The 64,179-nt window shown below is 43.7% G+C and overlaps 2 protein-coding genes and 2 non-coding genes across 5 annotated transcripts in view; 2 read left to right on the top strand and 2 right to left on the bottom strand.

Annotated features, from left to right (window-relative positions):
* Positions 1-10,719: 10,719 nt before the first annotated feature.
* Positions 10,720-17,814, bottom strand: LOC117836480 (probable glucan 1,3-beta-glucosidase A). The gene is made up of 7 exons (XR_011897035.1): positions 17,428-17,814; positions 16,680-16,874; positions 14,838-14,996; positions 13,634-13,812; positions 12,716-12,871; positions 11,921-12,276; positions 10,720-11,047 (listed from the first exon to the last, which is right to left on the bottom strand). It is a non-coding gene; the product is annotated as a probable glucan 1,3-beta-glucosidase A (transcript).
* A 5,434-nt stretch (positions 17,815-23,248) lies between these two features.
* Positions 23,249-31,416, top strand: LOC117836910 (UDP-glucosyltransferase UGT13248). 2 transcript variants are annotated; one of them, XM_034716436.2, is made up of 3 exons: positions 23,249-23,473; positions 24,122-30,393; positions 30,501-31,416. In XM_034716436.2, exons 2-3 carry the CDS (start codon positions 29,734-29,736, stop codon positions 31,221-31,223), a joined length of 1,383 nt encoding a protein of 460 aa, XP_034572327.1. In that variant the 5' UTR covers positions 23,249-23,473; positions 24,122-29,733; the 3' UTR covers positions 31,224-31,416. The 2 variants fall into 2 exon arrangements, with proteins under 2 accessions (XP_034572327.1, XP_034572328.1); XM_034716437.2 differs by having other exon boundaries at positions 23,249-23,764.
* Positions 31,417-32,022: 606 nt separating this feature from the next.
* TRNAM-CAU (transfer RNA methionine (anticodon CAU)) lies at positions 32,023-32,094 on the top strand. The gene has a single exon. It is a non-coding gene; the product is annotated as a tRNA-Met (tRNA).
* A 28,489-nt stretch (positions 32,095-60,583) lies between these two features.
* LOC117836098 (probable glucan 1,3-beta-glucosidase A) overlaps positions 60,584-64,179 on the bottom strand; it is a 4,123-nt gene continuing 527 nt past the window's right edge. Inside the window, exons 3-8 of the mRNA XM_034715471.2 lie at positions 63,939-64,127; positions 63,056-63,214; positions 61,668-61,837; positions 61,414-61,569; positions 60,974-61,326; positions 60,584-60,890 (exon numbers count right to left, since the gene is read on the bottom strand). Coding sequence (XP_034571362.1) covers positions 60,703-60,890; positions 60,974-61,326; positions 61,414-61,569; positions 61,668-61,837; positions 63,056-63,214; positions 63,939-64,127 — 1,215 coding nt within the window. The 3' untranslated portion in view covers positions 60,584-60,702. The remainder of the gene's footprint in view (positions 60,891-60,973; positions 61,327-61,413; positions 61,570-61,667; positions 61,838-63,055; positions 63,215-63,938; positions 64,128-64,179) is intronic.

Here is a 64,179-nt window from a genome sequence, read left to right as displayed (position 1 = left end):
ACTGCATGCGTCGCGCAACCACCTGGGCCCAGGCACACTACGGGAAACCTTAAAGTCGCCGAGTGTAATTACTTCGCCGAGTGCATTTTTTCGGGCACTCGGCGAAGGACCGTTTTGCCGAGTGTAATATCAAAAACACTCGGCAAAAATAAAACACTCGGCGAACGACCGGTTTGCCGAGTGCCACCCAAAAAACACTCGGCAAACACCCAGGAGGCACTCGGCAAAGTTGGACACTCGGCAAACGGGAGACCACGTGACTTCCCCGTGCCGCCGCCGGCGGCCCTCCGTGACGGACGTTAGTCTTTGCCGAGTGTCAACAGAGAAGATTCCCCAACATAGCGGAGCGGGTCAAGGCTGAGCTGTGGGTAAGTACTCCTCGTACTAAATTGCTCAATACATCAGCTACTTTCGACATTCTTGAAATAATAACTGTATACACGTGTATATGCAGGACTTCTATAGATGCCAGGAGGGGTTCGAGGCCAAGGCGAAGGCCGTCTGTGATGTAGCCGCCAAGAAGCTCATGAAGGACATGCATTACGAGGCGCGCATCCAGGCCATCATAGAATGCCATCATAGAATTCAACGCTCAATACAAACGTACGAAGGTTAGAAAAGAGGAGGCAAGAACAATGAACATGACTAAGGACCAATTCATCAGGGTAAGTAAAGAACGTTGATGCTTACTATTTCTGATTAATTAGGTTTATTTTCTTGTTCCATATGTCACACGCTTGATGATGTAGGTGCCTCCGTGGTGGTGTCGTGCGCATATGCCGTGCTGGGAGAGGATGGTCGACGTGTGGTTGGAGCCCGGGTGGTTGGAGAACCACCTTGCTTGCCAGCAGCGGCGTTTGCAGATGCCGACTGCACCACACCATCAAGGCAGCCTAAGCCTTGATGAATATAGAGAAAAATGGGTACGCAACTTCAATTCTTTATTGTAACCTTCTGATCTACGTAATTTTTAATGATTTTGTATGTTGCCGCAGTCGGCGTCACATGATGGCCGACCTTGCTCCCAGCTCAAGGCATGGGTCCTCTCCAAAAAGGGCAAGGCGACGGCCGATATAGATTTCAACCCAGACGACCCGTCCGAGGCGTACAGCCACCCTAGCATACACAGCCGTGTCAGCGAGTATACAAAGATGGATAGGGAGGTTCACGGGCCAGACTTCGATCCGAGCTCCGAGGATATTGATGGAGAAATCGTGATGAGGGTGGGAGGAGGCAAGAAGCATGGCCGATATTGGATTGGCGACGGCGTCATCGACACGGCCTCTACTCCCACTCTCTCCCAGATCCGAGCTAGGAGCACGGACTCAAGCCCGGCGGTACGCCCACGACCCACCGCTGCACAGTTCCAGATGGAGGCTCTACAGGTTCTTTCTCTTCCATTCATCGTTCGTTTGTTGTTGTACTTTAGCTTTGCATTATAACATTGCAATGAAATATTGTAGGCCCAGGTGGAAGAATCAAGGAAGAAACAAGAGGAGATGGCGGTGCAGATGGAGGAAATGCGGCAGAGGATGGAGGAGGAAAACCGGATTAGGATGGAGCAGATGTTCCAGTACATGCAGAACTTTGCTTCGAGCATAGGACAGTCTTTGCCTCCGCCACCGCCGATGATGTTCCCTCCGCCTCAGCCACCCACGACTACTCCTGTGAGTCACTTGACACATTGTGCTTAAGATTCAATAGTTTAAATTTGACAACTTTAGATGTTACCTCAGAATGTCCTATCCTATGTGCAGAATCAATCAGCGGCTTCGAATAATGAAGATCAAGATTTGTCGCAGTGGTCTCCTTGGCCTCCACGGAAGTAGACTTGGTTGTGAACAATGTGGAAACTAAATTGTGACAAGAACTTGGATTTATGGATTATTTCGTGCTTATGTTGAATTATGCCTGTGATGTTTATGAATTATGCCTGTGGTTGTGAATTATCCATGTGGTTGTTTATTACAAATGCCTGTGATATGTGTATTGTGAATTGAGAGGGGTCCGTTATACGTGGCAAAATGTCGGAAAAGGGGCGGTTCTGGTCACTTTGCCGAGTGTAACACTCGGCAAAGAGGGGCCTTTGCCGAGTGTTTTGGCCTTAACACTCGGCAAAGGGCCACTTCCCAGGTGTAGGAAAGGTCCTTTGCCGAGTGCTATGGTCAAGGCACTCGGTAAAGGGGCATTGTTTGCCGAGTGCTGTGGTCAGGGCACTCGGCAAAGGGGGCCGGTTTGCCGAGTGCCCGGGACCCGGCACATGGCAAAGGGGGCCGGCTTTGCTGAGTGCCCGGGACCCGGCACACGGCAAAGGGGGCCGGTTTGCCGAGTGCCCCGTGGATGACACTCGGCAAAGGGCCGGTCTTTGCCGAGTGCCAACACTCGGCAAAGACCCGGTGTTTGCCGAGTGCCTCCCGTTTGGCACTCGGCAAACCCGCCGTTACCCCGACGCCGTCAGTCCGCAATTCGCCGAGTACATCTTTTCGCCGAGTATTTTTTGGCCGTCGGCAACATGTTTGCCGAGTGTTCAAGTTTTGACACTCGGCGAACTAGTCTTTGCCGACACAAAATTTGCCGTGTGCGCTTTGCCGAGTGTTACACTCGGCAAAGGCTTTGCCGAGTGTTACACTCGGCAAAGGCTTTGCCGAGTGTTTTTAGGCCTTTGCCGAGTGCCCAGGGCACTCGGCAAAGGTTCTGTTTCCCGTAGTGGCGGTTAACTATGGACCGACTGGACAGACATACAAGAGGCATTAATTGCACCAATTCACACAACGTGCTCTCTGATTTTAGCATGCCACCCATCTCCGCGGCATTTGAGGATGCAAATTCGCTTGTTTTCACTGGTGGGAAAAGTACCGGTGGGAAACTCCTTTTAATACCGATTACGTAATCGGTACAGCTAGTTCAGTAGTAAAAGGGTGCCTTTAGTACCGGTTGAAATAACCGATACTAAAAGAGTATTAAAAAATAAAAAAATGAAATCCCGTCGCTGACCCCGACCTCCCGCCACCCCAGCCCCGCCGCCGGCTCTCACCGCCCCATCCTCCCACCGGCCCCCGCCACCCCCGCCCCCTCCCTCTCACCCTCCCACCCTCCCGTCGCAGCTCCCACCACTCCCCGCCACTACTCCTCACTGCTGGTGGGGGGCGAGCGGAGGGGGGAGGGGAGGGAAGGCAGAGAAGGTGCCGGCGGCAGGAGAGGAACCAGTGCTGAGAGAGAGTAAAGGAAGGTAGGGGGGAGCCGGAGGAAGATAGGAAGATAGCGGGTAGCGGGGGGAGGGGGGTATAAGTCGGATGAGAGCTCTTTAGTACCGAGTGGGAGCTCCACCCGGTACTAAAGGTCACCTATTAGTACCGGGTAGAGCCTCCACCCGGTACTAATGGCTTTAGTACCGGGTGGAGGCTCTACCCGGTACTAATAGGTGACCTTTAGTACAGGTTGGAGCCCCCAACTGTTACTAGAGGGGGTCACGGGGACTCCGAGGGAACTATCCGTTAGACCCGGTACTAATGCTCACATTAGTACCGGGTCAAAAATCAATCGGCATTAATCCAGTGGACGAAAGGTCCATTCCCCGGTAGTGTTTCATGAGCTATGTGTAAATGATGATACACATACTCGTTGAATTTAACAATTCTTACAGGTCACAGTCAAATATTCCTGGGAAAATTCCATCAATCTTATTCTAGTATTTGATTTGGCTCATTAATTAGTTTGTCACATAAGATTGAGCCTGAAGGAACCGTGACGCCATAAGAGGAGTGAATTGGATGTTCTGAAAACTAGGGCTCCAAGTACAAATAAAAATATATTTCAAATTCTATCTAGATGCGCACTAATTTTTAAATATGTTCCGCTATCTCTACCGCAAAAGAGTTTTACCTATGTGATAGATCCAATAATTGTTATTGGGCCAGTTTGGCAGATCACTTTTGTGCTCTCACCCAAATTTGCCTTCGACACGACGGTAACTCCACGTCACCAGATAAGTCGCTATATTACTATATTAATTATCAATCCATTTTCGACAGGCCGTTCATTGCCTTCGTACCATTAGCAGCTCGCCGTCCACCTGCTTCCGCCGGTGGCTCCAAGATGCATAACTATCCACTGCAGGTCCAGTTGCCACTACAAAGTCCCTCTACGTGGTAGGCAAAACATGAGCATTTTCTGAACTCACCTTCAATTACAACTATGCCCCACCAGTGGCAAGAAGAGGCAAAGCAGTGCCAACCAAAGCTCCGGTGACATTATGGCCTATTTGGGCCACCACCACTCCTTTCCGTATGCATGTAAGCCACAATTATTCAGAAAATCATGCTCTAGAGGAAGAGACGAAGAAGCTCGGCACTAGAAGAACAGATGGTTTAAACAGGGCCACGACGCCCGGGTTCTCGAAATTGGGTTTTCAAAACTGATGGCGAGAGCGCCCCGAAAGAAGGCAGCATGATCGGTGGGCAATTTTGTTTGCCGCGTTGTCTAACCGCAAGGTTGAAAATTGGCAAAAGTACGAGCGGGATCTGAATGTCGTGAGGAACAGACGAAGACAAACGAAGATAACATCTAACGGTTTTAGTCCCGGTTGTTTTTTTATCCGGGACCCTTTAGTCCCGAGTTTAAATTTTGTAGACCGTCGGAACCCTTTTAATCTCGGTTGATGATTTCAATTAAGATAAAAGTGGAGATTTTAATCCTGGTTAGAGCCACCAGCCAGGATAAAATGAATTAGTCCCAATTGGTGGCTCCAACCGGGACTAAAAAGACCCTTTTTAATCCCGGTTGGAGCCACCAACTGGGATAAAATAATTCCTCCTCGTGACCCGACCCTCTCCTCTCTCTCTCAATTACCTCCTAGTGCTCCTCTCCCTCTACTCCCTCCTCGCCTCCTCCTCTCCCTCTGCTCCCCCCCCCCCCCCCCCCGCCTCCTCCTATCTCGACACGGCGCGGGCGGGCAAGGGAGGGAGGGAGCAGAGGGAGGGCGGGCGACGCGGCGCGGCACAGTGAGGGTGGCGCAGGCCCGGCACTACCACGATGCCGGCGGGCGTGGGCCTGGAGCGGGCACTTTTTGTTTATTTTTTGGAATATTTTTAAGGGATCTTTAATCCCGGATGAATGACCCGGCATCCGGGACTAAAGAGGGGGACCTTTTATCCCGAAATGATTAGTTCTAGTTAGTCCTTCGAGAGATATGTGACTTACCAATCGAGACTAATGGTGGGTTTCCACCAATGCAATGCGCGTTATATCGTGGATCGGAGCGGCAAAATTTTTCACCTCCCAGGTGATTGGTGATGGACACCAGGCCACGGATTGATCTGCGACAGATTGATGCTCCTGGAAATCGAAAAGCTCGAGCCACGCGCGCTAATGCTCCGTTTACAAAAGCACCCTAGATAAAAATCTGACAAATCCCTTTACAAAAGGACTATTACAAAATATGATAGAAAAGTGCATCGAGGGAGATGGGTGCTATAGTGGTAACCCAACCTATGTGATCGGATATCCTGTGAATTAGGATCTTGGAAAAACAAATTTTTGGTTAACTTAGGAGAATAATTATTTAACCCTGTGAAGATCCAATACTCTCAAATGTTGTAAGGTAGGTTGGCTATATGCCTTAATGTGATTCTATTAGCTTTGATAAGTGAAGATGCTGTTCTACGGAGCATTCTTGAAAGAACACACCTATATGAGTTCGGCTGTTCAACGTCGTCGTATATGAGACTTGGGTGATCTTTGGCAAGCACATGAAATAGACTAGGGAGTACGACTTATATGCTCTACCCGTGGGGAAGGCTACTGGTAGCCAGGTATTGGTTATGACTTTGAGTGAAACTTGTCTGCACAAAATTAGCAATTCAATGCATAGTCCATTGTCAAGTTGTGGATGAGTGTAGCTTGCAGCTCTAGGCAAGAGTTTAACTTAACAGCCCTTGCTGAAATACTGGTATATCAAAAGAAATATGTAAAATCTCTAAATGTCTATTTGAGATCTGGTGGGGGATTGCAGATATATAGGCTTGCCCCATATAAATAATTCTGAATAAATCTCAAAGGCCCATTAGCGTAAGAGGGGGTACACCATCTATTAGTTCCGTATTGCTAATAGACGTTGGGGGTTTTCCTCGCTATAAATATGGATCACCCCCTCATGAAAAAGACGCACCATAGACTATTATACGGGAGTTCCCTAGGTTCGGGAATCCCTAAGGTAGTCTGTATGAGTTAGATTTTGGCTCTTCTACACTGCTGCACCATCACTGTAGTCTTGTCCATTCCGTTGCGTCGGCGTGCACCGCTGAGTGGGAGAGTAGGTCTCCAGAACCACTCATCCTTGTGATCTGTACCGGGAGAGGGCGAATAAGGTTTTGGGGAAGCGCTCCACGCGACTGCTCAAGTTCGTCACCACGGCTCGTCCTCCGTCCAATCTTCGTATCGCGGCAATCTTCAATGCTGGCTACTGCGATCTGAGTACCATCGTTCTGCCGTCCACACCACTCATCATTACTGCTTCGTCATCTGCAAACGCTCGGCACGTGCGCCGTGATCTGACCTGTCTTTTAATCATATTTTTTATATCATGATTATGTTGCCTAGTGTGTTAGAGAATTGCATGCTAGAGTTTTCTCTAAACATGATATTTATTTTGTTCGGAACATAATACTGCAATTGTCTAATTATCCAACATAGATATCCGTACATTTCAACTGGTCGCGCCGGTTCGATTTTAGCATGCTATTAAAGCATACACTGATATATTAGTTCTGGTATTTCATATGGCTGCTGCGACTACAAAAAACGAAGTGTATAATATTGAAATGTTGCCACAAAATTTCAAGTACCTCTCTTTGATACATTAAGCTAATAATGATACAGTAGTCAAATAATTCAAGATGGCGAGGTTTTGCCCTGACCCTTGTCAAACTCAAGAATACACAGGAGCTACAAGTTTCTTTTTCCCAAGAACAAGTCAATACAATAGGAACTTACCTACTTCACACGCAAGCTTTTATTCTAATCCAGGTGTACAATTAGTGTACACATGTTCTTAGAAAGCTATAACTCGCCTTAGTGAAGTTTACAGCTCACCTTCACAAGACTCCCGGAGGAAGATTTTTATGGCCATTACATGGGCCATGTGCATGTGTACATATCCATAAATCCTTAAAAGTCAATGTGGCTGTACGCTAATCTCTGGATCTACTTTGTCAAGCTGCAACTAGTAACTCTACCTCTCTGTTCTTTTTTTCTTGCTGTCCACTTTCATCCAGGTAACATGTGGGTATCCAGGTAACATGGTCCACTTTCATCCATCTGCGCCCCAACCAACATACCACTGCCATTCTTTATTCCTCACGGTGTTTCAGCCTGAGCATGTGGCCTTGTAAACTCTGTTTCAGTGGTGCATGGCCGGGCTTTCTCAAGGCAATGCAAAATTTGCACCGTTTCTTCAAAAAACAAATCACAAAATTTCCACAGGCATTGATGCATCCACAAAGGACAAGCCGAGGAAGACACACGTCTTCAGCACTTGTGAATGTGGCTTGAGAAAACCAGCTGGTGTTATGCGTTTCTTGTCTTACACATGTGGATCGAGTGAATTCCCTAGTGTAAACACTGCAAGAATTGCACGGTTCAATGTCGGTGCATGTTCACCGAAAAATCCACACTGATCCATAGATGCCAAATTTTGGATCTTGGGACAGGTGTGTGCCATGCTACCATAGTCCATAGCCTTCTCCAGTACGAAAAGTGAAAAAGCAACATTTGATCGAGAAGAACATGCATGTGAGTGAGCATTTACAGGTGCACTTTTTGTTGGCCGTCGAGGAGTACAGGAGGTCCTGATCTTCTTGGAAAGTCGGATAAAGGTGCTGCATTGGATCTCAGATCATGGATCTGCTGTCATGTGAGGGCCGGCAAAATGGCATGAGTCCTGCTCCTATGGCCGGCTCTCCTAAATTAAAGGAAAATGCTTCTTCTGCTAGAGACGACCTGCCCTTCATGTAATTGACTATTTCTCTTAAATCCTATGGGCTGATTATCACATTATGCATAGCCAGACATAAACAATCCTAATTTTTGTACTTGTAGCAAGTCAAAATCATATATTTGTATTAGAGCTTATTTACGCAGATATATGCATTTGTGAAGAAAGAAACTTTTACAGGCATGCCAAATTTGTAATTATCCAACTAGCTAGAGCACAAGCTGGCATCAGGTAAAATTCTATGAAACTTATTGTCGTGGTGCGTTCAGTAACCATTACATTAGTATTCCTCTTCATGTGAGTGGGGCGCATGAATCATGATGTTGCTCCACTAGATTAAACACTTTGGCCAAAACCGGCCAGAGACGGCAGAAAATGCTAGAACAGGATTCAAAGTAGAGAGGCACCTTTTCATAAGAAAGTACAAGCCCCATTAGTTCAATAACATTTTTGTAAAAATAAGGTTAACATCAATCATTTTAGACCTGATAAAGTCACCACTATGTGTATAAAGCTAAGATATTCTGAGGTATAGAATATGGATGAGTTGAGCATGCTTGATGTTGACAAAATTTTGATGGGTAAGGCTAACTTTTCTGTAAAAAAGCATCTTCGAATTCGGACCATTCTTCCAATGTGCGGCTCTAGTGCAAAAAGCATGCTTACCACTTATATCCATTTTTTCTATTGGATTCTGACTAAAACCACCACACGTACAAGCATGGGGAAAAAAAGTTTCCCTCTTAACACAGAGACAATGGAAATCTTCTTCTTTTCCGCAAAAATTGCATCTCTCGTTTTCAAACCTCTTATAAGCTACTCCCTCCATCCCAAATTATAAGTCGCTTTGACTTTGACTTTTTTGATACATTCACTTTGCTATGTATATAGATATAACAATATGTCTAGATGCATAGCAAAGTGGATGTACCAAAAAGTCAAAGCGACTTATAATTTGGGATGGAGGGAGTATGACATATAAGATAGGACCTTATATTTATCCATGTGACCTTAGATGGAGTATTGACTTTGCAGAAACCCTCCTTCTGAATTCCTATCTCTATAGTCCATCTTCGGTATTAAACTAACATAAGAAAGAAAATAAACAAAGATCTTACACCAGAATAATATAATGTTCTTTCTTTCCACTGTTGTTTTCTCTGTATGAATGTGAATTACACTGCAGCCCACGAAAAATTCGCGTCTTGAGCTTAAAGGTCAAAGTTAAAATTTTCACTCCCAAGTCCCAACTAACCATGACTTTGTTTCCCAAGCTGATTCCTCAGTTAACCTGGAGTGTGACACTAGCACTCTTCTGGTGATCTTCACCCTTCTTTTGCCAATTGGCGCCGCCTGTTCAACACCTGCCAATAATGCTTCCAATCATATCCAATCTGTGGCTGACACGCCTCTCCTTCCATTTGATGAGTTCATGCCCTGAGCACCAATAGTAGCAAAGTGGCAAGTCATGTGAGATGCGTGTTGTAGGCACGGCCGACCTCACTTACGCTGGCTCACCCTCAACGGGGCAGCAGTTTGATTGGATCTCATATACAGCCCCCAATAAATTATTTTTTAAAGCACCCCAAAGAAATTATGGGTAACCCCGTTTGTTAATCCTATCCATAAGGTGCATGTTCTTGTAACTAAGCGATGCCTGATTAAGCTTGCAAGATTGGATCGGAAGTGGAGAACAAACCATCACTTGGTTTGTTTTTCCCCTTTTGATTAAAATTAGACATTGAGCTCACATGAGTTGTTGCTCACTACACCTCAACACATATGGCTTGCTGGTCAAAGGGCCTTTGAGCATATTCTTTTCCAGTGGTATGACCTGTAGCTAGATGATCTCTGTGCTGCTAGAGTTTCACCACATTTTTTTTTTACAAAATGGAAATGTCTCCGGCTTTCTGCGATCGCACACAGCCAGGAGTTTCACCACATGAACGGTTGGTCACAATCTTACGGAAAAAGATAGAAGCAAGCAATGCAAGCATGAACGTAAAGGATCATGATTGCTCTCAACGCGATGAAAAAGGACGTCGGTTTCGATCTTCCCGTTGATCCTTTTGATACATGATGCAGACGTTGCTTGCAAGAAAGACGAAGAAACAGGGCCATTCTTGGAATGAAGCGGCTCAGATCTTGGCACATTTGTCAAACGGCGGTTACTCCTGGCCATATCGGGGCTAATTGATCAGATCTCTTTTAGACTATGGGAAGTTTCAGTATTGAACTGCGTAGAGCTAGTGTTACACTTGGAGCCTTGAAGAACGCTGACGAGGCAAGTTGAACTTCTCAAGTAGTCCATTAGCAGAAGATGAATCCCGCAGAATATATCGCTGCGATCAAAGCACAATCTGATTGCAGTAGATCGAGTACTCCAGCTCCAAGTTAATTACATGCCACAGAGCACGAATACGAGATACAATTTTCGTTATATACTGCAGCACAGCCGTAACACAACAGTCTGACGCTTCAAGCAAGGCGCACCGGCACAGCATCATTATTCATCATACATACTTTGTAGAGTACAACTAGTAGTTGGTAATTGTCTTAGTTTTCTGCCACCGTAGTAGTAGTGCAGCACACGAATCAAAAAGACTAACCAGTCAGCTCAAAATGAATCACCCCAACCAACAGTAAGGAGGCCCAACGTGTAAGTGTGTAACATTTTTTTTTCCGAAAGGACGGCAAGGAATTCGCCGCAAGCTTTATTAGACGATAGAAAAGAAAAAAAGAAAGAGCAGTAATCATTCATATAGTTTGGATGACATCACACTTTCAGAAAAGCACAAAATGATGTTTCAAGCAAGAAAAAGCTTGTACATCATTTATTTATAACACACACAACTTTACCATATACGGAACTATCCTAGTTTTTTGTCACCGAAATGATATGGTCGTTGATCATGTCCTTCAGACTCCAGTTGCGATTTGGATTCTTGTAGGTCCAGTAAGCCCACCCGAATGAGGCCTGGCCATAGACGTCCATTTGGGCCGCTGCAAACCTCTCATGAGATGCACCCTTCACCTCCCATTGTGCAGCCCATTCGCCTGTACAGGGAAAAAAAACGGTTGCAAGGCCGGTGGACAATTTATTGTACAGTTACCAAAATTAAAACTTAGTAATTGTGCCAATTGAGTATCATAGGTTGAGTGCCAATTGAGAATGGCCTAAATACACTGACATGTTGCGTGACAATGGCACGCTCAAACTAGGTCAACAACCGTAAGTACACCAAGGGGGGAAGAACAACCGGTTGCATGTTAAGTTCTATTAAATGCATTCATTTATGAGAAACCAAGAATTAAGCAGCTTCACGTCACTGAAGTGAATCAGAACACCCTGACAAAATACTCCCTCCGTTTGTTTTAAAAGGAGTATATAGCTCAAGTAGTACCTGGTCTGGCTTGAATCATGTACTTCCTCCGTTTTAAATTGTAGGTCGTTTTAATTTTTTGATACATATGTTTTACTATATATCTAGACATAACCTATATGTAGATGCATAGCAAAAGATATGTATCTAGAAAAATCAAAACGATTTATAATTTAGGACAGAAGAAGTACTTTTGAGACAAGCACAAGTCCCATCAGCACGACCACAGTCAACTGGATTCGTGTGTGCTTAGTCTTATCGTACTAAATGGATGTATAAGTACTTAAGTAGTAGTATCACTATGGTTCACCCATGGCTAACTAAAATATTGTAGGAGCACAGTTGAGAAATTCTTATGAATGATTCATTATACACCTTTTAAATTTGATGTTAGGTAAAATCCTACTGGACTCGTAGTAATGGTATGGAAAATTGCAGATGTCAAGTTCCATGTTTTCTTGAGTTGCTTGATATGATATATCATAGCTAGTGAAGATATGCAATAAAATTGTGAATAGAACAAGCCCATCTGCCCATCTGCACTCACCCACAAAGACTAGTGCGCCATTTTGTCTCATGAGAGTATTCAGATGGTTTGCCCGCACGGTCTTCACGTAGTCTATGTTCTGCCCCGCACTCATGCTTTCGTACTTGGGGTCATAGAGGTTGTAATAGTGCACATCAAGAACACATTTTTTGAACCTACTGGCGAAGTCGACCATCTCAGTAGCACCATTCTGGATTAGTCGTCCTGACATGATCACATAAACATCATCACGCTGCACATGCCTGTGGACTGCTTCATAACCAGCTTTGTAGTACTTCTTTAGGGCATCGAACTGCACTTCTATTGATGGCTCATTGAGAAGCTCAATTGCTAGAAGGCTTTTTCTTGAAGCATACCTGCCAAAATAATCACAAAATCATTGGAAGCTACTTTATTTTTTTTTTGGGAGGACGGCACTTTTTGGATACAGGATATACAAGAAAACCACTCTCTCTATGCACATTCTGAAAGACATACTTTATTGCGAGTCTGTGTTCCTACTGCCTCTGATGGCAGGTGTGACCGTAACTTTAAGGACATGCAAATCATTTGCGCCATTCCATGCTCAATTTCCACCCTACCAGTTTCTTAAGAGTTACTCAGGTCATTGAAAATTAAAGGCCTATCAATTTCTTAATAATCTAAGGGCCTCTTTCGTGACACAAATTTGATAACTTGTTACATGTTTTAGAGATCCCTAAAACAGATCAAATATAAAATTGGCACTTTCTACCAAAACAAAAGAACCTGTTACAAGTTTCATGGAAATATCAATTCTGTCGAAGATTGACACACCTGGCTGCAAGGGCTTCAATTACTTGGACAGTCTGGTGAATATTTCCATCACTAGTGCCCCAACCCACAGTACCATCTCTGGATCCACTGTGTTCATGGCCATTCTGTGACCATGGTGCAGCATGAAGGTCAACAATGACACCTATGTTATACTTACTGCAAGAAAGCAAGAGGAATGAAAGCATCAAAACAATAAATCTCAAGTCTATCACTAGTTTCAATATCTTTATTTCTTTTTCATTTTCTGGGGAAAAGAATGGTAGGTCCTATATAGATTAGATATTAAGATGTCCCAAAAAGTCAACACTTCGTTAAAACACAAAATTATAGCAACAAAAAATTAGATAAATGCTAGATAGTGTCATGACAGCTATAAGTGCTGAGTTTTAATGATGTAATACCTTTTCTAACAACTAAAGCGTTTACCTCTTGTAAAATATTGTCTAATTGCACTTTGTGTTTTTATGTACCAAAGCTTAGTCATTGCTTTAATCCTGTAATATCTAGGTGCATTTTTTCTTTAATAGTGGCGAATTAAACTGTGTACTATAGTTCAAAAAGATAAAAACCGTGGTGGGGCTAGGCATTCAAATATTTCATTTAATGCACCCTTAATATCATGTTTTATTAAGTACTGAAAATGATTCCATAGTTCAATTTTCAACTCATGCATGCAAAGCATAACATAAGACATGACGAGATCCAACAAAGTATTAAGTTCTAGTTAATATGCCACATACATGAAGCTGTATTTCATTAGCTTGCTGGCGATAAAAGTAATGTGAAAAAGGTTCAGGTTTTCTTGTTTGTTTCTATCACTAGCATATATTTGCAGTAGAGTTGGATAACATTACACGGATACATCCATTGTCATATTTATATTTAGTTTAGTAGGATATAATTGACAACTTGACTTACTCTGACCAATCAAAAGCCTTATCCTAAACCGCTTGATAGCGAGGATAACTGGGAGGATGACAGGATGGAGTGTTTGCTTCATTTGTAATCCACCATGCAACTGGAATGCGTACTGCATTCAGTCCATTTGATGAAATGAAGCTGAAGTCATCTTCAACTATAAAAGTACTCCAGTGATCCTGCAATGATATATAAAAAACCATTAAAATTAAATTGTAGACTAAAGTTGGGTACTATTGAGTCAGATTTGACATTTCTTGTCCCTTTTAACTTCAAAGTACACATCGATAGATTGAGCAATTCCTACTCATAAATTTCAGTATGAGTACTGCGCCGAACATAAAGCTTGTAACTGGTTGTAAAATATCAGTTTCAATTTCATTTTCAATCATATGCAAAATCTGGTATAGCCACTATCTTGGATAGAACAGATTGTGGAAGAAAAACTGCCAGGAACATGAATATTCTGGCATTTGGGCTTCAGGACTTGATAAGTGGTTGGACCAACAGGTAGGCACTTGGCAGAGAAGCACAGAAGCAGAATGCTACAAAAGGAAACAACCAGCTCTTGGAGAGGCATCAAACGAATGACAGAAAACACAGTGGCTTCTTCTATCTCGGTCTCTCCCTTCCTCATCTCCTTTCTGTTCTTCCCAGGCAAGCTTTGCTTCTTCTAGAATCCTCTAATTCTTCGGGATTCGTACTGCTGTACCAGTACTTGTCGAAGTACTAGTTTAAGTGATTGGGGGTATGGAGGTCTCTAACAAAAACTAGGATCAAACAAAATTCAAGAGGGTTGTCACAGGCCATCTCAGTAGACCCATTTCTTCATTGGACCACTGGAGGGAAGACTCCAGTAGCAACCCCCCTCCCCCCCCCCCCCCCCCCCCCCCCCCCCCTCTCCCAGCTCAGGGTGGGATTTAGGAAAGCTGAGCCCCTTTTCAGAACCACCCATGGTAGCAGAATCCTGACCTAACCCAGAGCCATAAGGATCCCAAATGATGACCTGAACCCAATCACATTCCCAAACATGTTTGAAATTCTGGAGGAAATAGAAACGATTTCACTAGTTTCATTCAGGCCATCTGAGCTCACCAAATGAAACTATGGTCCATACACTACTGGACTTATGCCTTTTTTAAGGATCGGATGTCATAGTTGATGTAGCATAATAATTGGTTCAGATTGGAGAAAGAAAACACACCTGTAACATGCTTACAGCTTGTTCTGCTCCATAGAAACTGCACAGCTGAGTGTCTCCTTGCATCTGTCCAGTAACTTGTATCTTAAAAACAGATGGATCCTTGTCACTCCAGCTTCCACTTGCTTCACTATTTGCAGTTACTGAACCTGATTGCTCCACCTGCATACACGAAGAATTATCAAAACATATATATCGGTTACCGTATCACTGAATTATTGCAAAATATTTAGTACATTTTTAGGGTCTAGAGTATAATCAAAATGAATATATGACAATATTGAGTATTGTTCTCTTTCATCTGAACACAATACTTATAATTGGAAGGGTAAGACATCTAACCTTTTTTAGGAATGTCTCAGATGATTATAGTGAAATTTCACTTTTCGCCTTAAATTTTCAAAATGGCATTGCCATGTAGTAATTTTTTTTAAAAAAATTCTGCAGTATGATACCATAAAAAGGAAATGGTGTATTACATCAGTAACAGTACAGGGAAACCAAGTCTTATACATAAAATGAAAAAGCTCAGCTGCTGTCACAGAGCTTGTCTATCATGTACATAAACATATTATCCTGGATTAGTGTTCAGAAAATGGGGTTGTCGAAAGTTTAGGGAATTAAATCCCAAGAGTTAGGATCTTCCCCTGATTCAATCATGACCTAAGATGGTGTCTTTTACCCCAACAGTCCTTCTGGAGGTCGCAAGAGAAGCTATAGCAGATGAGAAATACGGTGGTGTCGGTGGTTGTACAGGATGAGGTAATGGTGGCAGAATGGCTAGACGGGGTGGAGACAAAGGTAGCGGTGGCTGTTGGACTAGCATTCATTGATATAGATGATTAGCTACTACCTCTTGGCATGCAATATTTGTCATTACAGTTTTCGGGGAACACTTTCAATAATTGCACCAATCAGATGATAATAGGTGGGATTGTGCAGAATTAATTGGCTAAACTATGCCAGAGCCTATGGCATAACTCCTTGCTCTACGAATATAGAGCTAAGAAAGCCATTTATGTTGGAACAGAGGTGCACCGCAAAGTGGTGAAAAAAGATATCTGAATCATTTCAAAAGATCTGACAGAGAACTCCATTATTGGGTATTAACAATAATGAAAAAAATGTGATATAATTCAGCAATTAATAATTGAGAGCTAGTTCCGATCTTTCTCTGATTTTGCTTATCTGTGGTGTTTTTATATAATTTCAGCAAGCCACAGTAACACACCATTCATGGCCGCATGGATATAATATGAATTAGATACTGAAATCTTGAATAAATTCATAGACCTTCGATCAGAAATAGTATCTATCTGGGAAAAATACAATCATACTTCAGTACTTCACTTCTCTGATACATATAAAAGTGGCATATGGATTGGGCACAGGATATAATAGGAACACATCTAGCAGCTGCATAATCCAAGTATCAAGGAAATCTAGCTCCTGCACAAGCAAGTTGGGTAACCTATGCTCTTCCAACATATGGATGAGGAACAAAACAGATTAATTATAGGGTTTAATAAGCAGGAATAGGCAGGTTTCTAAAGTGCTTCACGATCACAAGGATTTACAAAACATGTGACCCACAAATAAAAAAATGACATAGCAGTACCTACTGAATCTCTGATATTCATGCTGGAAGCACAATTGTGCAGTGTTGATCTTACCTTAATATTAGAGTAGATTCTGGAAGTATATGAGGTAGCCTGAACAATCAATAGAGCTAAGAAACTTATGTGCAATTTGTAGAGCCATCAAATGCCACTTACAAATGACATTTGGCTTTTAGCACTATAACATGAGACAGTGAGTAATGATCAACAAGTATAGTATGAATACCTGCAAGAATTTTCCATTTGGAGCTCTGATCCGGATTTTCTCTCTGTTTTTCTTGTTAATTATGAACTGGAATTCCCCAGCTTGACTATGAGAGGTTGCCGTGGCAACCAATTGTTCACCATCATTGATGCTAATGAATTGATTTTTATTAGCACGAATCTTGAACATGTGACCGGAGCTGTCCATTTTCCAAAGCTAGCGAAAAAGTGAAAAACCAAGATAAGTCCAAGATTCATGGTACAAATTTTATTTCTGCATCTGCTGAAAAAAAGGTTTATGCTATGCTACACAGAAAAGCACACATAAAGAAAAGTGATTCAAAGTTCAAACCTTGTAGCATGAGACTAAACACATTATGCCCATACAACGAATTGAACTGGAAAAAAACAATATCCAGATCTCCAATAAAGTGATCATCTACATCATTTGAAACAGTAAATTTGTTTTTAAAAGTAATGGTTGAGAATTCGTTGCTGTTTTGATACTCTTTCATGGCAAAACAATGTTTCTGAAACAAAATTTAGATTCAAATTTGCATATACGGTGTGGCGAAGGAAAGCCTCTGTAAATCAGCCTGCAACTCGGCCACAGTTGGTGATCATGAGTCGGAAATCAAACAACACGCATACAAGAATTGCAGACTAGTTTGGGACTCCCAGGTTATCACTTACTTCACGTGTGTTAAAATATTATCATGCTAAATGACATGATAAGTAACAAGACAGTATATTAACAGAGAAACTCTCACCCTGAAGGTCTCCCAGTCCTGAGCCTTGCTCTGGTCGGCCGTGACCGCCGACCCGCCGCCGCCCGCGGCGCTTAAGAACATCTTCTGCGAGACGGACCAGAGGGTGATGCGCGTTCCATCCTGCAGGCGATAGTGAACAACAATTAGACGACGCCATGGCCGGGCTTGCCAAAAATCCCTCATCCGCCATAGGCCCGGCCCTAAACAGGAGAAGAATGTCTTGGATCCTAGAGTTTTAGGAGCGATTGATTGAGCCAAGTGCCGAGGGAAGCGAGGGACCAGCGGGAGGCGGCGAGCACGGGAACCAGGCGCGGGGGCAAGGCCATGGCTGCGGTGGTCGGTGGACCGACGAAGGTGAGATTATTGTACTATATGCGTTTAAAAATTTTCTGTTGTTGTAGGAAATGGATACATTGGGCTAATTTTCAAGTTGTTATGGGCTGTTTGGTAAAATATTACTCATCCACCCCAAATTGTAAGTCATTCCATGAATCTTGAAGAGTCAAATTATCTCAAGTTTGACCAAATTTATATAATAATATAATAACATTTATGATGTCATCTAAGTATCATTAGATTCTTCATCAATTATATTTTCATATTATACCTATTTGATGTTATAAATTTTTATAATTTTCTCTATAATTTTGGTCAAACTTGAGATGTTTTTACTCTCCAAGATTTTTAAGAATGACTTACAATTTAGGATGGAGGGAGTAATTTGGTCTCTTTTTTAGCTATGGTTTTCACCCTCCTTCTTGTAGATCCTTCTAACCTCTTTCTAATTTTCTGTACAGTTTTCTTAACCTTATTTTAATATATTTAACACAGGCCTCCCTTACTGTACATACTAAAAAAGAGTAATTTGTCTATACATTTAATTCGAACTAAGCCGTAGACATTTGGATTTTTAACACCGGTCCTTTCAAGAAAGGACCGAGTTCACATTATAAATAAAACATTATAGAGAGAGAAAATGATAAGTCAAGAGTTTTGAAGGAAATACCAGGTAGAGTTATGAGTTATCCATTTGTCATTGATCGATTCATCTTACTTTTGTGATCTCTTCTTAACATCTCACCTATGTTTTATTGTTAATACAAATTAGAGTTTTATTAATTTTGATTCTTGTTGGCTTAATCTTTGCATGAATATTTGGAATCTTTAAGTAACATCAAAAATGAAAAGTTGTCAATTACAAACTTGTAGATTTTGTCGATAACTGCAGTTATCATATATAAATTTCTCCATTCGACATAGTATGAGTTTTTATCTCATAGTAAACTCACACATAAACACTTGTTTTCATGCTTTCATCATAGACCAATTCAATCCTTGCCTGCTTCTTAACCAATTCATATATCATTATTTTATTATGTTCTTAATGTAATTAAAGTTATTATACATATCCACTTCATATATCATTATTCTATTATGTTCTATTGTTAGAATTTGATCGTGCATGAGAGACAAAAATACAATCCTATCTAGAACCAGGTGTCCTAACATTTCCCCGTTAATAATTACTCACTTTTCCCGTTGCTATAATAGAATAATCTAAGTTGGCACCCGCCAAAATTTCTTAACCAATGCAAAAGGGTCTCTAGTCCAGTAGTTAGGACACCTGGTAGCATCCAACCGGCTTGGATTCGACTCCTAGTAGGAGCGAATTAAACAGTATAGAATAAAAAAAATATAAAAAAATAGGTTGGGTACCTTTCCCTTACTGACTTCGGTCAAAATTTTCTTAACCAATTTCCTGCAGATATTGAATTAATTTATATTTTCAAAACGCATGGTTTAGAAAAGTGGCTTTTCTTTGTTTTCCTTTAGCTTCAAAATAAGTAGGAATAATTGTGGGTACAATACATGTGATAATTTTATAAGGTGCAAATCATTTAGAAAAGCACAATCACTATTTAAAAAAATGTTTTTGTTTTCGACAGGACTATATATATACATGGTAAATATATTATGAGTGAGTGGAAAAAAAATTATATCGAAACATTCTAATGGCGGTCTGACGGAGTATATCGCTATACTAAGGTTCAACAAAATCGTGTACCTTTTACATATATACTATAGTTGTAAACCATGAGAGTATCAAAAGTCCCATGTACGTAGTAGGTAGGTGTAGTTCCATACTCGAAATGTACATTTGTGCGTCATGTTTACTTAAAAGTAAAAGAAACTAAAGTCGTTTTAGTTTTGTCCTCAACCTTGATCAAGTTTACATAAAATATATTAACACTACAATATCAAATAAATGCACTATAAAAATACATCATGATCTATCTAATGAAACTAGTTTGATATTATATATATTTATGCACTTCTTTATAAATTTGAAAAAGTTAAAAGAAATTTGACTAAAAGATGACAAATCTAAAAAGATTACCACAAAGGAAATCTAAAACGATGTATCTAGCTACTAGTTAAAATTAGTTGTATATCATGAGAGCTTTGCTGTCCACTCCATTGAACAGGTCGGGTGTGATCCACCCCTTCACCACCAGCCACCCGCCGAGATTGACGTGTTGGAGATATGCCCTAGAGGCAATCATAGAGATGATGATATTCCATTTGTATCCATGATTTATATTGTGTTCCTTGAATATCCATTAAAGGCTATTTGAATTGATTTGCAATTATGTGAATTGTGTGTGAAACTCTTTACTTGTATGGTTATTCTAAAGTTGTCCCTAGTCGGAGTTCATGTGAGGACACACATGAATATTAGACTAGCACATGTATTAGTTGATGACTATGTTTCACAAGTCATTGACATGGAGATGTTGAACTAATAATGTGGGCACATGTGGAGACATGTGCTAGGACTGACCCAACACGAGAAGTAGTTCTCTCTTTAAACAACATATACGCTTTGTCCTTAGACCTGAGATTGTCGCATGTACTCAAGATGTGGATCGACTTACTTAGGGGCTATCAAACGCTACGCCGTAATAGGGTAGTTATAAAGGTAGTTTTCGGGTTTGTCAAGAAGCATGCTATGAGACATGGTCAATCAAGATGGGATTTGCCCCTCTCTGATTGAGAGTGATATCTCTGGGCCCCTCGAGTGATCGGATCCGAAAATGCATGGCCATGCTACGTACGGTTAAGAGTTAACCTACAAAGGGATTCCGAATCACAGGATCGAGAAAGAGCAGTTGGCTTGAAGCTAGACCAAATATCATGAGGCAAAGGGAATAGCATGTATATAATGTTGTGATGGTTCGTCTGATATGATCTTCGTGTGCATATAGGAGTTGGCACGTCTTGCTAGAGGCCGCTACCGACTATTGGGCCAAGTAGGAGTACTCGGGCCATGTCTATATGTATCCGAACCCATAGGGTCACACACTTAAGGGGATGGAAGCCCAATTTGGATGTGATCCGAGTTGGATTAGGTTTAGAAGTACTAATGGGCCTCGGACCCAGAGGCCCGTCAGGAACCTCTATAAATAGAGGGGTGGGAGCGCCCTAGGGTTTACACCTTTTGGCGAAACACATCTGCCGCGCCTCCCACACCCTCGCCTGTTGCAACTCACGGATCTAGCAGTCCGGCTTGCGACGCTTCCTCCCTGCACGTGTGGATACCTTGGAGGTGTTGCGCCTGCAGCACTTGGACAAGCCACGACGAGCCGACGACGAGCCGCGGCACGAGGACGATCTTGCTGCACGTGGACGAGCTGCTGAGGAGCTGCTGGACGTTGACGTGATCGACTACGCACGACTGCGTTGATCGACTACGTACGACTACGTTGATCGACTTCGCTGCATCGACGCAAATCTACATTTTCCACACCAGTAGTGCGTCGAGTGGTAATCTCGTGATCCTTATACGGCAGTTTTTCCTGGTTTTACGCGGTAGAAATTTTAATTTGCGCTAGTGTAGCCTACCTCGTATCCCAACATGACGGCCCTGATAGGCGGCGAGGTGCTGCGAGAAGCAGGCGAGGAGGCGACCGCGATCATCAGGACCAGCGCGACTAACAAAGACACCTTGCTTTCCATCAATCTTACCCAGCTGTCTACTGATATGATGCCTGTGCATTCTGCAAACTCTGATGAAGCCCTATTTATAAGAGCCCAGCCATGGCATCGTGCATAATAAGACCCAAAGAGCACGTACTACAACTTACTCTCTGGGTCTTCCGATCCATGGAGTCAAGTCAAAGTCCACGCTAGCTTGAACGTAGCGCTTGGCCGTGGTCAAGACGTTGGATCGTCGGTTCTAAAAGGGGGTCAGTACAGTGCCCGCCCTATCTTACCTAGGCCTTGCGACTCTGGTGATCGGAGGGCAGTATATATGTGCCTGTACGTGACAACTAGGCGTTTATCTCACGGGTACAAGGCGACGTACGACAACTAAACAGAGAGCTAGGAGAAGAGATGATGGCCACCGGCATCGTCGTTGCCAGAGTGACACGGAGATCGAGTTAAACCATACGTACGCTGTACACATAAAAGAAACTACCCGATGCTTAGACACGATGCGGTTTAAGCCGATGCTTATAGTTCCAATTGCAGTTGCAGGACACAGGGACAAGTGGCATTTCTTCAAGAAACGGCGGCAGGACATATTGACTTGCATTTTGGTGATTCAATGACAAACAAGGTGATCTACCTACATGGTAGTAGAAGATAAGAAAATATTCCAGACACGATTAACTAAACATCTAACAGAGTGAGCTTTAGTAAATATTTGTTAAATGAACACGTTTTAGCCATCATTTTTCTAAGCACGTAGAACTGAATTTTTGAGCTTACAGTTTCAAGCACATATATGCCTGCATTTACAAGCACACTGCAACCGGAAAATGATATTTCAAATTGCCTTTCCTTTTTGCTAATGTGAAGCAATCTGATCTCAGAAACTCCTGAACTGTATAGATAGTAGCTCTAGTTAAGAGTAGAGAACTGGGCCGAGCCTGACCTCCAGCTTGATTCAAGCTCAAGCCAAGTTTTCACGCTCGAGTTTGGCTCATCTATGGATGCCAATTATATGTCCAAATGGACGTGCTCAAATGAAAATTGCAAGCCCACGAGCGGAGGAAGGGCCCGCTGCCGAGTAAGGTGGGACTATTCAATAGGTGAGCACTCCTCACACTTAGTTTTCACTCTCCACAAGTAAGGTAGGACTGTTCCCAACACAACCCCACACTAGGGTCAAGGTATCCTATGAACCATTTGAAGCCTCCCAGTTTATTAAAAGCTGTAACAGCCCAAAAATTCAAATCTAAAAATCACTCAAACTCAAAAACTTCAAAACCTATTTTAAAATCTAATTTCAAAATATTATTCCCGAGCTCAATCGTTTTCCATCCATAATCCATCCCAAGATTCCCCTTTAATCCTTTTGTCTTTCCAAATCAATTGAGACATTTAACTTTCTCTCTGACCTTCCTATTCTCTCTAAGCCATCACCATCAACCTACTAATCCCTTCTTTCATGTGTGCCCTCCCACACAAACTTGCCACCTCCCTTCATCTCCCACGCACATAGCATGCACCTTAAGCACGTACAAAGCAGCATAGAGCCGCAGACAGCAGCAACACGAATGTTGCATGCAAGCTTCACGCGCCAAGGGCCCTTGCCGTGCTCGCCCTGCTCTGCTCAAGCGACAGCCCAGCCCTGCGAGGTGACCACGCCCTGCCGCCCGGCACCATGCCGTGCCGCCCCTTGCCGCGTCTCCACCTCAACCATGCCGCTGCGTTCAAGCTTGCTAGCCCTGCCGCCTCGTCGCGCGCGCCATCAACGTCGCGTCGCCTCAGCGCCACCGCCGCCGCAAGCCAACGCTCGCAAGCTACCGCCCGGCCACAACATCACCATTCATGGTGAGCGGGTGAGCCGCTGGCACAGCTCCACCCTCGCCACCTATAAAAGCCACCCCGAGCTGCTCTCCGTCACCATCCCGAGCTTGCCGAGCCACCCAGCTCAGCCGCTCATCTCCGTCCTCACTCCAATTTCTCCCTCCTTTATTCTTGCGCTCTCCCTCGTTGATCTCCGATGACAAGCTGCCATAGCTCGATTAGTTCGTCGGTGAGCACCTCCACACCCTCCGCTAGCTTCCCCAAGCAACGGCCCTCCATATCCTTGCCTACATCGAGCTCCCCAGGAACTCTAGGGCCGCATCCATGGCCGCCCGTGGCCGACCTCCTTCCACCCCCTCACCCCGGCCAAGAACCACCAGAACCGAATCCCCATCCACTCCTCTCTCTACCCATACCCTTGGATTGGAAAACGGTGGCCGGGAGTGCCGTTCCGGTTGAGCTCCTGCCGCTACTCATGGTGGAGCTGGGAAGAACGGGGACGACGTCCCTATTCCCTCTCGTGCGTGTCTCTATCCCTCTCTCCGTTTTCTCTTTATTCCAGCCAGCTCCCAAATAAACAACATCACCTGCCCATGTGCTAGTCGAAAGGCCCAAAAACCCACCGAGGTCAATCACGTACAGAGACCAGTGAAGCACCCACCCATTTTTTTAATCCATTTTCGGAATTTAATTAGTAACCAATTTTTGCACAGCCATATCTTAGCCATCCCAATTCTGATTCACTTCATTCTTTTCCCTAAATTTCTCTAAAATTATATTGTACCTATTCCAACCGTTCTCCCCTCCGTTTGAGCTTATTTCATTTTATGTTTGTTCTTGTTTGTATTTGTTTGTCATTACGCCGTCGTTGCCGTAGCCGATGGAGTGACCGAGGAGGAGAGCGAGTTTGGAGGCCAGTACCACGAGCCGGAGTAAGATCGCGAGCTGGAGCCGAAAGACTCGTACCACGAGCAGGAGCTTCCGGAAGGCAACTTCCGGAAGGTTTTGAAGATGGCAAGTCCAACCTATTTCCTTTTGGTCATATTTATCCTAGTTTTTAAACACAACCCGTAAAAGTTTTTCTTCATAAATTGCATCCAGTCATATATATGCTCAGATTATTTTACTACTTGATCTAGTTATAACCCGGTTGGATAGCCACTCCTTAAATTGACATATCTTTATTATACCTTGACGACATAGGATTTATCACTAGACATGATACACTCTGTTTAGCCAATTACCTTGATATTAATATGCTTAGAAATTGGTTACTCAACTCATTACTACCTGTTCTACAAATGCAATGGTTTTACAAAAGATAAAATGTGTTGAGTGTGTTGGGGTGAGTATGGGTTGGGATTTTGAAAAAGTGATAATAAACAACTGGTGTTGGTGATTATTTTGATGGGGCGAATCAGGGTTCCTTGTGTGGGACGCCTTGGAGTATTGGCTCGTGCCTGTGTGGCTGAGTGTGGGAGATATCCATCTTGTCTTAATTAAGGACCGAGTTCATGTGTCATCTTGCCTAACCCAACTTATCGTACAACCACTCGACCTTTGTGTGGGGCAAAGGCTTAGCATAAATCCTACTAGCTAGTCTGATAGTTGTCCGTAGGCAGGCACGCAATGGGAGGCCAAGGAGCAGACATAAGCAAGTACTAGATTAGTAGCCCAATTGAAGACCTCGTAGGAAGGTCAGGAACCTGAAATTGCATTTGGCCCCCTAAGTGAGTTTTGGTGTTGATGACATGCATAGTTAGGGGACTAATAATTTTATCAAGTGATTAACAGGTTTTAATTATAAAGAAGTGCAAAGGTGTACGAAAGGAATCTCAAGAAACCCCAAATTGCAAAGATAGAATGGTGCTAAGCTCAAATTAAGACTCGTTTATAATTCTTAATTTTGAATTTGAGTATAGGAACGCCGTACTATAAATGAGGATGCGAATGGATAGCTTGAAGATGCTAAAGTTCTCAATTGAGATGCTAACCACCCGTTGAGAGACACAACTCACTCACTTGCACATCCTTTACCTCAGTTTTTCTATGTGTGTCGGAAGTTCCGACACCAGTCGGAAGTATCCAGTAACTCCCAATAGGGATTCTTAGTTGAGTTAACTTGACATTATCGGAAGTTCCGATACTCTATCAGAAGTTCTGATACATTAGCATCGGGTGTTTCTTGAAACTTCTGACTGGGACCCTCGGCTATCTGTTTTAATTTCATTGGAAGTTTCAACCCTGTGTCAGAAGTTCTGACAGGTACATAAATGTACTGTAACAGCTAGTTTTGGGGGCTCGAGTATAAATACCCCCTCAGCCCCCCATTCATTGCTGCTGACCTACCCATGAAGAACACTCCTTTGAGCATTGAATACTCCTCTTCCTCAACCCTTTGTGCTAAATCTTTGAGAGTTTGAGCTAGGGTTTGGGTGAGAGCAAGATTGAGGGTGTGAGCCTTGATGTTTGGAGTGTGAGGTTCAACAAGTTCATCTCAAGAGCACTTCAAGCATCCTCGGCTTTGATTCGCATTTGTTACTCTTGAAGCTTACTTCTAGATGGCTAGGCGTCGCCCGTTTGAGCGCCCTCTTTGTGTGGTGCGCTCGGGGATATTTGTATTACCCATGCTTCGTGGATTCATAGTAAGTGACTCAGTCCTCCTTTGTGGTTGATTGAGGGAGGTAAAGGGTTAGTGAGGACCCAGCTCTTTGTGAGCTCCTCAATGGAGACGTAGCTTCCTTTGTGGGAGTGAACTCCGGTAAACAAATCCTTGTCTCTCGTGCTTGTTGTGTTCTTCGATTTCATATTGACCTAGAAGCTTGAATTAAGCCGATCTATCTTTTTGTGTGGTTCCTTGTATATCTATCTCCTGTAGTAGTCTCTACTCTTCATTTACAATCTTTTGATTCAATAGAATTGGTAGATTTAGGTTGCATTTTGAATTTCGTTCAGCTCACTCTATATTGCCGGAAGTTCCGATCTTGTACCGGAAGTTCCGATCCTGTACCAGAAGTTCTGACCCATCGGAAGTTCCGGCACAGCGTCGGAAGTTCCAACATATCTAATACCGCTGCGAAGTTTTTTAGAAAAATGTGAAGTGAGCCTATTCACCCTCCATCTAGGCATCACAAGATCCTTTCAGAACCCCTTGGTTAGCTCTCATGGATGACTAGTCAAGACTATGCTATGGTGGGTAATGGCTTTGATGGATCCGCACTGGTACTACGGTGTTCGTGTTACAGTACTCTACTTCTGGGTAAAGTGTATATCTCTGCAGAGTTAAAACCTATTCGAATAGCCGTGTCAATGGTCTTGGACGAGTTATGGCTTGGTCACATAACTAGCTATTTGGGAAAGATGGGCAAACCCTTTTATTGAAAAATTGGATTTTGAAAATATCGGACAAGTGTGCCGTGTGGTACAGTGGACGGGATGTCTAGTAGCACTTAAAACTTGGATCCTTTGTGTAGTGTAGGATCACCTCATTCTTTCATAACTATTGTGGTATATATGTGTTTTGCAAAAACCGCTTTATCAAATCACACCTTGCATGTGTATAAAAGATTGCTTTCTGCAAAATAAATCTTGACCTATTCCTTGAATTACCCCTATGCATGCATTCTATTATCCCTTCCGTAGGGTGGAGATGGATTTGCTGAGTATGTACGTACTCAGCCTTACTTTGTTGATACAGAGAGACCCGGACTACGTTGCTGGTGAAGCTTTCGAGTAGAAGGTCGCCTCCGCACCCAACTTGCCTGTTGCGTTGGGCTGTTAAGGATGCTTCCGCTATTGTGCGGTGTTGCTTGCTGCTTATGGACTTGCATGTCTATAGGTTGTATCTACAGCCGTTTGTATTATATCTCTTTTGGGTCTATGTTATTTGACCGCTCCCTAGAGAGTCGTACAACTTTTAAACTATCTATTGAATAAATGTGTGTACCAGTATTCCTGGGACTAGTAGTTGTATCATATTTAGTCTTTGTGCAAATACGGGCGCTTCAGCTAAGGAAGCTAGCTTATAGCATATCCAGCAATCCCCCAATAAATATTTCCTAATAACTAGTTAATGGGATATCCCAATATCCTTGTCATTATTATTAGGAGAGTTACTTTTGCAGTATCCCAATAATATCATTTAAATCCAACTACCACATTGGGAGAGCCAAAACTCCTCCTTTATTTAGGGAGAGTTGGGAGCACTATTTTTTTATCACCTCTCCTTTGATGGGAAATGTGGTTCTTCTAGAGATGCTCTTATAGCTTTGAGTAAAATACACTGACGGTCCTTGAACTTATCTTGTAGTGTCATCTGGGTTCCTAAACTCTCAAAATGCATTTTTAGTCCTCAAACTTGTTTCAAGATGTCATATGGATCCATAAACTCTCAAAGTGCATATTTAAACCCCCAAAGTTGTCTTCGGATTTCATTCGGGTCTTTAAACTCTCAAAATACATTTTAAAATCTTAAAACTTGATAAAAGTCGCTGATGGCAATGTTTCCTCCTCGCTCGTTGCCTTCACAACCACCTTATGGTAGTGATCGCGCATGTGTTGCTTGGCGCTTGATTGGGGAATCTTAAAATGCATTTTGAGAATTTAAGGATTTGGATGACACCCCGAGACATGTTGGGGATCCTGAAAAATGTGTTTTGAGAGTTTTGGGATCTGGATGGCATCTTGAGATAACGTCATGGATCTGAAAAATATATTTTGAGAGTTTAGTGAACTAGATGACACCCATGACAAGAGTTTAGTGAACTAGATGACACCCATGACAAGTTAAAGGACTGCCCATATATTTTACTCTATAGCTTTTTATAAGTCGATTGGTTTTGATGCTTGACTATAACGTTTAGTGTGTCCGAATCGGTTTGAGTTTACTATAGCAACTTTCTATTGGCTCTAACTGATCCAAATAGATTTAAAACCGCCCGAGGCACTTGATCAAATTGGACTCGATTCTTTATTTCGGACTGACCGCCTGAGATTGTGTCCGGGCAAATGAAAAGAAACACGTCCCATTGCAATTTGAAGAGACGGCGACAATATTATTCATCCTCCCTCGGTCCCGCCTGTCGGCCGCACAGCAGTAAGCAGGTGCGAACAGGGGCCATAGGATCATGGGCCGGGGGTATATTCGTCGTATGAGATTGTTGCGCACCAGGACAAGAATCCGGCACGATCCTCGAGCGAGCCAGTCGGTGCAAAGTTTTCTTTTCCTTCTCCGTGTTTCACGCGTCCTTGTAAAATTCAGTAATACCGGTGACGAACGATGATTAATCCTTGCGTGCTACCGATTTCAGATCGGTATATAATTAAGCTATCTCTCTCGTCGCCAAGTCAAAAACTCGGATATTTTAGGTTTTTTTTTCCGAATCACAATGCAGACACTCACATACACGTGCGCACGCTCGTTCCTATGAACACACGCACGCAACCCTACCTATATGAGCACCTTCAAAAGACTGAGCCGGCAAATCCTCTATAATGACGAAGTCACTATTAGTGCCTTGCTATTGATGGACATGTCGCCTGCCACTGAAAAAATAGCACTGATTAAATCATAGAATAAATTCATGAAAATGCAAGCACAAGTGCCGAGTCAAGAACTCGATGAGCAGGTTCCACCACAAGAAACCTTACCACCTGAGTTATACTCAATTCGCTTAGGTTTGATTTTTTAATACTAGCACGGTGTGTTATTTATAAACAAGTATAATAATACTTCAAATTTTCTTTTCATTTTTTTGCGAAAGCTAGTGTTTCTTTAATCTATAAGTGTGGTAATTTCTAAGAGTTAAAGTGATTGAGTTCAAGTAGGTTTACTTGCATTTTTAGCTAACTATTTTACGCGATGTGCCTACCGAGAACAAGGCACCTAAGTCCTATGAATAAGTAGTTTTCTTTGTCAAAATGTTGTATATTACTCCAATCATTTCAAATTTTAAGTCGCTTTATATTTTTAGATAGATGATTTTTGCTATGCACATAGATATACGTTATATGTAGATATATACTTCCTGCATCTCGAATATAAATTAATATTCGTTTTAGCTTTTCTAGGTACATAGCTTTTGATATTCACCTAGATATAGACTATGTCTAAATACATAGCAAAAGTTATGTATATAGAAAAGCTAAAACGAATAGTATTTTGAGACTGAAGAAATAGTAAAATATATATTTATAAAAATCAAAACAACCTAAAACTTGAAACGAGGGGTACTTGTCAGATACAGTACTTATTAATTTCTGCTGCTACTGATCTAAATTTTCATTATTCCCTCGAGAGGTTAGAGATCTTTGGTCGGTAGTAGATCCCATCTCACACAGCCCCGTCGTCAAAGTCAAGAAAAGTAATCCCTGGCGCCGCACCCTCTTTGAGATTCCGCGATTGATCCTATAAGTACAGCCCCAGTTTGCCGCTCCTGTAAATACCAGCAGCAAGAGCTAAAGCACAGCACTGCCCACTCCCATTGAGCCATGGCATGTTCGAGGTCAGACCAGAGCATTCACGTGCTCCTAGTCTCGTACCCGACCCAGGGCCACATCAACCCGCTGCTCCAGTTCGGGAAGCGGCTCGCCGCCCACCCCGGCGTCCGGTGCACCCTGGCGGTGACCCGGCACGCGCTCGGCTCAGGCAGGCAGCCGCAGCCCGGCGCGGTCCACGTCGTCGCCTTCTCCGACGGCTGCGACCTCCGCGGCTACGACGAGGTCGGCGACGAGCGGGGCTACCTGGCGCGCCTCGAGTCGGCAGGGTCGGAGTCCCTCGGCGAACTCCTCCGCGCGGAGTCAGCGAGGGGCCAGCCCGTGCGCGCCGTGGTTTACGACACGCTCCTGCTCTGGGCGCCGCGCGTGGCGCGGCGGCACGGCGCGGCCTGCGCGGCCTTCTTCACGCATGCGTGCGCGGTGACCGTGGCGTACGCGCACGCATGGGCAGGGGGGCTGACGCTGCCGGTGCAGGATGCCCCGCCGGAGTCGCTGCCAGGACTGTCCGTGACGCTCGGACCGGCAGATCTCCCCAAGGACCTGAGCGACCCTGGCAGCCACTTGGTCTACCGTGAGCTGATGCTAGAGCAGTGCCGGGCGCTCGAGGTGGCAGACCACGTTCTCGTCAACTCCTTTCACGAGCTGCAGGCCAAGGTAATCGAATCCCCTGGCCGAAAAGCTACTTATTCTAGCCATTACTACTTGATTTGGAGTTTGGGATCTTGGGTATAGTGATTCATGGCATGTTGGAAAATTGACAGGAAGCCGAGTACATGGCGTCGAGGTGGGGCGCCAAGACGATTGGCCCAACCGTGCCGTCGGCGTACCTCGACAACCGCCTCGCTGAAGACGTAAGCTACGGCTTCCACCTGCACACGCCGATGACGGCAGAAAGCAAGGCTTGGCTCGACGAGAGGGATGCGCACTCCGTCGTGTACGTCTCCTTTGGCAGCCTTGTGGCCCTAGGCTCGGATCAGATGGCTGAGGTGCGCGAGGGGCTCTACAACAGCGGCAAGGCCTTCTTGTGGGTTGTTAGGGCCTCTGAAACTTCAAAGGTACCCAAAGGCTTCACGGATAAGGTGAAGGAAAGAGGCCTCATTGTGACATGGAGCCCGCAGTTAGATGTGCTAGCGCACCCTTCCATTGGGTGTTTCGTCACGCACTGCGGATGGAACTCGACGATGGAGGGACTAGGTGCTGGCGTACCGATGGTGGCAATGCCACAGTGGGCAGATCAGCCGACGAACGCCAAGTACATTGAGGACGTGTGGCGAGTCGGTGTGAGGGTACGACCTGATGTGGAAGGAATGGTTATGAAGCAAGAGCTGGAAAGGTGCGTGAGAGAGGTGATGGAAGGAGAGGCGGGCAAACAATTTAGGAAGAACGCTAGAAGCTGGAGCCACAAGGCAAAGAAAGCCATGGCTGAAAGGGGAAGCTCGGACAGTAACATGGTGGAGTTCCTTACCAAACTCCGAACGGATTGATATGCATGGAAACTTGATGTGGAGACCAGAAAACTCATCGAACTATTTCTTGTTCTGCAGTCGAGGCCGCGACGCCTGCTAGGGCCGTTTGCTCATTTCAACATAGTTTGTTGCCTATTTATCCTTTTACTTACCTCTGTATGATGTCAATCCTATCTGTAATGAATTTCACTATATATATGATTTCCAACAAGATTTGTGCGTGCCTGCTTTATATGGAATAGCTGGAAAACGAGAAATAGTACATGATTTTTAAAAAGCAAATACGAATGCTATTTGTCCTTTTACTTATCTCTGTATGATGTCAATCCTATAGATTAATTATGTTTCAAACAAGAACTACAACAAATGCAAATGACTCTAGTGCAATTAATTTTCAAAACATTGCGACAAGCAGAGGAAGGAGAGGAGCACAGGGTAACCTCACCAATTTGTTCCTCATTCTGCTACTCAGAATTATGAACCTGTGACATAGTTACTAATAAACTTCGAAGATGGTGGTTGAACAGGCTGATGAGTTTGCATGTTTTACAGCCGGAGCTGGTTGTGCTGTAGTACCTTGTTTGTGCTGCACTCGCCACTCGGGTTCAACGAGAAGGTTTCAAGTTAGTGATTAAGGGCCAGGCACTTGCCATGCAACCATAGAGGACTGGGCCGAGCCTGACATCCAGCTCAATTCAAGCTCAAGCCTAGTTTTCACGCTACGGACGCGTGCCCAAATGAAAATTGCAAGCCCACGAGCGGAGGAAGGGCCTGCTCAAGAATTTAGATAATTCCTTTAGGAGTCTAAGCACGACAAATCAGAGTGGCGCAGCGGAAGCGTGGTGGGCCCATAACCCACAGGTCCCAGGATCGAAACCTGGCTCTGATAAAATTTTTATGTTCTTATGTCTGATTTTTTTTTTGTTCTCTGTTTTTTCTTCCCTCTGCTCACGTTCTCTGTTCTAACTTATTTTCGGGTCTGTGAGCTCAACAGTGAGCAATTTGAATTCCTACATAAACGTACAGCCGTCCTCTTCAAGATCCAATGGACTCTAGCATCATCAGAATTCAGAAGTGATATCCATTAAATTGCAATCTTGCTGCCTGATTGACAAGATTGTAGTATAGCTCAGTTTCCTTAGCATCAGTGCAGTTGAAAATAACTCATTTAGACGCAGCAGATATAGCACCACACTATGTAACACGGATACGTCATGGAGGGGGACGTATCCCTATCAATGCGTATCCGATGCTGATACGCGGTGGATACGTCATGGATACGTATCTGAATAGTATCGGAGAAAAAAGAAAAAGAAAAAAGTCGGATACTTCTACCAATATGTGATTTTTTTTCTTTTACGATTTTGTAGAAATAAATAGTCGATCCAAAAATTTGCAGATATAGACCCCTACCACCAGTTCAAATGGCGGTAGGTTAAAAAAATAAAAGGGAGTTACCGCCAGTTCAAACGGCGGTTGGGTGATGTGGCAGCAGAGGGGGTAACGACAGTAGCCGATTACCGCCGTTTGAAATGGTGGTAACTACCCCCTCCCACAACTCCGCCGGTGGCTGATGGTGGAGCTAGCTATAGCTGGTTGAAACGGCTATAGCCGTTGAAAGGATGATGTCGCCTAGAGGGGGGGTGAAAATAGGCGCAACCTGAAATCGTCGCCCCTTAAAACAAGTTTATCAGCGACTTGTGGATTATTCTGGAAATACTTCCGGAGATTCCGCAAATTATGGAATCTCCAAAGAAATCTCCGGAATCTCCGAAGATAGGAAACACACGCCTTAAGCAGCGGAATAAAACTGTCTGCCTGAAAACCGGAACTTCCGGTTTCAAAACAAAGAGCTTCCAGTTTTTGCTCGGGCAGAGAGAACCCCCAAACCTTATGCGTTGCAAGTGAGGTAAAGATCAAACCAGATTTAGAAAGTATGCTCAGATGGTATATCTTAGTAGGATCACAAAGTTCCTGCACTTCACAAATACTAACACCCAAGTAGATCAACCAACATTATGAAATCACAATGAAATGGAAGGGAATGCAAATGTAAGCAAACCAGTGAGGAGACACAATGATTTATTTCACCGAAGTTCAGATTCACCCCAGGCGAATCCTACATCTCCATTGGGTGCTTCCAAAGAAGCCGAGTTGCACTCAACCCTTTCCCCACTTCACTAGTTAGCTTCTTCCTTTTCGGAAGCGAAGCTCAACCTGCACAGACTGTCCCTTGGCTCACCAGACCTTAGGAACTCTTGGGTAACGCCTAGCTGTTTAGGAGAAACACCTCCAAGAGTAACAAACGCCACGAAGATTTCTTACTATGAATTCGAGTGCTCAAGGATGGATGTGCTCACTTTCACTCAATCTTTCAATCCCTCACCCCAAATCTCTTCTCTTCTCAAATCTCTTGCAATACTAGAGATGGGAGGGCTAAAAAAGCCCGTGGAGATGTGTTTTTTTGCATGGGGAACCAGCAGCTCCAAATGAGAGGGGATGAGGGATATAAATAGCCATCCCCAAAAACTAGCCGTTGAGCTGTTAACTTCCGGAACCTTCCGGAAAAACCTTCGAAAACTTTGAAACCACAAAACTAGTCGTTCGGTTCAAAAACTTCTGGAAACTCTACAAAATTCTATTCAACTTACGGAATCTCTGGAGAATTCTCCGGAATTTCCATAGGTCCACTGGACAACACAAGTCACCTAAGAGAAAAGACCATAACGTTTTACTCCGGGCTTCGAATTCGATGATCTTGGACTCTATGGAAATCTTATTTAGAGGAGTAACTTAAAACAAGCTCCAAGACCACCCGGTGCAAGTGTTGTGACAAGTGTTTCTCTTATATTAGTACTTGGAATGTTAGGTTTGAGTACCGAGACATAAGCGAAGCTATCCACGTTGCATCCCTCTTGATAGTATGGCGTTACCTATACTCAAGATCAAAGAATCAACACAATATAAATCACTTGAGCTTGAATATCTTCACCATGCCGCTTTTCTTCAAAATCATACTGAGGGGTTTTCAAATATTTCTTTCTCTCTTTCTTGAGCATTATCCTCCTTGAGCTAGAGACTTGATGTTCCTCAACATATATGATCAATAATCAACTTGACATACTTAAGTCACCTCAATTCTTATGATTCAACAAATATTTGATACTTTGAATTGCTGAACTCCTCATGGCTTGATTAGTTCCTCGAAGTTCTCCTAAGTGCTAGCTTCTTCACCCTAGCAAAGATTCATCGGCCCAAGTCACCACTTGCCCTTCATTCTTGCTTAGTACCTTGTAGCTAAATCCTTATTTGACTTCTTCACCCTATCTTGTCATCTCAAGTTAAGCTTTTCTTTGCATCAACAATGAATACCCATTGAAATCCACTTCTTCAATAAATGAACTTGATTCATACTTGAATATTGCTCTTATGCCAACATTATGACCAAGTAATCTTCTATGTTAACTTTCCTTGAAATACTAAGTACTTGGTCAAATATCTTCTTTCTTGATAATAAGGAATACCATCCATGTGACCAAGCAACCTATCATTGAAATTCCATTCAATTCACCATTGCTCTTGATAACTTATCATTGTTGTAATCTTGATCAATCCTCATGCAATTTTTGACTTTCTTTGATTATAGAAGCAAACAACTAATGAGACAACATAATTTCACTTCCATCTTTGTCTCTTTCACTTAATTCAATCTTTGCTTGTCATTTATTTACTTTTGCATGCTTCATATGACATGATCTTGACCTTTTCATTTCTAATAAAACCTTGCCAAAGCTCAACAAGCTCATTAGTCCTTTAATTGCTTTTGTCATTCAATCACCAAAACCCACAAGGGGCCTAGATGCTCTTTCAGCCGTTTCAACCAGCTATAACTTTGAGTATTTTTTTATTATTTTGTTTTCGTGTAATTTTTTCTCTAAGTTAAAAAATATAAATTTACATTGGAAGCACTAAATATTCGAATATGTCACTATTGGTTGCAATATGAAACTTAAGGTCTTTCTACCAAAAAGGAAGAAATTAAGGTAGACAAGTAAAGGAAGAGTGGGGTAAAGGTTTAACATATATGATTTCTCCCTCATTCATTGTACCAAAAAAATGCAAAACTTTAAGTCAAGACTTTGAGAAATTAGCATATTTAGCTCATACCTCACTTTGATAGCATTTCAACATGAGACAAACTCATATCATCACCATCACAGAAGGTATCAACTAAATATCTAAATAATTCTCTAATCCGCACCAAAAGACAAACTCATGGTGTGACTCAAAGTTTTACATACACATGAACATACTAGCATATTAAGACCTAGATGCACAAAGGTAGTACGAGAGTTCATGGAGCGATTTACCTTTGCTCTAAGCCTCACATTCTTCATATAGATCAAGATATGCATCGGTTTGAATTGTTGTCTTGATGGGCTTGTCATACTTCATGTCAAACTTGTCGAGTAAGCCCTTGAGAAGAAATTGAGAATCCTGAGGCACTTGAATTGACATATGAGAGCATGCCATCCTTGAGTTGTTTTTTTAATCCAAAGAAAAACTTCAACTTCCCATTATCTTGGTTATGATTCTTGATCATGAAAGCTTCTTGGTCATGATTTCATCATTATCTTGTATGAATTTGTTGGAGCCAAATAATCTTGACCTTGATCTTGGGTCTTGAGTCTTGGCTTCATCGATGGTCATTTTCTTCCTCATGAACTTCCCAAAGCATGTGCTTGATCAATTTTGAATTCCAATGGCTAGTTCTTGTTGTCATCACCTCGATGCACTCACAAAGACAAGAATAACATTAATAGCACAAGCTAGAGTTCCACACTTAGTGATCCTTTGAATTTGGAATACAAGTGAATCACTAGAAGGTGAAATCTCATAACATAGATTAAATTCCCTTTTTGATTATGCATACATATACATATACGGAAGAAGAACACATATGCACCTTTGGTCAACCAAGTCCAATAAGGGAATTTAAGCTATGTTACGAAGAGTAGCTACACAAGAGATGAATTTTTGATCCAATTGAAAATGATATACACTTTTACCAAATTGGACCAAATGGAAGTAGCATATTCTTGAGAAGCTCATTCTCACCAAGAGACTACATATATAATCACTAGAAGAAATTATTAGTCTCAAGGACACAAGACATAGAATAGACTCCCCCTTGATAAGTGCATCAAGTACTTGAATTACTTGTAGCAAGCACTAGGTTCAATTAAGAATTTAGGAGAGTTCACCCGATATCTTCGTCAAGGCATAAGAAATTTGCAACAATTGAAATTATTCCAAGATACACATACCACCACCAAGATAAGTAGATCATCACATATAATTATTTTCGATTCCACAACCAACTCATAAATGCTTTGAACAAGTGAAACTCCATTTATTTGAATGACAATTGCACCCACTCGACGTCTTATGGTGAATTTAAGCTCTTGTGACCATCCAAGATCCATATTGTGTTCCTAGTTCTTTCTTTTCCTAAAGCAACTCACAAAGATGTTGAAAAGGCATAATATTTGCAATCAGGAACTAGGAGTTACCACCCTTTGTTGTATGATCGTGGATGATCAAAGGAATGTCTTCTTATATACTTGATGAGTTCCATAGTGGAGAAATAGTAATGAATGTCCACTCTTAACTTTATTTCTCCAACTAACTCAAAATTCATGTTCTTGGTTTATAAAGAAAGGAACCTCCTGAAATAATAATTGAGCATTCAAAAATCAGTAGGAAGCATTTGATATCCATTGAGATTCTTTCCTTCTCCAACAAATGAGATTACACAACATAAACTTGGAAGAAGCATTAGTCCCACAAGGTACAGGCTAAACTCCCTCTCAACATGTGCATACAACAACACATAGAGTGTACTCATACACCACTCTCAAAATGAGGTCAAGGAGAGATTTGCACTATATCTTGGTTCAAGAAAGTAAACTTTACCAAAGAAAGGAATTTAAGGACTAGAAGCTAAAGAATGCACAAAATAACCTCAAACCTCACAATAGAGGAGATCAAATCAATTTATCCTTATATATTCTAATTGGTTGGTTCTCTTGAAACTCCAGCTCCCTCTTGATAGAATATCTCTTTTCTCCTTTTGATTTGATTCAACCAAGTGAAGTTTGTTCTTCTTTCAACTTTACTTGCTTTGGCCCCAATTATGATCTCAATTATATGATACCCATGGAATGTGAAATCAATTGAGGAGGGGTGCACTTCAAAAGACCATGACTCCCATGTAATAACTCTGAAGCAATTTTGAAAGCACTTGAAATAACCTTGATACAACACATGGAAAAGAGAAAGCATTAAAAGCACAAGGGAGAGTTTCACAAATAATTATCCTTTGGATGTGGAAGATATGTGGGGTCAATTATTCATGAAACCTCATAATATAGATTAAATTCCCCCAAAAGTTAGTACACGTATATGGTGGAAGGTAAGCTTATGTGCACTAGTTGACATTTAAGCCACAAGAGAAATTTAAGCTATATTATGGAGTGTAACTAAGGCAAAGATGCAATAAGGTACCAATTAAAAGAGAGGGAATATACATACCTTCTATGATATTTCACTTCATGAGACCAAAATTAAGAAAAATATCACCTGAAAGCAAAGTTAGTCTCAAAATCACAAAACATAGGAAAAGCTCCCCTTAAATGTGTGCATCCAAGTATTTGAATAACTAGAGATATGCACGAGTTCATTTAAGACTCAAAAGGAGTGTATCCTATATTTTGGACAATATACACAAAAGTACTTGCAAAGTAAACAAGCATTGCCAAAAAGTAAAGCATGAGAATTACCTCAAGATATGAGTGAATCCATGATAATTTGCCATATATAAATTTCCTTTGAATGGGAACTTTAGAATTTGAATGGTTAATACTCCACTTAAAGTTTAGCTTGATTAGAAGTTCACAAAAGGAAGCCCCAATTAGACAATCTTGCTTGTAGTGAGAAACCATTCTACATCAATCATATTTCATATTTGATCTTCCCACCAATGATCACACTTCTTATATGCTAATCACCCAAACTTGATCTCCATGTGCTTTTCCTACTTTGAGTGCTCACAAAGACGCACAAGAGTAAAATTAAAAAAATAACTTTGGACTTGAGATCTAGTAATTACCACCACTTTGGGATGTCCTCATAGGTATTGTTGATGAGGTGGTATTATAATACTTGAACTCTTGGGTGATGCATGTGTAGATGAGATCCAATTTCACCTCCATTTTTTTATCTTCACTAAGATCTTGTGATGGAGTGGTTTTCTTGATAAGTCCAGAGTTTCCATAACTCTTTATGAAACTTCCGCATTTTCCAAAAGTTCCACACATAGCATAATTTGTGTAGGATAGATCAATTCTTTCATCATCTTTGGCCATGTCTTGATCTTGGGCTTATCAAGATGTATCTTGTCTCATTGACACTCACCGCACATTTATTTCCTATATCATCCACAAGATCATGCTCTACTAGAGAGCCATTAAAAGCATCATATGGCATAAAACATGAAATTATCTTAAATTAATCTAGCCACTTTCAAGTGCTCACAATTACCAAAATTATGAGCAACTAACACTTTAAACAGGCTAAATGGCTAGATAACACAAAGTAAGGCACTTGTTACCGAGATGGCATTGAAGGTTGAGATATGTCCATAATTTCCAAACTTGGCTCCTTTTCCATTCACCATGAGAAAAACCAATTTAATAGAATCATGAGATGATATAACCAAGAAAGTTCCTCTTAAGCAAGCCAATCTATCAATGCATCTCCAAGTACGCCTTTTTCAAGCACATTTCAGCACCCAACTCACATTAGGTCCATTGATGTTAGTCACATAAGGCTTAGGCACCCAAATGACCTTTGTGCTAACATGTGGTGAACAAATCAACTTAGAAGCACAAGTATCATTTTTTACCTTCCTAAGCAAAGAATGATCAATGGAAGATTTAGGCTTAGTAACTCTACCCTTGGGACAATTTTTACCAATATATCCCTTTGCCCAGCAAGTGTAGCAAATGCGATGCTTATCCTTACAAGATTCTTTCTCATCTTGCTTCTTGCTTGCTTCCTTGCCGATTTGCCTCTTGTTTGATGACTTGCAAAGACCATCCTTCTTATGCGTACATGATGCAATTTCATGTCCCTTCTCATTGCAACCATAGCACTTCCTTTTTGGTTTGCTTGTTTTCTTATTTGGAAGTGAGGTCTTGTCATCAAGCTTGCTCGGACACTTTGAGGCAAAGTGTCCAAGGTTGGCACACTTGAAGCACTTGACATGAGCCAAACTCTTCTTCTTTTGACTTTGCTCTTTGCACTTGCCATTGTTGGACTTGAGACCTTATTGATGGTACATGGTGCTTTGCACGGTGGACCCCTTTTTAAGCTTGTTCACCATGTCTTCACAGTTATCTTGAAAAGGTTGTGCAATGAATTTTCCCTTCAATTGGATCAAGTCCTCCTTAACCCTCTTAACCTCTTGCTTTAGATCATCGTTCTCCTTGGGAATAAGGTCATCACAAGTTTCTACAAGAACAATTTGCTTGAGAGCAACATGGGGTAGCACAAGATAATTTAATTTGAACTTGTGAGAAAGTGCAATTGTGTATGTCAGGTTGATAGGATTTTATCGAAGTTACCATCACCTCATGAGCTATGCCTAGCATGACATGGGAATCTACAAGCTTTTTCATGAGAGCATGAAAGATCATCATATTTCTCTTGTAGGTCCACATGCTTGGTAGAGAGCTCCTCAATTTGAGCCTTTAGCCTACAATTAGCAATTTCCAATTAAGCTACAAGAGATAGAATTAGTAGCACAAGTATGCTTAATTAACAATTTCTCATACATACTAACTAAAGATGCATGAGAATTCTTGAGTTTCTCATGCTCTTTAGTTAGAGCTTTTAGTTCCTTGATCTTTTCAATGAGGTGATCGTTTTGCCTCTCAAGTCTTCCTTCTAGGTTTTCAATGATTTTCTCGAACTTGGTCATCTTGGAATTATCTTTTTCACTCATTTGGCCAAGTTCAAGATCATCCTCACAATCTCTTGGTGAGGTTGATTCTTCATTTGACCTATGGCGGTCAATAGGTTCTTCTTCCTTTAAAAGATTAGTTCCACGAGAACAACTAGAAGTAGAAGCATGACATGAATGGTCATTTAACCTACTCACTATTTCATTACCATGTATGCACTCATATGTTGGTGAGGTGTTGGATGTGGTGACAACACCATGACCACTTGAGGAAATCACTTGAGGCTCTTTGTTGATTCTTGATGATGTTGAGCACTTCACAAATGATTCCTCCAATGCAAGCACTTCATCATCATATTTGGACTTACCATATCTTTCTTTTAAGAGTTGTTTAAATGTAGTGAGCATCCATATGTATATCATCATCATCCATGATGGAATCATATATATCTTCACTCAAAGCACAAGTCAAAACATAAGAAGCTTGAGCATTAAGTTGTAGGCATTTCTCTTCCTCTTTTGTTTGATTGGACCAAACAACATTTGGACGAGAAATGCTCACATCTAAAATCCGCTCAATTTGAGGACCCATGGCCCTAAAAACACTAAGAATATGATCGGACCAAGATCCATAATTTGAATCATCTAGCAAGAAAAGTTCTAGCGATACATCACCCTCCCGTCGACATCTTCTCTCAAGGCGGTTAAGCTCGAAATTGAGAGTCTTGGATCTGATACCAATTGAAAGGATCTTGATGTCGCCTAGAGGGGGGCTGAATAGGCACAACCTAAAATCGTCACCCCTTAAAATAAGTTTATCAGCGACTTGCGGATTATTCCAAAAATGCTTCCAGGGATTCCGCAAATTACGGAATCTCCGAAGATAAGAAACACACGCCTTAAGCATCGGAATTAAAACTGTCTGCCTAAAAATCGGAACTTTCGGTTTTAGCTCGGGCAGAAAGAACCCCCAAACCTTATGCGCTGTAAGTGAGGTAAAGATCAAACCAGATTTAGACCCTATTTGGCTCGCACCTCCTAAACTTTTAGTGAATAAAAAGTTTAAGTCCCATTTTAATCCACCTCCTAAAGGCTGTTTGGTTCAAGTCGCTAAAACTGACTAAAGACAATAAATATTGTGACAAAAGGACCATGCTGCCCTCCCACTAGTTGCCTCTTTCTTCTTCCTCCTAGCGCCGCTCCCTTCTCCTCTCTCCGGGGCCGTGCCTCCCTTCGCCGCTCCCTCCTCCTCTCTTCGGGGCCGTGCCTCCCTCCACCGCTCCTCCTTGCAGCTGTGCCCCCCGCCCTCCACCTCAGCCTCATCGCAGGGCCACGACGCCCATCCGCATCCGCCTCCCCCTGCAGCCGCGCACCCCCTCTCCGATGTTGCAGGCGAGGCCCCCTCCGCCCGCGCAGTCCCCTCACACACGCCCTACGGCAGACACGCCGCCCGTTCGCCTGCGCCTTCCGCCACCCACGGGATCAAAGCGCTGCCACGCCTCTAGACGCGCTGGCCATGGGATAGGCATGGCCCCGCCCAAATCAAGGCGCAGCCGCACCAGGTCACCACGCCAAGAACGCCAAGAATTGGGGACAAGGACCTGGTGCGGCAGATCTAGCAGGGGAGGGTGCGACTGTCGGTGGTTGGGCGTGGCCGCTGGCGCGGATGAGGATCTCCACCGCCCAAAGCCTGCATAGTCCCACCCTCCCGCTAGATTGGTGCTGGTGCTGGTGGGTCTGGTGTTCGTTGGCACATGGCCTTGGGTGGTAGCGGCGGGCGGCGGGAGACGGGCGGAAGTGCGGTGGGAGGGACGCCGGTAGCGGACGGAATGGTGGCATGGGGCCGGGCGGGAGGGAGCTGGGAGGGAGAGAGAGGAGGCAATAAACAAGGGGTAGTGCAAGTCCAGACTTGGTTTTAGGAGGTTTTAGGAGGGGGTGGGGGGACTTAAATGTTTGAGCCTCCTAAAACTTTTTAGTCACTTTTTAGGAGTAGTGTTTGGCTCTTTAGTCCCATTTTAGTCACCTTTTAGGAGCTAAAATTTTAGGAGGCTGAAAACAAACACCCCCATAGAGAGTATGCTCAGATGGTGTATCTTAGTAGGATCACAAAGTTCTAGCACTTCACAAACACTAACACCCGAGTAGATCAATCAACATTACGAAATCACAAAGAAATGGAAGTGCAATGCAAATTTAAGCAAACCAGTGAGGAGACACAATGATTTATTTCACCGAAGTTCAGATTCACCCCAAGCGAATCCTACATCTCCGTTGGGTGCTTCCAAAGAAGCCATTTAAACATTTGCATAAGGGTCTTGTTTTTGAATTGGCTATGAAAGTTTGCCCCATATGCCTCATGCACCACCTACTCTTCAAGTCCGGCCACTGCGCCGTCCTGCGGCATTCCACATTACCATTCTATAGGCCTTCGATTGCTTGTAGAAAGCCTTTGTGCCGATCATGAATTATACAAACGCCCTCCACATCCTTCACAATCATCTTCTTAACCCTCTCCAATAACCAATATCAACTATCTCCAGACTCTTTCTCCACAAAGGCGATCGCCAGCGGCAACACCTAGTTGTTATCGTCGGATCCAATAACTATCAAGATTGTGCCTTTATACCTTCTAGTAAAAAACGTGCCATCAATGCAAATGACTGAGAGATATCGCTGAAAAGCCTCAATGCAAGGACCCAAGGCCAAGAATGACTGCTGCAGAACCTATTTGCCTGGAATCTGAGCACAGGGATGGGCTTTCAGGTCATAGTAGCTTCCTGGGTTCCTCTAGCATATGGTGTGCAACAGGGCAGGAAGGTTATCATACGATGCTTTGTATGTACCCCACTTCATCTCTAATTCCTTCTACTTAGCTCGGTAAGCTTTGTGGTAGCTAATCTTGTACTTGAATTTCTCCTCTATGACACAAACAATCGACTTGGGCTTGTAGGTATGATTCTCCACTATCTGAGGATACATGTATTGAGCAATAAAATCAGCAGTGAGGTTGTGGTGTTGTGCTTGCAGTACATCCAGCAAGCATTGGTGCTTTGCAACTCCAGTCACCTCTCAGTAATTCTTCCACTTCCCCTTGTATGCGTGCACCCAAAATGGGCAATTGCTTTTGACACAACACACATCATACACTGTCGAGTTGCTCTTCACCACCTTGAACTACCGTTGCAAAGATAAAGTCGACCATCGCTTCACAGCTGCCTTCACCTCATCCCCACTAGGGTACAAAGTACTGACACAAACCTCATTCTCCCCATACTCCCAAGGAACTCTACTAGGTTGGAATGGTCATAACTTGACCAGTTCCGCAGGACAAAATTAGCATCATCCTCATCCAACGAGTCATCATCCATAGCACGAAAGCCTCTTCTCCTTCCCTCTCTACTTGCTCAACTAATGCAGGGATGTGTTCCCCCTCATCAGCCTCCCCATTTGGCTCACAGGGTGCCTATTCATCCTCCTCATCTCCTTCTTCTACCCCATCTTCTGTATCTTCTTCAGTTTGCCCATCGGTAATCTCTAGACCTTCCTCGCCTCTAACTTCCCCACCTCCAACTTCTTCTTCCAACTGACTGCTAGATCCAATCTACTGGAACACTTCAACAAACAATATCAACGGTAACCACGCTTAGCACAAGCATTTACATAGGCCCTCCAATTTTGGGTTCCTTCAAGTGGCATCAACTCCTAAAATATTATGTCAGTTTGAAACCTCACTACAGCCCTAACAGATAGCTCAACTTGATCTCTATCAAGATTGAAAGCCTTAAATAGCCAGTTGTATATTAATGCCCAAGTCCTTTCTCTTGCTCTTGGTACTTGTTTGCAGAACGACTGAAATTCAGACAAATCTACCCCTTCTGAACCATATCTAACCTCCCTCGGACCATAGAACATTTGAAAAAATAAACTTTCCGACATGCCTGGCAATATACATGACATGAACATATATTATTACTAAATGTTATTAATTTAACTAACTCCAACAACACCTACATTTCAACAACTATATAAAGATCTAACTCGTTCATTGCCAATAATAACAATTTTAGAGTTATCTAAATATATCAACAAATTAATTTTACTTTACCCTGTCAATATACACGACATCAAGAGAGATCATTACTAAAATTACTAGATTTAACTAACCCTAATCACACCTACATTCCGATAAACTATATAAAGATATACACGGCATGAACAAAAATTATTACTAAATATAATAATTTGAACTAACCTACATTCTGAATAACTATATAAAATATAACTCGTGCCTTGCTAATAATATTAATCTTAAATTTATCTAAATAAATCAACAAACTAATTTTACTATAACCGAAATAACTAAGCTAAATCCACTATACCGACAAACTAATATTTATCTATGTCTCATATGAACACCTACATTTCATCTAATACTTAATACTACACCATTTATATAGCATATCAACTACTACATCTACCAACTACGAGTTAAGCTAAACTTCGAGATTTCAAATAATACTTCAAGCGAAGCGAAGATCCGGCAGAGCTTCGCTTCAATCTCCACCCTACTCCCCTTCCTCTCTTCTCCCCTCCTCCCTGCCTTTCTTTCTCTTCTCCTCCCTCCCTTTCTTCCTCTTCTCTCCCGGTTCCTCTCCTCCCTCCCTTTCTCTCGGTTGCTCTGGTCCCAAATGGCAAGCACGCGCCCCGCCCCGGCCGCTCCACGGCTTTTAATGGTGGGCCACCTACCGCCGAATCAGGCAGCGGTTTATTCCCACTCCTGCCGTTTGAATTGACAGCGCGCTGCTACCGCCGTTCTATTCGGCGGTAACTCCCTTGTCCCACGGCCGCCAGCGATCCGTGTGCCGCCCGCCGTTCAGACGACAGTAAGCAGTTCCTGGCAGTGACGTGGTGTACCGGTACAGCTACCGCTGATTCATTTGGCAGTAACTTCAGTTGGCGTTTCAACCGGCGGTGGGGGTCCATTCTGCAAATTTCTGGATCGGCTATTTATTCCTGCAAAATCGTAAAATAAAAAATATAAAAAATATCGCCGCCATACCAAAGACGCACGCATGCGAGCAGTGGCGACATCAGCGTGCCGCTAGGCCCGCTACTCAGCGGTGATGACCTGTGAATTCTTTTCCTCTTCCCTTGCTCTATTTTCTTCGGTTCTCTATCCCAGTTGGCAACTTTTGACTGGCCCTTCACCGCTGAGCGCAAATGGTAACAGGCCAGACTAAGCAAGCAAGGACAGCAGCTAGGCAGTACAAACGTGTATGCGCAGCTGGTTCATATGCTTCACATTATTAGCCGACTGCCATTCAAATTACAAAATTAATTATTTAAAATATAATATTTAAACATATCCACGTATCAGGTTTTTTAAAAAGTGACGTACCCCGTATCCGTATCGGTCCGATACTGCACATATCCGTATCCGTGCTGCGTAGGCACTACATACCCCTCTTTCATCTATGGCAAGATGCCCAAACCAGTTTTCCTTTAAAAAAGGTGCATGAATGAATATCCACCATGGTCACTGTCGCTAGTTAATTGTGATCTAAGCCTTAGTACCACACTACCACTACGAGACTGAAAGTTTTTCCGAGTGATTTTTAAAGTTCTAGAATCTATTCACATACTTTTGAGAAACTTTTGCCCTTGCTTTTTCTCAGGCGCGTTTGGTTCCCAGGCAAGCACTTGCCTCACCTTGCTCGGCCAGAATCCAAGGGAAAGCAAGAGTTTGGATCCCAGGCGAGTCTAATGTAAGCAACCATCCAAACTAAACGAGAAACCAAATAATCATCCCCTCAATCGATTTGGCTTAACCCGTTTAACCCCAATAGTCGTTGAAGTACACTATCTGCATGTCCCAGAAATAAGCACCAGTTTAATGAAGAACCAATAGGAAGGTAGTACTAAATGTTGTTTTCTTAAGTCAAATGAAACAACACACAGCATTGATTTTTTTGACTGATATAACGCTTAATTCATTTGTAGAATAGTAAATGTGTCTCTTGGTCTCAAACCTTCAAATAGTATTTCTCATATGTGCGGAGATTGGCTTAATTAATGGGTTAGGGGAAACCTAAATACATACCAAATGTTAAATCGGGTAAGTACTGTGTGTTGGGGTAATTTGCTCATGTCGTAATAATCTTATTTTTGGAAATCTAAAGGTTGACCCTAAACCCTTCAACATAATTGTCAAGCATTTCTAAGAATAATGGGTTAGGGGAAACCTAAATACATACCAAATTTAGTTTTTTTATTTTTTTGACTAGGAAAAAACCAGTTTGCTCCCTCCAATCACGAGTCAAGTTTACACTGCAATAGAATCGATCTTTCATCCAGCGCGTTAGTATCAGGTCTAACGGCTAGTTTCCTAGGAGGCTCTTTAGTACCGGGTGAAGGACTCATCCAGTACTAATGGGTCACCTTTAGTACCCAAGTGAAGCCTTCACCCGGTACTAAAGGGTATGAGGCCAATTATTACCTGGTGGAGGCTCCACCCGGTACTAAAGGTGGCCTATTAGTACCGGGTGAGACTTCCATACGGTACTAAAGGGCCTCCTATAAAGCTGGATCTGGGTAACATCCTACGTAATACATTTAAGAACAAGGTACTCTATGGGGCGTCTCACTCCCACTACGGGAACCAGAAGCTTTGTCGAGTGCCACAGGCACTCGGCGAAAGCCCAAAAACACTCGGCAAAGGCTAGCACTCGGCAAAGAGCACACGGCAAATTTCCTGTCGGCAAAGCCTAGTTTGCCGAGTGTCAAAACACGAGCACTCGGCAAACATTTTGCCGACGGCCAAAAACACTCGGCGAAAAGATGTACTCGGCGAAATACGCGATGACGGCGTCGGGTTTAACGACAGGTTTAACAGGACGCACTCGGCAAACAACAGGGCTTTGCCGAGTGTCAGCACTCGGCAAAGTGCCCATGTTTGCCGAGTGTCAGCGCACGGCAAACCCAGGGTGTTTGCCGAGTGCCGTGTCCCTGACACTCGGCAAACATGGGCCCTTTGCCGAGTGCCGTGTACATGACACTCGGCAAACAAGCCACCGCTCGACCTGGGAGTGCCCCTTTGCCGAGTGTTAAAGCCAAAACACTCCGCAAAGGCCCCTCTTTGCCGAGTGTTACACTCGGCAAAGTACCCAGAACCCCCCTTTTTCGACATTTTGCCACGTATAACGGACCCCTCTCAATTCACAATACACATATCACACGCATTTGTAATAAACAATCACATGCATAATTCACAACCACAGGCATAATTCATAAACACCACAGGCATAATTCAACATAAGCATGAAATAATCCATAAATCCAAGTTCAAGTCACATTTTAGTTTCCACATTGTTCACAACCAAGTCTACTTCCGTGGAGGCCAAGGAGACCACTGCGACAAATCTTGATCTTCATTATTCGAAGCCGCCGATTGATTCTATACATAGGATAGGACATTCTGAGCTAACATCTAAAGTTGTCAAATTTAAAGTATTAAATCTTAAGCACAATGTGTCAAGTGACTCACAGGAGTAGTCGTGGGTGGCTGAGGCGGAGGGAACATCATCGGCGGTGGCGGAGGCAAAGACTGTCCCATGCTCGAAGCAAAGTTCTGCATGTACTGGAACATCTGCTCCATCCTAATCCGGTTTTCCTCCTCCACCCTCCGCCGCATTTCCTCCATCTGCGCCGCCATCTCCTCTTGTTTCTTCCTTGCTTCTTCCACCTAGGCCTACAATATTTCATTGCAATGTTATAATGCAAAGCTAAAGTATAACAACAAACGAACGATGAATGGAAGAGAAAGAACCTGTAGAGCCTCCATCTGGAACTGTGCACTTATTCTTACATTTAGTTTGAAGAACCTTTTGACATCTCTCAATTGAGTAGCACCAACGACCCTGCACAGGTCCCCCCATTCGTGCTTCATACGGAAGGTGTAGAATCATATGCTGCATTGGATTGAAGAAGCCTGTAGGAAAGATCTTCTCCAACTTACAGAGCAACACAGGCGCCATTGTTTCCATTTCTGCAACCACGGTACGAGATAACTCCTTCGCACAAAGTCGGCGGAAGAAATTGCTCAACTCCGCTAGCACCTGCCACACATGCTCAGGGACATAGCCTCGAACCATCACCGGAAGTAGGCACTCAAACCATATATGGTAATCATGACTCTTGAGCCCGTTGATTCGCATAGTTGCTAAATTCACTCCCCTCTTCAAGTTCGCGGGCGTGTGCGGGGTGGGCCGGCGACGGGACACCCGGGGCCGGCGTTGGGCGGCCGGGACCGGCCGCGGGCGGCCGAGGGCCGGCGAGCGGCACGGGCCAGGGCGGCGTCGGGCGGCGAGCGGGGCGGGGCGGTGCGGACGGCGCGCGACGGCAGCGCGGGGCGGGCGGCCGGGGGCGTGCAGCGCGGGGCGGGCGGCCGGGGGCGTGCGGCGCGGGCGGCGAGTGGGGCGGGCGGCCGGGGGCGGCGCGTGTGGTGTGTGTGCTGATGCCTGTGTGTGTGTGGTTGTGTGCGTGGGGACTTAGCCATCCGGAGGATAATTCGAACCCTTTGCCGAGTGCCCCTGATCTAGCACTCGGCAAAGGCATTTTCACCCTTTGCCGAGTGCTAGATCAGGGGCACTCGGCAAAGGTTATTTTTTCCCCCCGGATTGCGTACTGACGCTGCCACGTGGACCCGCGGTGCTCTTTGCCGAGTGCTCGGGGGATGACACTCGGCAAACAATTTGTTTGCCGAGTGCCCTACCGCGACACTCGGCAAAAAGTACCTATATTGCATGTACAACAACACTTTTAGTAATTAAAAGTTTGTAAACTTTGCGTAAACCTAGTCAAATTCACTAAACATTGCGTATTCCATTTTTTAAGTAATATTGTTCCATTATTTCATGGATTTATAGCTCATATTTAATTTATATCTATTAAATTCATATACTTGCAATTAATAAATAAAAATTATCAAACGGATCCGAAAAATCCCCAAACTTTGACATGAACCAATCTATGTTCTCTATAGCCTATAAAAATAAATTGGGACTCAATGACAAATTCAAGTATCGATTCATCTCAAAATTTTACCGGATCCTTCCAACTTCTATGAATCCTCTCCGGAGATGCTTCGAATTCTAAACATCATATGTCAAAACTTGTGCGAAACCTTGTCAATTTTTTACCACAGCCTCTGCATATGAAATCATAGCATCTTGCAAAATCTCGTAATTTTCAAACTTCATTTGTATTTTTGAGAATTAAACAATCATTTGGCCACACGTTCGTAGTCGTGTTTCCTTAACAAAATGTTCGAAATTTCTTTTCATTTTCTGGGTAAGACCTCAATTTTAACTCACTAACATGAATATGATTTTTCCACTCATATTATTCTATTATTCCAAACACCTGCAGTTCAAATTTGACTAAATGAAATTAATTGATTAAATATAGCAAACAGGTCAATAAGAAGTCCACCTTGTACCATGCAGTGCCAAATCTCATACATGTGGAGTATAAAAAGTTTGGAGGGCGGAGGAGGTCTTTTTTTTTTGCCGAGTGTGCCAAAAAACACTCGGCAAACTAGCATGTTTGCCGAGTGCCCCATCGAGACACTCGGCAAACTTGCATGTTTGCCAAGTGCCCCATCGGGACACTCGGCAAAGATGCTAGTTTGCCGAGTGCCCCCCATCGGCACTTGACAAATCCTAACGTCCGTCACGACGACGGCGCAACGCGGCACGTGGAAGTCACGTGCTCAAGACTTTGCCGAGTGCCCCATCTTTGCCGAGTGCCCCGTGGGTGTTTGCCAAGTGTTTTTTTGGTGGCACTCGGCAAATCGTGTTTTCGCCGAGTGTATTATTTTTATCGAGTGTTTGTAGGATTGCACTCGGCAAACAGGTCCTTCGCCGAGTGCCCGCAATAATACACTCGGCGAAGAAATTACACTTGGTGACTTTGAGGTTTCCCGTAGTGTCCGATCTAGATGGTCTTTGTTGGAAATGCCATTGAATAGGAACGGCACTGTCCAGCCCTCCATCACGAGCTAGGCGCCGAGGTTCACCACCCTGATTGGCGGTCTGGCGGGCGCCATCAACGTCCTCATCGCATCATACCGTGGGAGGAGCCACGACCAACAAATGAGGAGAAGTGGAAGTCGCACGCGGCAGAGGATGCTGGCCTCCGCGCTGCTCATAGTGACCGGTCAATGTGGCCACTAAACTAACCAATAAATTGGCTCGGCTGCAGAGCTTGGTGATGCCCCACTACAGGGGCGGATCCAGAACGGGATTGCGCCCCGGGCTGAGCTGTTGAATCACACCTAAAATAGTCTAATTTTGTCTCCTAAGTCTCATTTTGTTAGGCTAAACAGCACATAGGTTAAAGGGACTTCATGGTCTCGCCCCGGGCTGCAGCCCGGGCAGCCCGGGCCCTGGATCCGCCCCTGCCCCACTATATGGATGTGGCTCCCCGCTCTTTCGTCACCGTGCAAGGGACGTTGTGGCTGGCTATGCGCGCACGTCCGCATTCGGTTTTACGCACACCAACTTTGCAGGAGGATCACCACGTGAACCCGACGATTCAGCCACTACGGACTGCTCTTGTAGTCTATAATTAATTTGTATGAACCAATCAGTCAACTCAAAACTTACGTTTATAAGAAGAGGTGGACAATTCACTTATACCCCAACACCCCTCCTCACGTGCAGGTTCTCTTAGACCGCATACGTGGAAATTGGAGTGGACTACAATTATTTTATTTTAATCGCGCCCGCTAGGATTTGAACTTGAGACCTACCATATTGAGTTGCATGCACCAGTCAATTCAACCCAAAAGCTGATAGAAAAAGGTGGGCAATTCACTTATACTCTAACACTTCCCCTCAGGCTCCCTTAGACCGCATACGTGGAAATTGGAGTGGACTGCAATTATTTTATTTTAATCGCCCCAGTTAGGATTTGAACTAGAGACCTATCATATTAAGTTGCATGTACCAATCAATTCAACCCAAAAGCTGATTGGAAAAGGTGAACAATTCACTTATACTCCAACACTTCCCCTTACACGTAGGCTCCCTTAGGCCGCACACGTGGGAATTGGAGTGGACTACAATTATTTTATTTTAATTGTGGCTGCCAGGATTCGAACTTCCATCTAGTCCATTAATAAGTGCTTATGCATGGGCTTACTTTTCCTCTCTATAATTTATTTATAATGTAACTAGGAACAAATCTAGATACTTTATTGTCTTTTACCAGGCTGTGATAGACACCTAATTTAGTTCTCTATTATTCTCTATATTTTTCGATTTCCATTCATTATTTTCCCTTTTGCATTGCACCTCCGTGTGTTTCCCTTGATCTATGTGTTGATATGGAAATTGATTTGATAATTGCTTCGTGCATACACTAGTTTAGGTGTGTATTGTGACACACATCATCTATGTATAGTACGCCTTAACTTCATTTTTCTATATTAGCAATAGAAACATAGGGTTATTTAGAAAATATACAGATTATTTTCACAATGACCTAGGATTACTTTATGTTATTTCTAATAATAGCGGAAATGGGTAATTTGATTCACAATTATAAATTCTTTTATATTAACCTTCATAATGATATATATGGGTAATTTAGATGAAGATTATGGGTAAATTATGTTTTTTTTTTCATATGACAAAGATACGTAATTTAGATATAAACTTCAGGATTACTTTAGACTATTTTTTATGAGTGTGGGGCTGGCTGGTCTTGGGAGGCCGAGTGGCCCTTGATGCACCACCTATTCATCTAAACATTGCGGATTCAATCTCCTAGGTTTGGTACCTTATAGTCCAAGGCAGCTGCCTGTGTCGCAAAGCATGAAGGAAGGGGACAACAGGTCTAGATGGGGCCGACTTGCCTCGGGACGACTATGTTCTGAACCCTCGGAGGCGGTTAACCAGTAAGTTCAATTTTTATCGGAGCTGTCACGGGGTGTTTGATACCAGATGCTAAACTTTAGCCATGTCACATCGGATGTTCGGATGCTAATTAGTAGGACTAAACATGAACTAATTATAAAACTAATTGCAGAACTCCTGGGCTAATTCGTGAGATGCATCTATTAAAGCTAATTAATCCATCATTAGCAAATGGTTACTATAGCACCACATTGTCAAATCATGGACTAATTAGGCTTAATAGATTCATCTCACGAATTAGACTCCATCTATGCAATTAGTTTTGTAATTAGCCTATGTTTAATACTCCTAATTAGTATCCAAACATCCGATGTGACAGGTGCTAAACTTTGTTTGCGGTGCAGCCACCGCACGACCTCCGCGGGCCAGCCCACGTGGTGCTCGCCACGGCTGCTGGCATGCCATCGCACCAGGCTGCATGAATAAAAAGGGGAAAGCAAGAGAGAGCTCAGGCCACCAGATCTAAGCTTGGCCCCGAGAAGCCACGCTGCTGATGCCACGCGTGGGAGCTCGCAGTCTCGCACGCACGCGCCGCCGCTGGTCACCGGAAGCTCGGACACGGAGCTGCCCTGTGCCGCCGTGAATGAATCTATTAGTGCTCAGGCTACAAGCACAACAAGGGAATCATATGAGACGCCTACAACGACGAGACGGGCTACAACGCCGGCTACGGCAAGACAGGCTACAGCACAAGAACCAGAACCTGGGCTGCGAATGGGAGCAAGGCCCAAGATGGCGAATACGCAGGTGACCGACCCAAACTGGGCCTAGGAGCACGTTGCATGTGAGAGTCGAGTGCTGTCGTTAAAGGAGAGATGAGAGCAGAGCGTGAAGCTCATCCATGAACTCTGTAAACAATATTCCCGTGCTCCTCAAGAAAACTTTTCCGATCTGAACTTCCCATCCCTGTTCTTGCTGCCTATCCCCAATTCCTTGCTTCTCTCCCAATCCCTGCTACCCTGTTGCTGACATCTGGTATCAGAGCCACCGATTCCTGCAGAGATTTGGTGGCCGCTCTGGAGTAGATTCTAAGCCACGAACACTTCACCCGCCATCAACGTCGCCTGGGAGCTATGGATCCCAACACCAAACTGATCCTGGATGAGATGGATAAGCGGTTTACGGTGATGGATTTGAAGTGGGAGGAGAAGTTTGAAGACCTCGCACAAACCAAGGAGGACCGGCTCAATGTTCTGGAGCAAGTCAATGAGGAGATTGTTTCCTAAAAGCCTACAGTGGCAGCTGCTATGGACACCATTAAACTCGAGCTCAAGAGGCTCAACAAGCAATGGGATCAATCTGTGCTCGAGAACGCGACAGTGGATTCAGGGCTGTTGGTCAAGCCTGAGTCGGTGTCCGCGCACCCATCTGCCAGAATCCACACCAACAGCCCAGTGGGGCGCCTTGAAGAACATTGTTGGGTTTTACCTCCTTGCGAAGTTAAGACTCAATGAGATTAACAAAGGAATAAGAACATGGATCGTCACTTCATTAAAAATGTAGTGTCCCCTTACAATGGGAGGAGGCCCCCCTTTTATAGTGCTCGGAATGCCCGTGCACTTTACACAGTTGCCTCACTCAACTGCTACATTCCCGGAATATTCCTTAGGTCATTCGTGCGTCACGTTTTTAGAGCTACTCTGACAGTCCCGTGATTTCCGCTCTCACAAGGCTCCGTGATTTGCGCTCCTTTTGTTGCTCACTCAATCGCGTTTCCCAGCTTCGCACCCGAGGCCCAGCCTGACCTCGGGCGCTTTGGCCTTCTCACCGGTGATTTTCCTCCCGAGGCTAGCGGCCTAAGCAAGCTTCAGGTGTTGTGTTGTCCTCAACCGTTCGCCCCAAGCTCACTCAACCTCGGTCGCGCTTGTCTTCCTTTCTACACACTGATGCTAAAGCAAGATCATCAGGTTAGGAAAAATGTCGATTCACCTTACCTTCAGCTTCGAGCCTCACATGGCACCCGAAACTGGTTCCCGAAGCTATGAGCTTTGCGAGGACCCGTGGTGTTGCTTGGTTCGACCGACCTTGAGGGTGGCCATGCTTTTGGGCAATCCCTAATAAACACCATTACCAGGATCAGGGGTTCAGGTCCGTAGCGACTGTTCTCCCTAGCCGGTCAAAGGTGCGATTGATTCCTCTCCATCTTTACCTCATACTAGGTCCCATGGTAACTTGTTTGAGTCGTCTACTGCTCGTGCTCGGTCTGTGGAACATGGGCCTCGTTTTGGGGGCAAATTGCCAAAAATTTCCTTTCCCACATTTGATGGCTTTAATCCTAGGTTGTGGATTTCTATATGTGAACCAACGTTAATCGAACCAACGTCCATTTGAGGATCATTGGCCACTAGGATGGAACCAACGTTAATCCAACACTCCATATGCTGGATAAGCACATAATGGAGGCGAGGGATTGGGCTAGCTGGCCGGGGCTAGGCTTGTCAGCCCAGCTTCTACGCAGGACTTGCAATGGCACATCAAAACTCGTAGAACTTTATTAGTTGAAATAAAATAAGTATAGGACTTAGGATATACTCTATTTATTATTTACAAACTGGCAGTCGAGACATGATTCAATGGCTGCCAAAAATATCTTATTTATATTTAACCTATATACTTCTTGGTTGGAACAGGTTCTTATAAATTACCATCCCTTATATAAGTATTCTTGACTAGATGCCAAGATTAGTTGCGTTGCCATGTTTAGCCTCTGTAGGAGTCAAGGACTGGCGAGCTCTCACCGCCACTAGCGAGCTATAGGCCCTGTTTGGCATGGCTCCAACTCCGGGTAGAGCTGCTCCACTCCAGAACTCCACATGGAGCCAGCTCCGCTCCAAAACTCCAGAACAAAAATGAGGTGTTTGGCTAGATGGGTGCTCTCAGCTCCAAAAAAGATCGATTTCAGTGTGGATTGCCATTGTTGCCCCCCAATTAAGGCCCCACTTGTCATCCTCTCTATCCCATCTTCTTCTTCCCCCTTTTCCACTGCACTGTGCCGCACACGGGAGACCCTCCACGGGCGACGGGTGGCGACGGGCGGCGACGGGCGACGACGGGCGGAGAGCGGCGACGGGCGACGACAGGCGGCTGGGTGGGCGACGGACGACGACGGGCGGCGGGCGGCGATGGGCGACGAGCGGCAGGCAGCGGCTGGCGGCAACGGGCGACGGGCGCGGCGAGCTATGCGGCGGCGGGCGGCGGCGGGCGGGCGGCGACGGGCGACGGGCGCGGCGACGGGCGGCGGCGGGCGACGGGCCCGGCGACGGGCGACGGGCGGCGGGGCCGGCCGGCCACGGGGGCGGCAACGGGCAGGGCTCTGGCGGTGAGTGGGGCTCGGGAGAATAGAATGAAATGTTTTTTTGTGTAACCAGTGGCATTGGTGGGTAATTACCCACCAACTCCACGAGAAGGTTCAAAAGAGAGGTTTCTGGAGCAGCAAAAGAGGTGCTCCAAAACTCCACCTCCATTTGCACTACAGCTGAGTTTTGGAGTTGGGATGTTTGGCTGAATTTTTTGATGGAGTTGCTGGAGTTTAGGAGTGGAGCCGTGCCAAACAGGGCCATAGTGTCTTTACTTAGGGGGTGTTTGGTTCCACGTACTAAAGTTTAGTTCCTGTCACATTAAATGTTTAGATACTAATTAGGAGTATTAAATATAGATTAATTACAAAACCAATTGCACAGATGGAAGCTAATTCGCAAGACGAATCTATTAAGCCTAATTAATTCATGTTTAGCACATATTTACTGTAGCATCACATTGTCAAATCATGGACTAATTAGGCTTAATAGATTCGTCTCGCGAATTAGCCTCCATCTGTGCAATTGGTTTTATAATTAGCTTATGTTTTGTCCTCCTAATTAGTATCTAAACATTTGATGTGATAGGAACTAAACTTTAGTCCGTGGAACCAAACACCCCCTTAATTACACTTGAGAAATTAACGGATGAGCAACATTGAATAATTAAGTTTTGAAACTTGAGCAAGGGTTGTAGGCTATATTGAGAGTGGAAACCAAGTGTTAGGTTTGCTTTGGTTGGTTAATACCTAGGTGTGTATTCACTATGGCTCTTGAACATCTCTCTGTATGAGCCACATATATTGAAAGGTGATATATTGAATCAATGCTTATCCTTGGTTGAGGGTACGGAGGTTGATCTTGCATCGTTTGGGTACCGTTGTACACCATGCATGTACGAATCAATTTGAATTGCCACACTCTACGTTGTTAGAAAGCTCTTGGGTGTTAGACCTCAATGTAGAGTCCCATGAAAAGGGATTATGGAAGATCAAGCTCATAACATCAAGATTTTATTTGTGTAAATCTTTTGATGTTTGACTTAGATATTACAGATGCCATGTCTTGGTTATCAACTTGATAAAAATGGTTTTATGCAATTTAGTTGCCTTCTTGTTCCAATGTATAATATTATGTTCCAATGTATGGTATTATGTATAAGTCATGTCAATACACAGTTCTGCTGATATTTTGTTTTGCAGATGAGCTGAGCGTCGTTTATGGCTACTTCCCTCCTCCAAGGGCGACTTGGGTGAGGAGTGATGGCGGGGCTATGTGTGTACATGTCTTGGCATGAGCACTCTAAATTGTGGTTATGGAAACTTGAACTAAGTGTCTAATAGTATGTGAACCCGTGATATATGATATGTAAGTATGTATGGCTGCTACCTTGCGATTTTTGTGCTTGTGGAGCATAATTGAGATATGTTCCAAAGATCACCGGTATTAAATGGCTTAAGTGGGATGGGTCTCCGCGGTCAATAGTTCGGTGTTTAGGTAATTTGATTGGGGTGGTTTGTGAGCCCCACGTTTTACAGTGGAACGACTGCAGTTTGTTTTTTGCCGGTAAAAAAGAGCTTTATTAACTAGGCGGGAATAGAATTACAATCGTTTACGACTTGGTCCGTGACGCACGCGCAGGTGCACGACCCAGCCAAACCGCGGTATGAACCGTGTGGCTAGCTAAATGAGCTGTCAGTGCGCGAGAATCGACCTTTATTCGGTACTAATGTCCGGTACTATACGCGTAATTACACTGACCGATACTAAATAGCTTTGCGTCTAGATAATAAAGAAAAAAATTGATGAACAGCCAGAGATCCATGCACACGCGCATCGTCGCAAGTCTGCGCGTGCGCGATCTGTCGGATTCAAACCCACGATCTCAAGCTTCGCGCGAACCTTCTTTACCATCTCACCTACACAACACATGTGATTGAGTTAGATATACTTTCCTTTTGAAGTAACTTGTGAAGATACTAAACGGATTTGCGCCTAAATAATAAAGAAAAAATTTGATGAACAGCCAGGAGGTCCCTGCACACGCGCATCGTCGCAAGTCTGCGCGTGCGCGGTCTGTCAGATTCAAACCCACGACCTCAAGCTTCGCACGAACCTTCTTTACCATCTCACCTACACAACACATGTGATTGAGATAGATATGCTTTCCTTTTGAAGTAACTCGTGGAGAGGACTTTAGTACTGAGCAATAACACCACCCGGTACTAGAGTCACCATTTAGTACCGGTTGGTGTTATTGACCGGTATTAAATAGTACTCCACAGGATACTGGCATTATTGCCCGGTACTAAAAGACCTCCGAGGACCGAAAATTTCTACCCAGTACTAATTTCGCGTATTAGTACCGGACGAAAAGTCGTCCGGTAATAACGTAAAGAACGGATGCTAATAAAGTAAAGGACGGATGCTCATATTTAGTAATGAGTTCATGAGCAATTAAATTACACTCTCTTTTGACCTGAACCACGCACCACCTATCCAACAATTGGGCGTGTTGCTTCCGCTATGACGAAGCTAATCTCCGATCTGTCCTCCTGCTTCTCATGGCTATAAGCACTCTTGCGCAGTCTGTCTCGATGATCACTGATCCATGTGTCCACTGTGTTGCTAAACGAACACCCTCAGCACATGCTTTTGCTTCCGCTTCGGCTGCATTGGCACAGCGGAATATTGCCCGCCATGCAGTGAAGATCACTTCTCCCCTATGGTTCTTTGCTATCACACCGACACCTGCACCTCCAGTTTGTTCAACGAACGAGCCATCGATATTAACCTTGGTCCAACGTTCATGTGGGGGCGTCCAACTCTCCAGTCTCCTAGCCTCCTCTCTGTTGCCGGACCCGCTACAATGCTCCTTCCCTTTTCTTGACGTTATCTCTTCTTTCTTGCCTGTTCACAAGACTCACGCATGTTTAATAGAAAAAAGACTGAATCAGCTAGTTGAGACGAACCTGATTGATGTGTGATATTATTGTGAATCGAACACGTCCTCCAAAGAACAAGCTTTGTCAGGTCACGCTGTTCTGGTGAGCATGTGTCTAGCAGGAGGAGTAGCCAATCAGGTCCGGAACCACTTCTCGTCAGGTAATGGCCAGTGCATGCGCATGGCTTTCAGATTATAGGCCTGCGGGCATTCCACCGTCGCGTGGAAATTTGTTTCTGCAGTTATACCACACAGAGTGCAGGTGTCCTCCTGTTCCAGTTTTCTGGTGAATTTGCGTCGTCTAGTCGGAAGAGCGTTCCTGGCTAGTTTCCAAGTAAAAACATTTACCTTCGGTGGCACGCTACCCTTCCAGACATTGTCCCATACTTCCCGTTCACCGTCCGGAGCAGAGCTAGAGGCTGCATTCACACTCAAAACACGTAGCTTCAATCCCAGATTATAAGCACACCGTACTGTGAAGGAACCTGTTTTTTCTAGTGGCCATGCAAGGAAATCCTCTGCTGGCCTTTCTGGCAACTTAATTTTAGCTATAGTATCTGCATCAGCCTGGTTAAAAATATTCCCAACGAGTTTGTCGTAGTCCCAATCTCGACCCTGGATATCTCCAAGCACTTGTTTGACTTGTTCTTGATCCTCCAAACGTCCTTTTTCATTGAACATGAGAGAGCACTTTCCTGGGTTTACTAACTGACCAGTGCATCGTTAGTAACTGCAGTTAGTTGTGATGGTGAGGTTTCAGCCCAAGAGACCTAGGTCTTGTTTAGTTCCCAAATTGGGAGTGGCAAAGTTTGCATTTTGCCATAAATGCGTAACTGTAGCATTTCGTTTGTATTTGTGAATTATTGTCCAAACATTGACTAATTAGGCTCAAAAGATTCGTCTCGCAAAGTACAACAAAACTGTGCAATTAGTTTTTAATTTCGTCTACATTTAGTACTCCATAAGTTTGATGTGATGGAGAATCTTCTTTTTACATAGTACCAAAGTTGGGAAAAAGGGGAACTAAACAAGGCCCTAATTAAGGTTATAGAAATAGGTTTTCATTTATAAAAAATATATAGTTTGAATTTTATTTAGATTCAAACTCAAACTTCACTAAGAATGTCCAAACAAATAAATAAAATAAACTCCCAACTCAAGCATTCAACATGCTCTAGCATTAAATAAACCATGTCTGTCTTACTAAATTGTAGTTAGGGGTGACTGAAGCAAGTGTGACTTAAGTTTGACCAACATTTACTGGGATTCATTGTCACACAAAAAGTTTTAAAAAATCCATATTTTTGCACAATTTAGCATGCCACAAAAATATGTTAATGTCTCATATAGTCTTTGTTTCCATTTGTTGTATCCCATCCCGTTCAGGTATCATGCTTCATGTATGTACCTGCTGGATGATGTAACAGGTAACTGTTGGCGCATTGCAATGCAATGCAATAAGAAAGATGGAACTGGTTTATTTCCTTTATCTTCATAAAAGCATTATCATGCGTGTTCATTCATATGTAATAAGATGCGAAGTTGACCTGCAGCGGCGGCTTGGCTGATCGATGAAGATCTGGTGGAGCGGGGCAACATTGCTCACCACTCTGACAGCGACAAAGGAAATGGATCCGTGACATGGAGTTCCATGACGGGCGTGGCGAGGCTCCACGCGTGATGTTTTTTCGAGGCAACGAGAGCGAGGTGGAGTCCAATGGCAGAAGTGGCGACTGCGAGGCAGCCTGTGAGAGGTCCGGATTCGGTGGTACCACTCTGTCAGGTGGAGTGTGGTGCTGCAGTGGCACTACAACGGAGGGTCCCGCATAACGGTAGCCTTCTCGGTGCGGTGCAGTCTGCTTCCCTTGTAAACGCAGGGCCACGCCTGGAGGTTTCGGTGAATACATAAGCGGGAATATTGGTGGGTGCCATAGTGGCGAGTGGAGTGGTGTGGTCACGTTGACGTCCCAATCCAACCGGTCGGGTGTAGCGGCTTTGAGTTGAGTGGTTACCCGTGTTGATGTCCCAATCCAACCGAGCGAGTCTGTTTTGTTTTTCTTTCCTTCTCATTTTCTTGCCTTGCCTATGGTCTCCCAGTCCTACTATATCAATGAAACCCGCTCTATCTTGTGCGGTTCGTCAAAAAAAATTCATATATAATAATGCAATGCCTTCTGCATCCCTTTTGGTGCAGCTGGCATAATGTTTTTATTCATTTATTAAAAATACAGACTTTGTATATGTAGCCTGACCTCTAGCTGTTCAGTGTGATGTATCCGTTTTGGATCATCCACTGCATACTCCAATGGTTATTCACGTTCTTGAGCGTCCAATAGGCCCATCCAAAGGTAGCTCGTCCATAAACCTCTTGCTGCGTTTGCGCAAACCTCTGGTAGTCTGTCTTCGATGCGCCTTGAATGGTCCATTCGGCTACCCACTCCCCTGTAAAATTGCATCACATAAAAATTACAAGAAGCCGAGGAAGACGATAATCTAGACTGATCAAGCCACTGCCAAGAGCTTACCCACGAACGTGAGAGGGAGCCCGTTCTGATTCGTGACGGCGGCTAGGTCAGCGGAGCGGTTGTTCCTGACGAAGTCGATGTTCTGGTCCACGGTGAGGCTGTTGAACTTGCTATCAAACAGGTTGTAGTAGTGCACGTCGAGGACGGCGCCGGAGAAGCCGCCGGCAAACTGGAGGAGCTCGGTCGCGTCCGCGGACAACCTGTTGGACATGATCACGTAGGCTGTCGATGTGTGCTGCCGCACGGCGTTGTAGCCGTCCTGGTAATACTTTTTCAGGCTGGGCAAGGTTGCGCCCGGCGCCAACGGCTCGTTGAGAAGCTCGATGGCCAGGAGGCTGGGGCTGTTCGCATACCTGTAGATGAGAATTTCGTAGTTTATTATCAAGCATTTTTAAGACAATGGAAAAAAAAACTAGTTTTCATGTTTTCAAATTCAAGACCTTTTTGCGAGAAAATCGATGACTTGCACTGTCTGAGCTATGTTTGCATCGCTAGTTCCCCACTCTTGCGAGCCGTCTCTAGTTGCACTGTGCTCGAATGGGTTTTGAGACCCCGGGGCAGCGTGCAAGTCCACAATAACACCCAAGTTGTACTTCCTGTGCGCAAAATTTCATGTGCAAAAGACACAGTTTGGTTAGCAACTGAGACATGCTTCTTGTTTAACAGAAATCTGGAGATGCGGGTGTACACTTACTCTGCCCAGCTGAATGCATTATCCAACGCTTGGAGAGAGCCTCCAACGAATGGAAGTGGAGGATTGGGGTCACTGGCAATCCACCATCCAACTGGGATTCTCACCGCGTTCAGTCCACTTGATGCAATGAAATTGAAGTCGTTCTCGGTTATGTATGTATTCCAGTGATTCTACAAAGCAAACGAGGAGATCAACATTGACCTGAAAGCAAGGCGGTTCACAACTGCTAATAGTCTTTGCATGTCATTATAATTAAAAACAATATGAAAAAGAGTTTCTAAAGGATATATCAATCCTTGACAAGTCCAAGCATGTCAATTAATTGTGAAGCAAAATGTGTATACGTCAAATGCATGTGCCGGTTCCCTTTGCAGGGATTCGTTATCATTGCATAATTTCAATCATGCCAGTGGGATCTGCTGTACATCGCTGACCAATATGGCCGACATTGAATGGACAAGTCAGACACATTGACGCCTTAACTATTGTCAAACTACAAGACTGGGCATGCATGTTCTTGAAGAAATTAAGACGCGTTTTTAATACATTGCCACGAAATGGTTTCAGGGGTGTGGCTGTACTTTCTTGGGTAAAATATGCTGAACTGAAAGCTATCTGTCACTACCAATGCAATTATTTACAAAGAGCCCTAGTGTAGATGTTAAAATAAAGTTAGCAACAGAACACATGATGACCTCCATTGTAAATCTGTAACTGTAGATTTCAAGGTCAATTTGGTTCAACTGCGTAACATTTGAATTCAGGTTAATTTGACTGATCATCTTAATTCAAAAAAGCAAAAGATATTGCTAAAGAAACTAATTGAATTGATCTTAAAGTCATGCCAAATTGACTCATCAATATTTAAATCAAGAATAAGACTCGTCATTTAATAATTAAGGGTATTGAAATATTTCATCTACCACCAATTTACACACTGGGAAGATAGCTATGCAGCTTCTGTCGACTAATACTTTAATCAGTTGTACCACCTTTGGAGTGCATTTACCTAATAATAATCTTTTTATTTTTACTTGCACTAAAATGTGTTGTTGGGATAGTGATACAGTCTGAACGAAAATTTGAAAATAATTTATTAATTTAGCCAATGTTCAATAATGCCGTCAAGGTAGCAGCAGGACTGGCAGCACATGTCTTGCGCATCATTGATCATGGGCGCCAACTAGCATGCATGGTTTGCGCATATTATGTACGACAGTTTTGCATTTATCTAATGTTGGTTTCAACGATTCCTCCTGATGTTTATTGGCAAAAGATCACAACACAAATATTCGTTTTCCCAAGATATCAAAGATTTAGCTAGATTTGTAAAAGCATTACTTCGTGTAACAAGTGGAAACTGACATGAGAGCTGACGTATATCTTACCCTGAGCACCTCTGTGGCTTTTGTTATGCCATAGCCATTGCATATCTGATATTCCCCTTGCAAGCGGGCGACATTATTTGTGACAAAAACTGACGGGTCATCGTCACCCCAGTCTGTGTCCTCACTGTGATCTGCTGTCACTGACTCCATGGTCTTTGCCTAAGATCATCAATTCATCATATATATATGTTAAGGTAGAAAAACCAATATTGTAAAGCAAAAAACTATGTTAAGAAAAAAGGATAGCTTCAGATGATCATGATCGGGATAATATATCTTTAATTTTTCTTTTTTAATTAGAACTGGACGTAGGCCCTGTTCTCAATTAGGCCACGAAAATTTAATTTATTTTCCCCTCATTTCACACACTAAACTAAGAGACAATGTTCTTCTAATTCGAACATAGTTTTATGCTTCTTTGAATGTGTTCAGTATAATTCTGAGTTCGGTCTTCGTCGTTATTAGTACAGCCTAGCACGCCAGCCACTACATCGCTGCTAGGCCACTTGTTTGAACCGACTGGCATCTTAGACTAAGAGGGCCTATCTTTGTTCTCACTAGGCTATTAGACTAAGAGGGCTTATCTTTGCTCTGACTAGGCTATTAGACTAAGAGGGCTTATTACTAAATGAGAGAATTAGCTAGGTTGAGCCCCTGGTATTTGAGTAGGAAGATTGGTGTCTTTGAATAACTGCGTTCACCACTAGCTAACAAAGTTGCAGAATGTTAGGCTCTGCTTCCGCCCTCTTCCCGCCGTCACCGCGACTTGGACTGCCGATCGCACTATGTCCAAGAAAAGTCGGCAACCAAGCAACTTCGCGGTTGCGGCCTTTGCACATGCCAGCATGCCATTGCCAAATCCTACCCAGCTAGTATCAGGTACCTGCAAGAAGAGCCCGTTGGGCGCCCTGATGCGGACCCTGCTCTTGTCGCTGTCCCTGCGCACGAGCTGGAACGTCTCCGACGGCCCCGGCGTGGTGGCCGTCGCGACGACTCCGCCGGTGGCGTTGACGCCAACGAACTGGTTGCCGAACACGCGGAAGTTGAAAGTCGTCTCATCAATCCTCCACAGCTGCACGAATCAAAACGTTATTAGCAATACACACGTACAAGTTTGCTTCAAG

This window comes from Setaria viridis, chromosome 9, assembly GCF_005286985.2.
Source record: "Setaria viridis chromosome 9, Setaria_viridis_v4.0, whole genome shotgun sequence".
Classification (NCBI taxonomy): domain Eukaryota; kingdom Viridiplantae; phylum Streptophyta; class Magnoliopsida; order Poales; family Poaceae; genus Setaria; species Setaria viridis.
The sequence above is the reverse complement of the archived record's forward strand: the minus strand, read 5'-3'. Positions and strand labels throughout refer to the sequence as shown.

Coding starts and splice junctions, on each gene's coding strand:
- LOC117836910 (XM_034716436.2), top strand. CDS start 29,734: ATGGCATGTTCGAGGTCAGACCAGAGCATTCACGTGCTCCTAGTCTCG. Junction 30,394..30,500: donor TTCACGAGCTGCAGGCCAAG/GTAATCGAATCC, acceptor GAAAATTGACAG/GAAGCCGAGTACATGGCGTC.